The 52,862-nt window shown below is 41.3% G+C and overlaps 4 protein-coding genes across 4 annotated transcripts; 3 read left to right on the top strand and 1 right to left on the bottom strand.

The window, feature by feature from the left end:
* The first annotated feature begins 261 nt into the window (after positions 1-261).
* Positions 262-9,962, top strand: dus1l (dihydrouridine synthase 1-like (S. cerevisiae)). Its single transcript, XM_071908831.1, has 14 exons — positions 262-312; positions 1,278-1,523; positions 2,240-2,348; positions 4,497-4,547; positions 4,847-4,959; positions 5,735-5,817; positions 6,528-6,631; positions 6,868-7,015; positions 7,626-7,722; positions 8,069-8,157; positions 8,702-8,871; positions 8,993-9,030; positions 9,174-9,249; positions 9,485-9,962. Exons 2-14 carry the CDS (start codon positions 1,287-1,289, stop codon positions 9,649-9,651), a joined length of 1,482 nt encoding a protein of 493 aa, XP_071764932.1. The 5' UTR covers positions 262-312; positions 1,278-1,286; the 3' UTR covers positions 9,652-9,962.
* Positions 9,963-13,654: 3,692 nt separating this feature from the next.
* LOC139919172 (tryptase-like) lies at positions 13,655-17,938 on the bottom strand. Its single transcript, XM_071908811.2, has 5 exons — positions 17,841-17,938; positions 17,017-17,188; positions 16,018-16,286; positions 14,835-14,974; positions 13,655-14,000 (listed from the first exon to the last, which is right to left on the bottom strand). Exons 1-5 carry the CDS (start codon positions 17,890-17,892, stop codon positions 13,836-13,838), a joined length of 798 nt encoding a protein of 265 aa, XP_071764912.2. The 5' UTR covers positions 17,893-17,938; the 3' UTR covers positions 13,655-13,835.
* A 2,814-nt stretch (positions 17,939-20,752) lies between these two features.
* On the top strand, positions 20,753-38,877 carry cln3 (CLN3 lysosomal/endosomal transmembrane protein, battenin). Its single transcript, XM_071908830.2, has 15 exons — positions 20,753-21,098; positions 21,192-21,228; positions 22,554-22,650; positions 22,765-22,848; positions 23,765-23,844; positions 24,825-24,910; positions 25,753-25,825; positions 27,511-27,654; positions 28,575-28,723; positions 29,182-29,234; positions 29,342-29,410; positions 29,523-29,578; positions 29,674-29,767; positions 36,314-36,454; positions 36,974-38,877. The coding sequence occupies exons 1-15, from the start codon at positions 21,050-21,052 to the stop codon at positions 37,088-37,090; spliced, it is 1,329 nt and encodes a 442-aa protein (XP_071764931.1). The 5' UTR covers positions 20,753-21,049; the 3' UTR covers positions 37,091-38,877.
* Positions 38,878-39,684: 807 nt separating this feature from the next.
* Positions 39,685-46,245, top strand: LOC139919168 (serine/threonine-protein phosphatase 4 catalytic subunit B). Its single transcript, XM_071908807.2, has 9 exons — positions 39,685-39,807; positions 40,483-40,788; positions 41,218-41,269; positions 41,387-41,437; positions 41,929-42,030; positions 42,647-42,820; positions 43,264-43,390; positions 44,424-44,613; positions 45,288-46,245. Exons 2-9 carry the CDS (start codon positions 40,679-40,681, stop codon positions 45,415-45,417), a joined length of 936 nt encoding a protein of 311 aa, XP_071764908.1. The 5' UTR covers positions 39,685-39,807; positions 40,483-40,678; the 3' UTR covers positions 45,418-46,245.
* The last annotated feature ends 6,617 nt before the right edge of the window (positions 46,246-52,862 follow it).

The following is a 52,862-nucleotide window of genomic DNA, read 5'->3' on the forward strand; positions in this document are numbered from 1 at the left end:
TTTTTGTTTGGTTTCATTTTAATGGTAGGCTATACTTTCAAACCAACAGTGTCATCATTTTTGTATTATTTGAATGTATATTATTTGTATTCTTAACAGCATTTCCACCGTGGCCCTGATGTAAAATTCCATGTCTTTTCCCACGACTTTCCATAACTAAGGAATAGGGCTGTCAATCAAAATGCGGACCCCAGTCTGCCTGTGCCTAGTTTATGAGTTCCGACATTTGTTTCCCATCGGTACTATTTGACTGTTACATCTACGTGGAAACTGCTGCGGCAGGAATTCCCTGCAAATTTCACAGTGATTCAGGTGAATATTCTCAGCAACAGCCTATATCGTTAAACACAGATAGAGAAGCATGAACAGAGCATTGTATGACACAGTTAGAGAAACGTGATTCAGATGTATTCGCTGTCAAATCCGTTAGAATTGCGTCCTGCGGCGGTGGATCATGTGCTCCATGTTAACTGGCTGGGGCTAGCTAGGTTTGCTAGCAGACGGAACAACATGTATTTAGATAGACTAAGTTAGTAGTAACTATTTGAGCCATACGGTGGGGACTCAAACGTTGCTTCTGATGGATTAAAATGAACAAAATGCATAGTTGTCATTCATGTCGTTGTAGGCAAATGAAATTTAAGCTAACCATGCCGTAGTACAACTAATCCCAGATAGCTAGCTGGTGTGTGCCAGGGGTGGAAAGAGGAGCAACATATCCTAGTTAAGTAGAAGTCCTGTCACTTTGCTGACGTTTTACTTTAACGTTACTAACGCTATAAGTATAATTACTAGTGTAAAAATTGACTAAAGAAAAAGACAAACGTAACTCGTTTAAAATGTACTCCGAGTAAAGATGAATCTAACTAGCTAACTTAGCTAACTAGTTAACTAGCTGATAGTAGATCATGTGTTTAATTAGACTTTGTAGTTACTGTTGAGCCACACAGTGGAAACTCGTTGACTTTGCTGGATTTAAACCTAAACTAAATGCCGAGAAATGCATAGTTGTCCATCATGCCTTAGAAGGTATGATAAATAAGCTAACCATGCCATATCATAACAAAGTAGAAATGGCTAAAACCAGATAGGGAGCAGGTTTGTGCCAGGGGCGGAAAGAGGACAAAAAGTAATAGTAGGCTACTGCTACTTTGATCAATTTGTACTCTAGCAGAGGTGAAGCTAGGTCGCATTTCAGCCGACTTCACTCAAGTGTTGCCAAACAGGAAAACACCTACTTGAGTTTTTAATTTTCTCTGCCTCCATGTCTGGTGAAGTGAGCTGTGATGGCGAAGCTCCAGGGCTATGAGTTCTGGAGGAGCACCCTGAAGGGGGCGCGCTTCGTGGTGGCACCCATGGTGGACCAGAGCGAGCTGGCCTGGCGTCTGCTGAGCCGCCGGCACGGCGCCCAGCTCTGCTACACCCCCATGCTGCACGCGCAGGTGTTCGTGCGCGACGCCAACTACAGGAGAGAAAACCTCTACAATGAGGTTTGTCAGGAGGACAGACCCCTCATCACACAGGTGAGGATACACACACACACACACACACACACACACACGCTAGGGTTGGGTGATTGGAGGAATATGTCAGGGATTGGTGATGTACTGAATCCAAGCCAAATTAAAGGAATAGTTCACCCAAAAAATCAGTCTTTATCTACTCACCCCCATGCCAGTTGAAACTCTGAAGTTTTAGTCCATATATCACTTTAAGGGCCGATCAAAAATAACCATAAAATTACTCCATAAAAATTACTCCATACAGCTCGTACAGCACAATCCAAGTCTTCGGGAGTGTTATATGGACTAACAAACTTCACCAGTGTTTCAGCTGGCATGAGTAGGTAAAGACTGAATTATCATTTTTGGGTGAACTATTCCTTCAAATGATCTTGACATGTGGTAATTCATAATGTAGCGTAGGGCAAGACACTCAGGGTTTCTACCAGGACTTTATAGTCAAGGTGGACCAACTTGAAAAAGAACGGCCCTCCTTGACTATAAAATCCTACAAATGTAAAACTCCAGTATGTGTTTATTTTCACTAAGACAAAAGCCATTTTGAATGCAGGATCTGAATGTGACATCTGCTGGCCAAAAGCAACATTGAGACCAATGAGGAGCATGTTATTGTGCATTTACACCTTGTATTAACATGTGTTTTTCCTCATCCAGATACCGATAGCAGGTGTAAATGGCGTCAGTCAGAGTGTAAGCCGTCTTTCTTGTTTTTTCAGTTCTGTGCCAACGACCCTGGGGTGTTCGTTCAGGCTGCTCTGCTGGCCCAGGACTACTGCGATGCCATTGACCTTAACCTGGGCTGTCCACAGATGATCGCAAAAAGAGGTACTCGCCACTAGGGGTGGGAAAAAAAATCGATTCACTTAAGTATCGTGATTTTTTTAATTACGATTTTTAAATCGATTTTTTTATTCCTGAATCGATATAATTCAAATTCAATTGCTTCGTTTTAGTCTATGCTTATTAGACGAGGTGGAAAGAAGTCACCGCTTTTATCCAGCAGATGGCGAAATGTATTTGTGTTGAGGTAGTTGGTCTAGACTTTGATGGTCAGCAGCTCCAGAACCGGGGAGCAGTGCGTATTTAAGACACAGACATCCGTGGCCCACGAAGAGTTAACCATAAAGCACACACCCCCTCCCCTCGACTTGCCTGAGTCTTGCCGATAGGATAAACCCTCCGGCGTGACGGCACAGTCGGGCACGCTGGGCTCCAGCCACGTCTCGGTGAACGCCAGAACGCAGCAGCTCCTAATGTCCCGTTGGTGTTTAATCCGTGCGTGCAGCTTGTCTCTTTGTTGTCCAAGGACTGAACGTTAGCTAGCAGAATGCTGGGCAGAGGGGGTTTGTTGTTTCTCTGTCGGGTTCTGCACAGAGCCCCGGCGCGCTTCCTTCTCTTTGTTTTCCTCCGTCGGCGCGCAGGTAAACAAAAGACCCAGGGGAGTACGTGGTCCGTGATGTCAAAAGTCGGCTTTAAGTCTGAACTGGCTGACAATCGTAACTCCAAAAGTGTTTGCCGATCATACTGAATGAGTGAAAGTACCATATGTGCAAAAAGAACCAGTAATGCAAAGTAAATCCACACAAGTTTGCCAAGTTGACACGGAGCTCTGAGGTGCATTCCATTTGGCCAAAATGCATCCTCTCCTCCGTCCTCGCGGCCTCGTCTCCTCGCTGACTCGGCATCCAAAAATGAGCCGCCATCATGAAGGACGTTCCAGTTGGTCAAAAAAACGCATGAAGGATCCTTCATGTCTCCTCGTCAGTGCGGCTATCGCACGGCGCACCGGAAGTCTTTTGAGCACTAGCTTGAGGAGCAGGAACAGCTAAATGTAGCAGTTTACTTCAAAAAGTATATATTTTTTTTTATTCATTCTATTGTACATTTTATGTACCACTTTTATATGCAGTATAGCAGTGATGCTGCTGAAATAAATCTCAGAAAGACTGACTGACGTGATGTGCATTGTTTTTGGAAATATGACTCATATTTCACATTTCATATTTGAGTCATATTTCCAAAAACAATGCACATCACATGTCAGTCAGTCACATAAATTTTATGATTTGACTATATTTTACTCACATTGAAATTGAATGAGCAGTGCATGGGACATAGCAAAATAGCATGCATCCTCTTATACAAAACTGAAAAAAATCTAGAAAATGTATCTAAAGAGCCAAGTAATGCTTTTTTATGAATATAAAGACTTAGCCCAATATTACAAACCCTTTCATAGTAATTTTTATGTTAAGTTAACATGGCAAATGAATTATTTATGTACAGGACACCAAAAGGCACCCTACAGCGATATTGTCCCATATACAGTTTCTAGAAGTGTATGATTCAACTTTTTCCCATGGTCTAGTGTTAAAAAAGCAAACGAAAATCGCAATAAATTGTAATATCGAATCGCAATACTTGTAGAATCGCAATACTTAAGAATCGCAATACATATCGAATCAGCACCCAAGTATCGTGATAGTATCGAATCGGGAGATAAGCGTATCTTCCCAGCCCTACTCGCCACGCATAGAGAAATGTACAAGAGTGCGTGTCTCTCCATGTTTACAGACCAGTAGATGTGTGTAAAGCGTTAGAACTAGGGATGTACTGGTAAAGTTCTAATGTTTCTGGTTCTAATCTACGATCAGAGGCTGTGGTCGGAAAAGAACTGTCAATGCCAGATGGACGACAATGCCGACACTACAAACTTTCCGCTGACCACTGCAAATTGGCTTAGTTTTTATTTTTGGACTGTTTATCGGCTGATTACGATCAATGGCCGATCGACGGTGCAGCCCTAGTTAAGAGAGTGTGTCCCAGTGTTTTGATAGAGGGAGATGTACAAATATCAGTCCCTCTATCTGATTCCCTGTAAGTTAGAATTGGATTTGTAGCAAGCCTGTACAGCATACACACTATGTAAGTTAGAGAGGAATTAACCTGTCCCGGATGCTTTTTGTTTCTCAGGGCACTATGGAGTTTTCCTACAAGACGAATGGGAGCTGTTGGAGAAAATGGGTAAGTCTGCCCTAAGAGACAAGAGGTGAAGAAAGACAGATGAGCCGTTTACCTGTCCCTCCAGGAATTTGAGGTTTTGGGATTGTAATATTTCACAACGCCTGCAGTATTTTTGAGAACTCAAAATTACAGCAGTTTTTCTACATGAAATGGCCAAATCGAAAGAGCACTTTTTGAGTCCCACCACAAAGTCAAGCATTTTTGGCAATAATCACAAAAAACTCACTTAGAAATCCTTTTATACAGGAAATAATCTGATGTTTTGTGAGCCTACGTGTTGCTTTGTTCATTTCCCATAGTCAAGTTGGCCAACGAGAAGATCTCAGTGCCCATCACATGTAAGATCCGCGTGTTCAAGGAGGTCGACAAGACGGTCCGCTACGCCCAGATGCTGGAGAAAGCTGGATGTCAGGTATGAACGTAGTAATACTTTTAACATGAATGCTCTATGCCTGTGATTCTCAGTCTCATCTGATGGTGAGGCACAGTCAAAGCAGGGCACTCCTGGGCAAGTGGGCCTTTCAAAGCCACATCTCTAATTCTTCCCATTTATCATCCTGTGATTCCTTGGGCAGCAGTGTGACCATGCTGAGAAGTGAGAGAGTACTAGCATTTCTTTGATGTTGAGGCAGCGCTAAACCTACTGTAACCTTTAGCTGCCTCTGCTGTGCTTTGATCCTGTCTACGAGTTGGCAGCATATAGCACATCAGATACACCTACACGACTACTTCCAATATAATATGTCGTTATCCATGTAATCACAGCACAACATGTAGCGCAGTCAATTGTCAACTAACAATCAAGTCTTAGCTGAGCACAGATTAGTAGATAATAGAGATAGTAGTACAATATGCATGCCATCTGCCTTACTGAACACAGTTGGACTTCATGTCCCTTAACATTTAACGTCCTGGTGTCTTTTGTTCTATTGATAGTTTCACAATTTGTATTAGCTCTGTTTAATCAGAAACAGGCTGTTTTTCCAGCTTTGTTTATTTATTATGGTTTTTAAATTGGTGTTAAATTCAATTCCATGTAGCATTAGTAAGGGCTTAAAAAGCTTTCTGAAACCTTTGCCCTTTAGCCATTGGAAAGCACTTGACTCACAATAGCCTTGCTGCTGACAAGCAGCTTATGGTACCCAGTAATAAGACCTAGATGTCAGCTTCCTCCATCTCTTTCCTAGTTGCTGACGGTACACGGCCGAACCAAAGACCAGAAAGGAGCCATGACTGGCATCGCTAGCTGGGAGCACATCAAGGCTGTACGGTGAGTTACCATGGCCTTGTTTTAATCTTTCACATGCATCTGCACTGGAACATGTAGTTGCAGATTTTTTCATTCCTTCAAATGGTTCAAACTAGGACCAATTACCACTTAGACCAATATATACTGGCCAGTGTCAGCGTTGTCCACCTTGGATTTGATAGAGATTCCTCCCTGACCACAGCTACGTAAAACAGTCTGGAAAACCTGAAATGAAGTTTTATTTTCTTTGCCCATTTTATTTTTTTCAGTAATGTTTTTTGTAAATTAATTCTTCATTTAAAGACAGTGAGTTTCCCCCTACTATTCAATAGGTGGGGTGGTTCACCGTGCCTCAAAGAGCTGCTAACCCTAAAAGAATTTCATCAGTCTGGGTTTCAATTAAGAGTTTGTGTCCCATGATGGTCTAAGTGCTGTTTCAGAGGCTTTTCCACCCTGATAAGAATATCATTCTGGGCGAAACACTGAATATTTAGACTTTTTTTTTACCTTAAAATGGAAATATTTAGAGATATTGAACACAAGATATCAGCTATCGCAGCTTCAATACAAGCGTATCGGCATCCGCCTTCAAAAGCAATATTGGTCAAACCCTAGTCCAAACCACAGTAAAGCTGACCTGTGAAGATGGTGCTGCATGCAAAATGACACATTTGCCTCAACATAAAATTAGCAATATTTCAAAATGATTGATGGGTGTGTGTGTGCCACAGGAAAGCGGTGAATATCCCAGTGTTCGCCAATGGCAACATTCAGCATCTGAGCGATGTGGAACGCTGCATTCAAGAGACGGGAGTGCAGGGTGTTATGTGCGCTGGTGAGGAACACATGTACACAATGCATACTATGAATTAAAGTATTTAGGCAGGAACACTTGAAATGACACAACTAGCAAGTTAAAGTGCAGACTTTAGTTTGAGGGAATTTGGTTGGTAATGTTGGTAAAGGCAGTTTTAACAACACATTACACAATTTCTGATTATTGAAGTAAAAAAAAAAAAATGTTCAATTTCTAATTTTGTATTGGTTTTGCTTTGTGTGTCCTGTCTTCAGAGGGGAACCTCCATAACCCAGCGCTCTTTGAGGGCCGCAGCCCCCCAGTATGGGAGATGGCTGAGGAGTACCTGGATGTGGTTAAGCAGCACCCCCCCTGCACCCTGTCCTACGTACGAGCCCATCTCTTCAAGCTCTGGCACCACACGTATGTCAGTGTGTGTGTGTGTGTGTGTGTGTGTGTGTGTACATACCAACATTTAGCAGAAATCCAACAACAGCACAGAAACATACACAGTACATTCACATATGTGCAGGGTTTTTGCAGGTCCTTAAAAAGTCTCAAAAAGTCTTATAATCTAATTTTAAGAGTTTGGAAAGCATTAACATGTCTTAAATATAGTTATTAGAAGTCTTAATTTTTGTCACCATGTAAAGACAGATTTATTTTTTTAATGATGTCTTTTTTTTTTTGTGTGATAAAATTTATATTGGTATTTTCAGAAATATAACATGGGCCTTACTGTTATGTACATGCACATATATTATGCATACACATGACATGAATAGTGACACCCTCCCATGTATCTTATACTGCTCATTTATAGTTTTAGAACTTTCATTAGCTGTGCTTAAGCAGAAATAGTCTGGTTTTGACAGATGCTCTTTTTCATTTTGGGTCTTAAATCGGATGTTAAATTATTTCAAGTAGTATTTAAGGAGGTTTTAAAAAGTTTTAAATCTGGCTTTCCGAAACCTGCGGATACCATGCTGTTAATGAGGACCTATATGGTGTGTGTGTGTGTGTGTGTGTGTAGGCTACAGATCCACCAGGACCTGAGGGAGGACTTGGCCAAGGTGAAGAACCTGGAGGGTCTGGCCGACGTCAGCAAACAGCTGAGACTACGCTGTCAGGTACCAGCCAACCTAACCGTCTTTAACCCAGAAGCATCCAACCACATACGCTTCTTTGTAAATACTAACACTTTGGGAATGACCTTGGGCTCCATATATCAAGAGCTGCTCACCAGGATGTCCTTACTTTGAACACATATTGACACAATTCAGGTTTTTCTTGTTTGCCATGGTATCGAAGTAGTATCGAGTTTTTAGATATTAGACAACACCAGTCTCGCATTAGTCCATGCAAACGAATCAACAAAAGAACCAGGAAGTCAGTTCTCTCATCATGTTACTTCATGCGAATTTCATCTATAGCTTCCATACACGAGCAGTAGGGTAATGTTGTCTGTCCATATAGGAGGAGATAGCCAAAGGAAAGGATGTGGAGCAGAAGGAAGGTGGCCTGCCCTTCCCTCACTGGATCTGCCAGCCATACATCAGACCAGTGTGAGTCACCACTTCCCATTCTTCTTTGTCATTTTTTTTTTTATCCCAATTTTCCCTGACTAATTCTCCCTGGGACAAACTGCGGCATGTCGAGGGGAGGGTCTGTGACTTGTTTAAGGAACGACAGTATCAGGCTCTCAAAAATCTTCAAAATAACTTTGAAATTCTTAGATGCAGACTTGATATACAGAGGTAAAGGGCAAAGAGACAACTGAGTTTTGTCTCCGGGCCTGTAATATCATGTCAGACTTTTCAGAGATATAGTCCTAGATGTTACCTAGACAGCCATGTAATCCAACAACTTGGATTGTTTGGTTCGACTGAGAGATGCAGTTGAGTGTCATCAGCATATTGGTAGGAGTTGGTGCTATACTGGCAAATATTGCCAAGGGGTAACATATCTAAAGAGAACCGTCTCTGCCCAAGAATTGAGCCTTGAGGCATACCAGAGAAGAATCATAATCACCGGTGGAAAGTGAAAATCTGTCTGCAACAATAGTATTAAATCATATTGATCTTACCCATGACTGACTGTGGCTTGCAGGCCAAAGGAGCCAGTCGCTAACGGTAACAGCCAGGGGTCAGAGGTGAAGAAGACGGTGTGTCAGAAAAGGGCACTGGAGGACTCTGACGGAACAGTGGACACTCTCTCCAAAAACAAGCAGAAGAAGAAGTCACGCAACCCCAACAAGAACTTCTGTCCCGAACAGAAACGTGAGTCAAACATGAATTAAAAAATTCACATTTCATGGTTTTCAGTAGTTTTCAGTAGATGTCTTCAAATCAACATTCATACGTAAAATCACAATTTTTGTGTCTCTCTTCCACTTTGCAGCAAAGTACATCAAATGTGAACAGTGTGGGAACCCAAAAGTAAGTTGATAGTCGCCCAGTCAATTTAATCAACCAACTGCCAGTCAGTGTCTTTGTGTGATTCATATGGTTAATGGATAAGAGAATAGACAACACTAGATAGAAAAGTGGAAGATCCTAATCAGAGTCTTTTGTCTCTGTAGGGAAATAAATGTGTCTTCAATCTGTGTCGAGGCTGCTGCAAGAAGAAGGCGTACAAGGAGGTGGCCGACTGTCCAAGTCAGTACACACACACATGTGCATACACACAGATAATAGTGTCAGTTTGTTGCCATTAGATTGAAACTATAGCACACCCTAGCGGCCATATTGGAGGCCCAGGAGCTGAGGACCTCCAATATTGCTATAATTGATCTCTCTTTTTCTAGCCCGGTTGTTAATATATTTAGATATTATTTTTTGTTATTTGTGACGTAAATATAAAACCACTGTAATACCTCTGTGTGGTCCACAGGCCACGGGTTGAGGTTCAGGACCAAGGCAGAGAAACTGAAAGCCGAGGAGGAGAAGAAGGAGGGATTGGTAGAGGAGGAGATAGGGACACCCAGCAGCTCCTCTCAGCCTCCGTCAGAGACACCCACAGAGCTGCAGGAGCAGCAGCAGGGACAGCTGGTGCTATGAGCAGGACACTGGCTACGTTTACACGCACCGAGAACACTGTCATTAACCTGGTTTTGGGTGGATGCGTGTAAACATCATGACTGGGTTAGAATAACTCGGTAAGCTCATACTCTGATCATGAGAAACCTGGTTAAGATGCCATGCCACGGAAACATCTTTATCTTTCACCGTGTGCAAACTCGGACTCCCGCAGGATTCTAGATACATCAAACATCAACACCATTCTTGTTCCATCAACAAAAGACAAAGACTAGTTTGGTCCAAATGTTTACCACAATTAAGTTTGATGGAGCAAGAATGTTGTGTGTACCTACTTAGATTTTTTGCAAGTTAATCCTTGTCCAGCACTAATGGAAGAGGTGATTGTGCGTATCACTTTAATTTATCCAGTTACATTTTTTTGTTAACAAATTACTAGGATCATTTGTTTCCCCTGTATTTGCAGTAAGCTACTATTGCTTAGTCAAAGAGGGAGGGAATATTCTGTTAACTGATTTATTCATAGCAACAGGGAAATTCAATCACAGGGTATCAAAGATTCATGAAAACAGATAAACCGACTAAGACCTTAACCAGAGTATGGGCAATAGCCAGGTTAGTCCGTGCATGTAAACGTAGCCAATGGCTAGTCAGCACACACACACTCACACTGCAGCTGCTACGTAACCTCAAGGACATAATGGTCATCCAGGACCAGACTCCCGACTGTTTGGGACTGATGTTGAAACGTAGACATCTGTCAGCAGACCAATACCGTAAAGTAACGAAAAAAATAATTTTTATGCGATATGGATCACCAAGATTATGGATAGCTCTTTCTCTCCATCACTGAGGAGAGCAACAAACTCGGGATTTTTCGCTAGACTCTCATCGGAGGAGAACGTTGAGCTTCCTCACTCCGATATCATCACCCAAATGGGAGGGTTGCTCAACTAATCATATCAGACCTTTTTCTTTTTTTTTTAAACGAAAGATTTTCTGAGAATTTGTGTTGGAAATTCTTTTGGCCAAAATTATTACTTGAGTCACCAAAGTTCAACGATTCAGTCACTGTCAAATCGATGTAGGAAGCACATATCTTTTTTTTGATGGATTGTTCTTTTATTACCTTCATTTAACGTCATGAATGTGGTTGCATTTTCATCTTGTTTGTTAGCTGTTTTATTTATTCTACTGGGGCTGCGGTTCGCTCGTAGTGCATTGACTTGAAGTATGTGCCTTTTTGATGAGAAATACCACTGCCTATCCAGATATGAACTTGAGCTGATGAGGGAGAAAGGGAGAGGGCAAGATCAAAGTGGTGCTCCATCTGCCGTGGTCTAAGACATGCTCAGTGGCTAGAGATTTGAACATCAAGTTACACTTTAAAGGTGCTACATGTATCATTTTTACATCAATAAATCATTAGCACATTATTTTTGAGCCATTACTAGAATTGCCGTAAGCAAATGAGACCATCGGCAAGAAAATTGACAGCCTCTACACTGCATTTTACATTGTATGCCACTGGGTCAGATTTGGAGGGAAATCTGCTGGATTGCTTTACGGCACAAAACAGGAAGAGGGCGCTGTTCTTCCAGAGCAAACGGAGCTAAAGCTTTCAGAGTTTCTGGTAATGGCAGATGGTGGAAGGAGTGAAAGACCGATGGAAAAATCACTTCCGTGTTGATCCTCTTCGGGGCGGGGGCACCAGAAGCAAAGGGGTTTATGGGAAATGTAGTCTTAATTTTAAGAAACACTAGCACTAACAATACCACTGGTGTGAGATAGAGGAGACCAATCATCTCCACCATGCTCTCATTTGTTTACTATAATTATCCCAAGGTATCACAATTAATTTGACAATGAGATTAACACAAAGCACCTTTAAGGGATACCGTTATAATAGATTATAGTGTGTTATACCCTATGAGCCATTAGATGCTCTTATAACAAGCTTATAACATGTCTCTTCATGAAGTAAATTGGACAGTGCTTCATCACATTTGAAATGTAATGTTTTAACTGTGAATGTTATGAGATATGTGTTATTTATCACACTCAAAGTCCACTGCTTATCTAGGAAGTGAGTATGAGAGACTGTGTGGAATCCACATCTTTTAATCTGCTTGACAACTGACGAGCCTTCTAAAGAATAAAGGGATGACTGTTCTCTGGCTTCTTCTGTTAGAGAAGTAATATACGGTAATTATCCTGTCCAGCCCCACCATTCTGTTAGTCTTAGAGATGTGAAACTTGGTACAGATATGTATCTGGACAGGCTGAATAGTTTGACCTCTAGGACCCATAATATCTGCAATAAATCTTTGGCTGGTATTTTAGATTTTTTTTTTAAAAAACCTTTTAAAAAACTTCTCATGAACCGCAGGTCAGCATGACTTGACATTTGGCAAGTAAATGAATTGGGTATGTGTTTCTTAGTTTGTGAAAAGCTAAGGGGTTGGTCCAAAAATGGACAAGTTATTCTAAATTGAAAATGTGTAATAGCAATCATATGAAACTGTTGAAACTGTTTGCATTATAGGAATATGGGTGCTAGGTTATAATGAATTGGTGAAAACCTGTGTGTGTGGGCTGCAAAAGCAAAATGGAGTTACCTCTACTGCTATAAATGAGCAATCTGTGTCAAATTCTAACAATTCTTTGACATCTACAATCCATGCCATAGTTCAGAGTAAGCATAGTTGGGTAGTAATGTGTTACTATGTATCTAATGCATGTGGATGGATGGATGGTCAATTTCTGAGATATGACAAGTCAAACCTCGGAGGGCATTTTGTTTTACATGCACAGTATCAATTATGTTTAAACTCACAGAAGAAGGCTGTTTAGACCAGCTGTCGGTGCTGTAGGTTATGTGGTCAAGATTTCCTCTCCTTTTACATTGTGAAGATTAGGGCCATGTGAAAAATGTGAGTTCTGAGTTTAAAGTCAGAATTCTGACTTCATTCTCAGAATTCTGAGTTCTGACTTTATTCTCAGAACTCAAAACTCAAATTTTTCACGTGGCCCTAATCCTCTTCCATAATATTCAGACTCAAGATGCAAGTAAATGCAGATTTTCTACAGCCTATGAGATGAATTCCAGCGACATGTTGATGCCATTTGGGCTACAAGATTCTATCACTTTCAAAGATCCAAACCACTGTTTGAATGGCTACCTCCGATTCAGCCTGGGACCATTGTCACATGCCACCCTCCTCTCTCCCATCTTTTCTGTCTCTCTGTTAACTGACCAATAAAACAGAAATGCCAGCATATACTCCTCCTGAAAAAGCACATGGTAAGATCTGTGGCATCTGTTGTTTCTTCTGTTTTGCTATTTAGGCTATAAAACTGTCACAAATATTACACAATGCCAGATTTGCCATAAAAGTGCATAATACTAGTGCATCAAAAATTTCAAAAAAGGTCAGTATGATTTTGAAAGTCAGCCACTTTTGAGTTTGCCCACTTTACTGGACCCAACTAGATAAAGAGGGACAGTCTTTTATGCATTTACAATGGAGGAAAGAAATTCGATTTACATTGGGCGACCATCTGTGTTTAAGTTAGCAAGGCTCTGATTCTTGTAGTACTGCTATTTTAAATAGAATCTGAACCTAGTCCAAATCGTGATGTTTTTATCATATTGTGGTGAGTAAAGATCACTAAAAAATGCCTGAAATCTATTAGGAAGCCATATCTAATAATGGTTGTATCAGGAAAGGGTTCAGTATCTCTTGTGTATTCAATCATATATCATAGCATTTAACTTATAAAAACTAACTTCTAGTGTCCCACTTTATCTAGCCTGCTGTCCCACTTGGTAAATGAATGAAATTTGGCTTTGGGCACACTGTAGAAGTTCGAAATACAAAGTGTCCCACCCTACGTGTTGCATGGGTTTGTTTAAAATTCTACCTTTGCAGCTCAAATTTGTTGTAAAAATTTCTGTCTGTATTGTCAGCATACTTAACATAACATAAATTCTCCAAAACACAAAAAAATGCAGACACAAAACTAATGCTTCAAGACTTTACTGCTAGAATGAACGAGTAGATTCCATTTAGGAGGATTACATGGAGTGACAGCACAACATTTCTATTCATCTATGGGGTTGAGAAGCTAAACAGAGCGAGGAAGGATGTTCCAGTTCGTGGACTGGACAGCTTCAGCTTCAGGGACGTCTAGGTCTAGGACGTCTAGCGGTGGATGCGACTGTTGATGAAGGGCAGGTATTGATCCACTCGGGTGTAGACGCTGGGGAAACCCTCAAGAGCACAACCTGAAGAATTCCCATAACTCATGATGCCCACCTGCACGAAGCCACGAGCTGTACGACACACCAGCGGGCCGCCGTAGTCTCCCTGTGAAGCAGAAATGTCACACACACTGTCGGTCTTCAAAGTAATGTGTTCGTGTTCTGCCTAAATTATTTCCATCTCAATTATCACTTGGAACTTTTTCCACTTAGCAAGCATTATTGACCCTCCTTCCTTAGATTGGAAATCGATTTCATTGCTCTAAGCTAGCATAACTTCAACTTCACTGATTTAACCTGTTAGGGTGAGGCACCACATGCGAAAATGTTGATTTTGGCTGTATTGGTCAATCTTGAGATATTATGTTTTACTTCTATACCTACATTAGTTTCATAAGACTACACACGAATCAACAAAAACAACATGTATAAATAGCCAATTTCTGTTTTTATACCAGCTGCATCAAGTACACTGAGCACAAAATTAGCTAAAAAAAACAAAACATGCTAACACATGCCTCCAGATTTTACCTCCTGCTTCTTAACAAAAATTGTTTGTAATTTACACTGCCTTTTTGGTATCTTTTGTCATTTCTAATTTATAGGGTATTTTATATTAAAACATAGCAAAAAAGCTATGTTTTCAGATAAAATTAAACAAAAAAAAAAAAAAAGCTATATGGCGCAAAGATCTGTGCCATATACATAGTATTTTGTAAATAATTCATCAAAAACCTTTTTTTCCCCCACAAAATCCCTGTGCAATATGTAATTCATCAGAATCAAACCAGAAAACAGGAGAAAAAACAGGAGAAAAAAAGTTTTGATTTGTGCATTTTGTATTTGTGTCCATATTCAACACATAAAATGTACTTTTGATTGGATGAAAGGAAATGTTTTTTTTCCAATTCACCTCGACTTTGCCTCAACTAAAACTCACATCACAGGTGCCCTTCCCTCCTTCCAGGTATCCTGCACACAGCATTTTATCAGTCATGCCGGGGTACGCTGCCTTACATTCAACTTGACGGACAATGGGGACCTGCAGCTCCTGGAGGACTTCTCGACCTGGCAGTGGGACTGAGACAGACAGAGAGGGACAGGGTGGACAGACAGGGAGAGAGAGACAAGGAAAGCAATGATGAAAATAAAGAGGGTGATAATGGCAAAGAAGGAGAGAATGCTTTTATGATATTGCGACGTACACATAGTAGCCAAGGTTATGTTTATATCTGATTATCTTTGCTGTTAAAGAAATACACCACATTTTTGGTAGATTGTCCCTTTGGTCAGCTTAGCCATGACGTGATGAGAACATAGACACCAAAATCATCCATATGTTGCCTGTAGCTCATTGGCACCGGTGCTCTATAACACTGTAGCACTTTGAGTGACAGTAGGCTCCATGCTAACTCTTTAGCATTCACTATGTTGAATGATAGTGGGCTCCATGCTAACACTTTAGCATACACTATGTTGAGTGATAGCGGGCTCCATGCTAACCCTTTAGCATACACTATGTTGAGTGATAGCGGGCTCCATGCTAACCCTTTAGCATACACTATGTTGAGTGATAGCGGGCTCCATGCTAACTCTTTAGCATACACTATGTTGAGTGATAGCGGGCTCCATGCTAACTCTTTAGCATACACTATGTTGAGTGATAGCGGGCTCCATGCTAACTCTTTAGCATACACTATGTTGAGTGATAGTAGGCCTCTAGCAATATTCAGTAAAACGACTGAGGTTTTAGCAATAAAAAGTAGTAAGTAGTTTTTATTAAATGGCTTGTAGATTCATAAATATTGTATTGCAGTATTCAGCAAAGTATTCATCAGTCTCCCATTGCCCACCAACTAACGATATTGGTGTCCATTTTCTCACCACTTAACGGATAAATTGACCAACGGGACAATCTATCAATAAAATAGTGTATTATTTTAACGTGAGCTAAGACTAAGCCAATTTTCTAACAGTGTTATATGGATATGTATATATAATGGTAATGTAACTTAAATTGATTTGACAGGAAATTCTTGAATCTGATGACCCCTAACATAGTGAGAGTTTGTAATGGATGTGTGTTCATTTGTCCCTACATGGGCATTATGTGTTGAACTCACTATTTTTCCCAATGTTGCCCCAGCCAGTGATCCAACACTCGGATGCTGAATCAAAGGTGTCCTGGATCGTGGTCAGATTCACAGGTGCAATCACCGAGGTGAAGACGACCTTCTTGGACATCTTAATCAGGGCGATGTTGTTCAGGTAGCCATTGGGCTGGAAGTTAGTGTGGATGGTGATGCTCCTAATACCTCGGAACCTGGAATACCCCTTCAGGTCGTGTGAGCCAAGCCAAACAATTGATTTTTCCCAATTGGTGTTGCGCTGTCTGTGACACACACATGCACAAACACATTTGTTTTATTTACTTGTGAGGACCTTCCATTGACTATATAACCCTTAATCCTAACCGTAAACCTTACCCTAATCGAAAACTAATCCTAATCTTAACCCTAAACGCAATTCCCAATCCTAAACAAGCCCCTTATAGAAGTAAGGATCGGCCAAAATATCCTCAGTACGAAGGTCGAAAACTCAAACTGGTTCGCACAAGGATAAAAGTACAAGAACATACACACACACTATTATAGTAGTAGAGACTTATGGCTAGGGACGGGATGATAAATCGGAATTGAATATATTGCAGTACAAAAATGTGAAAATATGTATCATGGGGCAGAAAAATGAATATGCGATATTAGCTACATTTTACTCTGCTGTAGTAATCATGAGATGTCTTGTCCATCCCAATTTCACAAGCTCTCCGTCCAAATTATATCATTTACACTTTGTAATAACATTTTTAAATTGTTTACATTCTAGCAAGCCAAAGCCATTGCTAGAAAGATTTGTGGCTCAGAAATAAACAGAATTCTGCACAGTCAGACTTTGTTGTTATTGAACTTTTATTTATTGCATCATATCGTGGTTGTATTGAATCGTGAACCCCATATCGCCTATCTAATCGTATCGTGAGATAAGCGTATCGTCCCATCCCTACTTATGGCGATCAATGATTCCACTGCAGAACACACACACATAGACGACGACACACTTACTGGTTCACACAGCTTGCAGCAGTCAGCACCCACTCATCATTGAGGAGCGAGCCGCCACAGCGCCACTTGTAGCTGCCGTTGCTGATGTTTAGGTGAACCATCCACGGCCAGCGGCCCACTGGAGCGTCCTGCCCCCCCACAATGGAGCTCCTGACCTCTGCTCCAAAAGAACCTAAAATGCAGTGTAAGTTAAAGTGACAATAAGTCATATTTTTACTCCCCCCATAGCACAAAATATAACTGCTGACTCAATGAAAGGGTTAGCTGAGCTTTCTGGCTTTCAATACAAACTGTTACAGAGAGAAAGGCAGTTTTATTTGATGGGAGCGGCACAGGGACGGAAGCATGGGATTGTTAAAAAATCTGTGATGTAGTAATGGGATTTTGATAAAAATATAAAGCCTTTAAAGTCTTATTTATCACAAATGTGCAATTATTTGACTACAACTACTGCTATAACTGAGAATCGGTCTCAAGAATTTTCAATGGTTTACCATAGTATAAGTGGAAACATCTTACATATTTGATAAACAGTTTCACTTGTTTCATGATCAGGTTAAGTCTACATCAGTGGCACTTTTTATGTACAGTCATAGCTAAAAACAAAGATCAATTATACTTACACAAAAGCATTCATTAACAGACCCAATCCTCAAATAACTTACACCAGTTTGATAGTACTTACTATGGCAAACTTAATGGAGTTAAGGTGGGTTTACCCTCCACCATATTCCTGACTGTATGGAATTACATGCAGCCTAAAGCATCACATCCATCCTTCTAGATGAGAATAATGTTCTTAAGACAACGATAGTGTTTCTCACCTGCAGCGTTATGGATCAGCAAACCCACAGTCAGTAGAGCAGAGAAAGCCATGGCTGTGACGGAGTGAACCAGCAGGCTCTGGCCCAGAGGGACAAGCTTCAGCTTTATACAGAGCTGGAGAGATGAAATCAGCAGCAGCTTCTAATCAGCACTATCAGCCTTCCCTCTCCTCACCACTGAAAACTGTCACGTTGGTGTTGCTGCACATCGTGGTTCTTGAAGGTGTGGACTTTGGCAATTTATTACATGTCAAGAACCCTCATGAACATATACTAATACTAATAATACAAATACTATTACTACTACTACTGCTGCTACTAGTACCACTACTACTACTACTGCTGCTACTACTACTAGTATTACTACTGCTACTACTACTGCTACTACTACTAGTACTACTACTGCTACTGCTACTACTACTGCTACTACTACTAGTACTACTACTACTACTACTGCTGCTATTACTAACCCTAACCCAGACGGGCTCCTTGCCTAAAGCCCACTACCACTGCTACTACTGCTACTACTACTACTACTGCTACTACTACTACTACTGCTACTACTACTACTACTGCTACTACTACTACTACTGCTACTAGTACTACTGTTACTACTGCTACTACTACTACTGCTGCTATTACTAACCCTAACCCAGACGGGCTCCTTGCCTAAACCCCACTAAGGGAGTTCATCGATTCTACCAACTGCCTTGGCCATCAGCTTACACTAAACCCAACCATGGTAGGGTCATGCCTAGACCCAACAGAGGGAGTTTTTGGATTGAATGTACAGCCTCGACCATCACCAGGTTCTGAACTCAACCATGTAGAGCAGGGGTGTCCAAACTTTTTTTCCTGAGGGCCACATACAGAAAAATATACGAAGGACTGGGCCACTCACTAGACATGAGGTATACTGCCTCACTTCTAATGCACTAACATTGGTAAAATCAATCAAATGCAGGTAAATTACGTTTGATAATTGAACATGTTTGAAGAAAAAAAGCCTCCATCACAGCTCTCCATTAGTAGATTTTCATTTTATCTTTTACAAAAAGGTTGGCAAGTCATTCTCTCAGTGACAGCCTCAGATTGGTTCTTAGGATGCTGATCCCTCTTCATTGTCCTGTATGAAGGGAGAGACAAGAAGAGAAATAGGGGATGTGGATATTTCAAGCTTGTTACACAAATAAATAATTGGGCTTGTTAACACATCAACTAATGTTTGTTAAAAAATTGTCATCAACTTTAATTAACTGAATTTATTAAGTAATTGGGCTTATTGACACATGAAAACTGTGTGTATATTTTTAACTCACCTGTAATGGAAAGAATGTTGCGCTCAGTGGGAGCAGTGATGCTGCGCTTTGGTCTTAAGGATAGCTGGCAAGTCAGGAGTAAGTTTTGTGGTTGAGACGCGAAGGACGTCACGGAGATGGCTGTCGGTCATTCTGGTTCTCAATCTGCTTTTGTTCAGCGTTAACAGAGAGAATGTCTGCTCACAGATGTATGTTGAGCCGAACAGACTCATCATTCGTTTTGCGTGGCGTCTCATCAGAGGAAACTTGCCCTTTTCCAAGCTCCGGTAGAAGTCAGGTAGGGAGAGAAGCTGATGTTGATTCTTCAGAGAATCATCACACTGCATTTCGATCAGTTCTAATTGCAGACTCACTTCCACTTCTTCTGCATCCATTGAAAACGGAGCCGCAAACAGTGTGATTTCCTTCTCAATGACAAAAATCCTGAAAGCGCTGACTGAATTCTGTAATGAGAGATGTGATCACACACACTTTTTTATTCTCCCATTTTAGCAGAGAGCTTGGCATTTGGAAATGCGCATTTGATTTCGGTCAGCATGGGGAAGTGCGCTACATTGAAGTTGCGCAGTTGTGACTCGAAGAGACGGAGCTTCGCACGGAATGCTTTCATGTGCGCATACAGCTGTGGTATAAGCTGCTCTTTGCCTTGTTGCTGATACGGGCCAATTAAAAATGGATGGCGGGCCGCAGTTGGCCCGCGGGCCGTAGTTTGGACACCCCTGATGTAGAGGTCTTGCCTTACTTAACCAATTCTTCCTTTTGCATATCTATAGAGTTTCACATTGACAGGGGCATATCAGTAACATGCGTCGGCCTGTGCCTTGCTGATGGCTCCCTACACAACTGTCCAGTCGTTGGATGAGGCAGGGGGAGTCATGGGATATCTTTTTACAAACCTAACCCTAACCCTAACCCAAAAAAAAATCCAACTAAGTGTTGTCTTGGAGAGAAAAAATGTGATCAATTAAGACAAATTAATTGTCATTTTCCAAGCTGATTCAGCTGGCTCTGTATGATAGACTATAGTGTTGTTTGGACAGGATGTATATTTAGAAAGAACAGCAAATGCTAAAGTTTTCATGAACTGGCTATATAGGCTGAAAATGTATTGTGTACTCTATTGTATTTAGGCTATGTCAAAGATTAAATAAAAAAAAACCAATTACATGCCTGATGTGCAATTTCCTCCTCTTCCTTTTGCAGCACAATAATAAAAAAAAAAGAATAACAAATACATTTGTACTGTATTATTTCTAAATTAAAACAGCCACCAAAAAGTGCTTTTGTTTCAAGGTCTAATTTTTATCATCTCTGAGCAAAAGCACTTGAATGTCAGAGGTCAGATGTCTGTTTCTTTTTCATCCCCACATGACAAGAGACAGACAGATGTCTTAAAAAATAATAATAATGGAAGTCTGGTATTTTGTATTATTAATTTTCCTTCGCAGCTTAGTTTATGTGTCGAACAGAGCATCAGTTGGGTGGTTTTGTTTTCCTTTTTCCCCTTGTCCTTTCTCCACTGAAAAGGAACGTTCAAGGCTGGTTTCCGCGGGGATCTATTTTTGTGAAACACCGTCTTGTGAGTCACCAAAGTTCTGGCACGACCGACAGAACAAGATGGAATAGTGAAACAAAATACCGTTAGTTGTCAGCCAGTAAACTAGGGAGTTTATTGTGTACTTTATTATGTGAATTGTCTGTCTGTCCTGTTAAATCTCTGTGGAAGCGTATGGAGCTAACGTTAGTTAGCTGCTGTTAGCTAAGTTACTACGATGCTTCCTGCAACCAGCTAAGCAGGTAATAAAGCGGGTTACCAGCTGTAACTTCTCCAGAAGGGAATTTTAGCTAACGTCAGTTCGGTTTTATGTCATTTATACTCTTTTCAAAATCATGGAGCAAACAGACAGCGTCAACGCAGATCCTGTTCAACGTATTGAGGGTGAGTCAGTCTGTCAGCAGTCTGTTTTTAACCTAATTATTGATTATCAAGTGCCTGATTCTGCTAAAGCTGCTCCCTATTTATTATTTATAGGTCGTTGCTCACAATGGCGCAACTGGGCTGGATTCTGGTAAGTATCAAATGTTGGGAAGCTACATTGAAAGACTAGTTTTCCAAGCTACCAATTCATTCACAGTGGAAGAAGCTGAACTACAGCTAAGCTACCTTCAAGTGAAATGAAGTTAGTTCACTGAGAAAAAACTAGTTCAGACTACTATGTAAAAAGAAATATCATATCTACATCTACAGTGTCATATAACAGTCACGTGACTGCCAAAATACCACTGATTAGGATGTTAACAAAACTAGTATTTTATTTGAAATAAAGTGAAGGAATGTTGACTGAAACTAGAGTCCAAATCAATTAAGCCTGTCTGGCTTCATCACAGTGTTAACTTTCTGTTGGATGTAATGTCAATCACTCCTACATTTACACTCAGTCTGGACCTAAACTCCAAACCAAACTACACTATTTGGTTTTCTCACAGAGAAAAATTGAAGGAATGTTAACTTTCTGTTGGTAAATGTAAAGAAATACGTTTTTTGTCTGGATCTGACTGGTACAAACTTCAACTTGTTTTTCCTTAACTTCAAACCATTTCATACGTTTCACCAACTAGGCCGTAATAATGGTCTCGACAGTCAAGTGAATCTGTCATACTTTACAACTTAGTTGTCAAATCATAAAAAAATAAATATATAAATTTATAGCCAAAAACAGTTGGTAGTTGAAGTAGTTAACTACGCCTCAAAATGACAAAACAAAAGTACTAAACTACTAAAAAACACTGTCCACATTTGATTGTAGCTGAACTTCCACCAAAATGTAGTTCAACTACCAGTTTAGTCACGTGTAGTGAAACTACTAACCAACACTGCATGTAGGTGTGCAAAATAGAAATGATCAAAATAGAAGTTACGGTCTGAGGGTCCTTAAAATGTCTCAGATAGTCTTGAAATAACTAAATTTAAGGCCTTAAATCCAATTATAGAGGATTTATTTTTTCACCATGCAGTGACAGGTTTCTCTGCACTGCATGTCCACTCCTAGCTTAATACAGAATAGGGTTAGTAGCAGAATATACAGTACATCCTATCTGCTTAACTACACAGAGTTGGACTTCATGTCCTTTAACATTTAATTTACTTTTCTTGTTCTGCCAATTTATAATTTCACAACTTGAATTAGCTATATTCATTCAGTAACACCCTGTTTTTCCAATTTAGTTTCTTTATTTTGAATTTTAAATTAGTCATCTAATCAGTTCCAAGAAGCACTGAACAGGTCTTAAGAAGTCTTAAATGTGTCTTTCTGATACCCTGATATCCATTTAGTTATCAGTTACTGACGCATGTAAATGACAGAGTGTTATCTCTCCCTCTTGACCTCTTCAGGCTCCTGGGATTGTGCAACAACTTTGCTTATGTAGTAATGCTGAGTGCCGCACACGACATCCTAACAAAACAAGGGTCAGAAAACTCCACAGCACCTGTAAGAGAGCACGTTTGTATGAGCAGTTTGCACTCATTCCAAAGGGTTTGAAAACTGTATAAAGTCTTTAAAAGCAAACAACCAACTTTCAACGATCTCCTGTCTTTATTCTAGACTCCAGCCACAGTCGCCTTGGACTTTGAAGGGGGAAACAGTAGCAACAGTAGCCGCTATGACTGCAACCCTGTCTCTGCTGCGGTAAATGGAGATTCATCAGACACTGGACAACCCTAACCAGTGTTGAACATTGAAAGACAAATAGTTGCTCGGTTAGGGGATTTGTAAAAAATGAGATAAGCAATGTTTGCTGGGATGCATATCATCTTACTCTAGCAGTAAGATGATATTCTGAGAGCAGAAAATGTTTCAGCGATCTAAAACATCAATGGTAAACGTCAGGTTTTGGTGTCAGTCCCTCAGAATCAAAGAGTAGACTTCTTTCTAGAGCTGCCACATTGAGGACCACATTGGAAATAAGTTTTGGAAACTTTATGTGTTATCCTCGATGATTTTAATGAATGCATGACTGATGGCTATGCATTGTTTTTGATTATCAAAATAAACTAAACTAAAGCCATTTTGCACCAAGAGACGCTCACCAATCATACAGGGAGAAATCCATCGTAGAAGAGGCAGAGAGACTAATTTCTCCACTGACAGTAGCCTCAGTAGACCAGAATGCAATGCAGCCACAAGACATGGTGCATTTTGTGTAACGGGTACAGCCTTGATCATAAAGTAGTTGACTAGCTAGCTATAATTTATACACCCATACACTCATCTTTGATTGAATGCAACAAGTTCACCTCACTTCTCTGTGGGTTGTCGAAAGGCATTCTGGGACAAAGCAATAGTACTATTCCATACTTAGTATTTAGCATGGTGATATACAGTATTACCTCTTCACTAGATATTTCTGTTGGATCTCTGCTCCAATTAGCTAGCTTATTGTTCTACTGTGAAAATGTGGGATAGGAGTGGAAGGAGGGGGGGGGCTTTAATTCCATTGAAATTTGTCGTTTCCATTCAGCATTTCTAATTTGGTACATGATAATTAACATATAAACACTTGGATGGACTTCACATGTGGTTTACTGTGTGGTCCTCTCCTCAGGCGGTGCTGTTGGCCGACATTCTCCCCACCCTCGTCATCAAGCTGTTTGCTCCCTTCTACATCCACAAGCTGCCCTATGGGTAAGAGAAGGATTATCACTTATAACCCTGTTCTTAAAAAAAAGGCGACATCTTCTTCAGTGTGGATACTGACGCCTTGGGTTTTGACCACAGCCAACCACCATTTACTTTAAGTCATGGGCCACAGATAAAGAGACTGAGATCAGACTGAGATTTTTTATGAATGTGGACACAAACACAAATCCTTGACTTAAGTGTTTTGTTAATAACATATTCAAATTGGTTAATTATTCAAACATTTCATTAAAATGTGTGATTTTATGTATCAGAACACAGTGGATAAAGTCGGACTGCATTTTTCTGTTTCATTCTGATGACATACAGATGGATATGGAAAAATTGTGTTTATTTGATTATTTACAGAATACTATGTATATAGCAAAAAAAAAATCCTCTAAAATTCCCCATAAAAAGGAATAACAAAAGATATATAAAGCAGCCTAAATTACCACTTATTTTGTTAAGAAGCAACAGGTCAAATTTGGTTAAATTGGGTCAAGTTAAGTTGGAAAAAAGTATTAGCAGACAGGGAATATCTCATTTTGTACTTGGTGTACTTGATGCAGCTGGTAGAGAAATGTATAAATTAACTATTTATAGTTTTTGATTATTGTTTTGTATATTTTCTGAAACTACAGTAGTTATAGAAGTAGAGAAATTGAGCAACCCAGCCAAAATCGCCATTTTCACCTGTGGTGCCTCAAGTGAACTCCTTGTCACATACAGAGCTGTTGAAACACTGTTGAACGTGTCATTCAGAGCCTCAGGGCCAGCACTAGGTTTCAGGACACTGAGTGTGGCTTCTGTAGGCTGTATCTAATTGACAACCTACAATGCTAAATTAAAAGTCCACGGCTATCTTGTTAGTAGGGACAAAGGAATATTGTTTTGCAAAATGAGAAGTTTGATCATTTGAAGTGCATGAGTTGACTGTTGCACCTTAAGGAACTTGCCTGTCTAATGGCTGTTTTCACTTCTAGTTTCCGAGTGTTGTTCTGCGTCAGCATGGCAGTAGCAAGTTTTCTCCTTGTGTCCTTCTCCGCAACTGTATGGATGAGCATTCTGGGTAATTAACTCATAGCCTCCATCTCATACATACTTGTTTTGTTTTGCATGTCATATTTGAGTGTCTATTTAACAATAATAGTCATGTATTTAATTGGTATTGGGAATGGCCTGGTTGAAAATGCTGACGATGGATTTGATGCAGCTTAATTATTTTTATCTGGGTTTTGGTTTCTGTTATCTGATCTCCAAGTGTGCAGCTGTGGTTATTCCACTGAAACCAGATAATGCTTTACTTTTACCACGGTGATAAATGTTTCTGGCAGCAAACTGCGATAACAGACTGATCAGTTCACTGATCATTAACATAAGCCTCAGTTTCTACTCTACAATTTAGACATCACAGAATACACAAAATGTGCACATGAAACAAATACATCTTAATTATTAATCATTTTAAATTTCCTCACACCCCCAATCCGAAACATTGATATCTTTATGTCATGTAAATTTTACAATCTCTAACACAAACCTGCCAGACTTAGCCAGATATCATTTAAGATGACTTGGCATTTAGCTTTAGAGCTGCTGCATGGTCTCATTTTCTCACTTTTCAGATGATACTAGTGACTTACTATCACTCAACATAGAGTATGCTAAAGCGTTAGCATGGAGCCTACTATCACTCAACATAGAGTATGCTAAAGCATTAGAATGGGGCCTGCTATTACTCAACATAGTGTATGCTGAAGTGTTGGCATGGAGCCTACTATCACTCAACAATCCTGTTTTTCCTTTTATGTGGTTCGTGTTTTTTTTCTCTCCTACATGGACATGTTTAAGGTGCTTCTGTCCTTCCCCAGTTCACCTAGTCTGATTCACTCTCTGCCACTGTGTTTCCAGGTGTGATCTTTGCCAGTATGAGCTCTGGACTTGGAGAACTGTCCTTCCTCTCTCTCACCGTCTTCTTCAGCAGGTAAAGACTTATTCTGTCCATTTCTCAACATTTGTTCCACTCTTTTTCTCCCCCGAAGGCTCAGAAAATGTAACACTCTTTCTTCCGATATTTCATTATACATTCTAATTAACTTGTGATGAAATTGTTGGTTGCGTATGTTTTTTTTAAGGCCTCTGTCTCTTGTAACTCCTTCACTCCTCTACCTATTCATTTAATTTTTTTCCTCTTCAAACCACTTTCAATTTTCTCCATTCAAACATCTCTTGTCTTTCTCTCTTATGCATCTCTCAACTCATTTTTTCTTCTTGAACCAATTTCAAATTTCTCAATTTGAATGTCTCTCGTTCTCTCTCGATTCAATTCAATAACTTTATAGGCATGACTGGTTATCAGAAACAATATCATCAAAAATGTCAACTTTCATTTTAATATACATTCTAACCATGTTGCGACGATAAATAATTCGATTTTAAACATGTTCTATACAATGGTACGAAATCATCAATATCTATAATAACTGTATTTGGTTTGAAAACATGTTCTATACAATAGTACACTCACACTTTATTAGGTACACCTGCTCGTTAACACAAACAGCCTGCTCCTCCAAACAGCGAATCACGTGACAGCAACTCAATATATACTGTAAAGCATGCAGACATGGTGAAGTGGTTTTGTTTTTTGTTTGACCGCAGTCTGACTGTTGGTTCAGCATCTCAGAAACAGCTGCTCTCCTGAGATTTTCACCACTACAGTTTGTAGAGTTTTTACACAGAACGGTTCGATAAACCAAAAACATCCAGTGAACGAAAACAGCTTGTTAATGAGAGAGGTTAGAGGTGAAAGGTGAGAGAATGGGCAGACTGGTTCAAACTGATAGAAAGGCCACAATTGCTCGAATAATGGCTCTTTATAACAGTGGAATGCAGAAGAGCATCTCACAACACACAAGTTGTTGGCCCTTATAATATATAAATATGATAAATGGACCTACAGATGACCAGCCGCTACTAGATAGGTGCACCTAATAAAGTGGCCGGTGAGTGTATATAATCATCAATATCTATAATAACTTTATTTGGTTTGAAAACATGTTCTATACAATAGTAAATAATCATCAATGTCTATAATAACTATTCATTATTTGATATGAAAACATGTTCTATACAATACTACATAATCATCAATATCTACAATGACATAAAACTATTACTATGACTTAAACCATTCAAAAACCAGTAAGTAACCAGTAAGTAAGCATATCAGACATTCTAGAAATGTGTGTGTGTGTGTGTATGTGTGTGTGTGTGTATGTGTGTGTACGTCCCTTAGGTTGTGGTGTTTCATATCAGATATTCTATTTCCTGCACTTACAAGTATCTTTAGTATAGATTGTAAATGTTGGTTTCAGTAAATCATTGTCATAGGAAGTTTGATAAAATCGTCACGTTTTGATCTCTGACACTTCAGAGACATTCTCACGGTTATTTCAAATGTGAAGTTAGTCTTACATTTTGTTTTCCCACAGCGTTTTTAAAAGTGTTAAATTTGACTTGATGAAACTTCCCTGATTGCAAAAGAATTCCTGTCATACAGTGACTCCATCTTCTGTTTTCTCTTGGTTGCCATGATTTCTCCTATCTCCCTTTCTCAATAACCACTTGGTCTCTCCCTCCCTCTCCCTCTTTCCCTCCCTCCCTCAGGGATGTACTGGGAGGCTGGGGTTCAGGTACCGGGGGTGCTGGTGTTGCTGGAGCCCTCCTCTACTCGGCCCTCACCCAAGCCGGCCTGTCGCCCCAGATTACACTGCTCATCATGTTGGTGGTCCCCTTTGCTATGGTGATCAGGTATGTAGAAACTCCTGTATTCAGTCTCTTCACCAGTCATTCTCGATCCTAAAATAAACTTTTTGACTCATACATTTTTAAAGAAATATGTCACCATATCCATTTTCAATGCCTTTTCCTGTGTAGGAGCAGGTACTGTGTGACACATTCAGTAAAGGGACAAGCAGATTCAGAGTTTTCATTTAACTTGCTCACTTTAGATGCTAACACTTTTTGTGGAGCAGCCTGTTTGATAGAGCCGTTGTTTTGCTTTGATTTGATTATCTCACAGTCAGACAGATTACGGTGGTCAACAGGGACAAAGTTTGCGAACAGGCAAAGACCAAAGACTATATATAACAGAGGCTTTCAAATGTTATCATGTCAGAAAGTTAGCAGCCAGTGAGGCGGTGACCCTCATTGATTTGCCTAGTAGAAAATCTCCGTTGTCATCCTCATTTTGGAACTTTGCTATTTTCCCCAAACTTTAATGGCTGATAAGGATTTGAACTATTTGCACAACAGTACTCAAGGCTAAATGGCCTTGTCTTGTCTGGTAGGCATCTTAAAGCAGTTTCCCAAGTAGTGGATTCTATTGTCTATGTATGATGTAATAAGATAAGATAAGAGATCACTTTATTAATCCCCTTGGGGAAATTCGGGATGTTTCTCTGTCCTTACAGCTGCGATACATTTAGTCTGTCCTGTCAGTGATGTATGCTTATTTAGCAAGTGAATTTGTGATATCATATTTTAGGACCCAAACAGAGAGATGGGACTATTTGTATTTGTCAAATGACATTGAAACATCAGCGCTCACATTTGCTCTTTGTCTTTTCTTTTCCTCCCGTCATCCACAAAATACTTCTTCCCGGCTCTCATTCCTTTCCCTAACACTTTCCCCAATCTCTTCGACCCCTCCGTACCCAAACCACCACCAGCTATTTTTTCCTGCTGGTCTTTCCAGCTTCATTCCCTCAGTGGCGAAGCAGAGAGGAAGAATACGCAGTCAGAGGCTCAGAGGAGAGACAGCGGCTGATGGACGAATCGGAGGAAGAGGAAGAAGAGCAGCGGGAGAAAGCGGCCCGAGGTGTGTGGCACTGTGTTTGTGCAGGATTATTGGATATACCACTTCCTCACCAGGAAGTTTAGGCTCATGAGACAGGTGTATTTTTACATAAATACATAATACATAATACATAATACATAGTGTAGCTTTAGACCAAGCAGCACAAGAGACCCTGCCAGAGGATCTCAGGCTGCAATCCAGAAGCCTGTTGTATTGTAATACTGCCTGATCTGAAGCAGTGTGTCAGTTTTCTAACTATCTGTCTGCATCTGATTACCTGTCCCCATTTTCTAGTCTTTCTTTATTTTTCATTTGCAGCAGATTCCGATTAAGGAAACTGCTGATTTCCTTGTGAGGCATTGCTCCATTTTTCACAGTGCAACGGATCTATGACGTGAAATGAAGTTTAATTTTAAAGCACTGCTGTTTGTTATTGAATAACTACACAGGCCATGTTCTCTTCCCCCTGAATGTAACAGAGGACAGAACCACTGGACCGCTCACCTTCACGGAGAAACTGCACGTCATCAAGGTAAGTGTGCTCTTCATTATACTTGAGATTTGAATTCCCAGCAGATAATCTTTGAGTAGTGGCATTTGTCATTGGACGCTATTATTCCTATTGATTCCTCTGAGCAGGGTTTGTTGAGGTTTGTGTTTCCCCTGGGGTTGGTCTACTTCGCTGAGTACTTCATCAACCAGGGCCTGGTGAGTGCCTTCTTTCATCTTTCATGTTTACTGCCTCTTTAAACCATTGAAATATAGCAGGGATGCGTGGTAATCTTGAACCAAAACTAAACGCAGACCATACCTTTCCCAGCTGGAACTCCTGTACTTCCCAAACTTCTACCTGTCTCATGCAGAGCAGTATCGCTGGTCAGTTACTCTTATATTATTCTCAAGGAATTACGTGGTATATAAGATTCTTTTAGGATGTAGACCCTAAGTTTTTTTTGTGTGTGTGCGTTCAGGTACCAGACACTGTACCAGGTCGGTGTGTTGGTGTCTCGTTCCTCCCTGTGCTGTGTGAAGATCAAGAAACTGTGGGCTCTCGCTCTGCTACAGGTGAGAGCCAGGAAATAAAAAAGTACACATTAGCAGAGAGGAGATCGGTGGGTTTACTTTTTCATGGAGAGATGCTCATAAAAAATATGGGTCATAAAAATTTGTGAGGATCAACATTGCCTTTTGTAGTTTGCCTGTTAACCTAAGAGTAAGAACTATGGCAAAGACTGTCCATTAGAGGGCTTCAGGTGCCATTTAAATCAGTGGTTCTCAATTCCAGTCCTCAGGACCCAGAGCCCTGCTGGTTATGTTTCCCTCAATTGGATCACTCTAATGTTTGATATATCGCTCCGCGGCGGAGGGATACGTCCGAGGCAAGGATTTTACGATTCACTACCGTGCGCACCTGCGCGTGCGTTATGCGGCTGGGCCGACCATATAAAGGCCCCTCCCTCACACACGGACCCGCTCTTCATTTTCTCGGCGGAACATTCAGATTCAAGGTTGGTGAATGAGCTAGGAAGGTAAGTTGCTTCCTATTGCTTTATCTCCAAAAGTTCTCAGTGGCGGGATCTAGCCTGGATCAGCTACATTGTTAGCTCCTCGGTACGAGTACTTCTTGGAGTACTGCTTACCGTGTGTACCTTTGGTTACTTGCTTGCTATCCTAGTGATCAGGTGTTTGCGGCTAACTGTGTAGCTATTGTAGCCTCATGCTTCTGCTGGGATAACTAGCTGGGCTGTTGATTTCCAGAGATTTCCTGATTAAATTTGTGGTGGCAGCTTACATCACCATAACTTGGTGGCTTGGCTGCTACTCAACGACAGCTGTGCGGCAGGCCACTGCCATAGCCTGGTGGCCTGGCGGGTGTGTAAGTTGGTGGTTATATATGATATTGAAGATAAATATAATATAAACATACAGCATTTGATTGTAGACAGCAGCAGTTTTTGCTGACTGTTGCTTAATTATAGGGAGCCAACAGGTCATTCCCATCACCTGGTATCCTTGTTGGCTTTGGGCTGCAGTGACTAGGGTGTAAGACCCTTACGGGGCAGCCGGGGTGTCACAGTTTTTCCTTCCAAAAAAGCTGGTAATTCCCTTACGGGGTGCAGTAGATTGGGAGCGGGGGGCCCTTCATGAGGTGGCTTCAATGCCTTTCCCACCATGTCGTATTGTTGTGAGAAGTGTGGGGTGGATATTCCCCCTGGAGACGCCCATACTTCCTGCATGCATTGCCTGGGGTTGGACCACGTGGAGAAGGCGGTGAAGCATCCAAACAGTTGCCTGTTTTGCACTGTTTTTTCAGAGAGTTTGCCGGCTCGCCGGTGTGGTAATAGCCCTCCCAGCTGCTCGGGAGCTCCCCCTAGGAAACGGGATAAGAGCAGAGTGAGAAGGAGCCTGGATTCCCACTCTGCAGCCACTCACCACAGTGAGTCGGGGTCTGGCAGTGTCTCGAGGGGCTGGCATCAGCAGGAGTGTGTTCCTCCCGGGGATGAGGACGCTCTCTCAGTGGTGGCCAGTGATGGGCTATTCCTCGGGGATGACGCTGACTCTGTTTACCGCAGAGAGGCTGTGCACTTGAGTGAGCCTTCTGAAGGGGGCAGCGAGCATGCGGAAGTAGGCCCGGCGAATCAAAAGGGGTTCCAGGACCTGTTGGAGAGGGTTGCAGTCGCACTGGACCTCACGCCGCAGGGAGCTGGTGTGCACGGATACCTCCATGACAGGATGGGGTGCGGTGCACAAGGGCAGGTCAGCCAGTGGTCACTGGAAGCCTCCTTGGCTGGGCAGACATATCAGCATCTTGGAGCTCAGAGCAGTCTATCTGGCTCTGCAGAGTTTCCTCCCAGCACTAGTAGGCAGGCATGTGCTGGTGAGGACAGACAATGCATCAGTGGTTTCTTATATCAACCAGCAAGGGGGGTTGAGATCTCAACAACTTCACAGCATGGCAAAGAAGCTGCTCCTATGGGCCGAGGAACATCTAGCTTCTCTTCGGGCAGCATTTATTCCAGGGGTTCGCAACACAGCGGCAGATATGCTCTCAAGAGGAGGGCCGCAAGAAGGGGACTGGTGCCTGCATCATCAGGTGGTGCAGCAGGTTTGGGAGAGGTTTGGCAGAGCCCAGGTGGACCTCTTCGCCTCGTTGACAAACACTCATTGCCCCCTCTGGTTCTCGGTGTCGGAACCACCGGGACCTCTGGGTCTGGACGTCTTGGCCCACGATTGGCCAGGAGGGCTGATGTACGCCTTTCCTCCAGTTCCCCTAATCCCTGCGGTGCTGGACAGGACCAAGTTGGCAGGGCACGATCTGATTCTGATTGCCTCGTTTTGGCCCAGGCGTCCGTGGTTCAGCCTTCTGTTGTCTCTCCTTGCAGGGACTCTGTGGCAGCTGCCTTTGAGACCCGACCTTTTGTCACAGGCCAGAGGTTCTCTGTGGCACCCGGAACCACGGCGGCTCAACCTCTGGGCTTGGCATCTGAACGGCACCAATGGTCAGAGCTAGGCCTGCAGGAAGGGGTGATGGCTACTCTGCAGGGGGCCAGGGCTCCATCTACTAATGCAGCTTATAAGTTGCGCTGGCAAGCATTCAGCTCTTGGTGTGCAAAGAGCAATCTGGATCCAGAGTCCTGCAATGTACAGTCTATACTGCATTTCTTGCAGTCCTTGCTAGATGCAGGGTCGGCTGCCTCCACTTTGAAAGTCTATCTGGCAGCTATTTCGGCGGGGCGTGAGAGGCTTCCAGAGGGTCCCGTGGGGAGGCACCCTTTGGTCTCCAGATTTGTGAGGGGAGTCCGACGTCTACATCCAGCGAGACCTAAGAAGTCTGCACACTGGGACCTGGACAATGGGCCTCATGCAAGAACCACTTGTATGAACAGATTCGTTCTTAAATCACTCGTACGAGCGATTTAAGAGAACTTGCCGCATTCACCAATTTTCTCGTATTTAGAATTTTCTCTTAGGTACGAACAAAATTTACGATTGGTCCAGACCTGTCGTACGAGTCACGTACAATCAACCTGCTGTTCTCCAAAGCAAAAAAAACTTTGTTGTTGACTAATGGATTGTATCTCTGTCACTTTGAAGAAATGTTGAGTTTGAATATATAAATGACACTGTAAAGTAATGTATAATCATGTTGAGATTAACCAGTACAGTGGTTATAGTCATAGGAAAAATAGCAAGGGAGCACTGTTGGCTTTTTCAAAAGAAGGTAGTGCGTAATTTATTTTACCAGAGTTGCATAAAATCTCATAAGTATCCATGCGGGTTACATAGTAGCCTATAAGTGTGCTCAATACAAAGACAAAACAAAAAACACTAATTTGCCAGGTTATTTGACAAACATTCAGATGAGACAATGGCAAGGTTAGATTGTATTGGGGGAAATACATTATAGAGGGAGATAAATCTGATTTCTAGGCTATTTTACTCCAGTTGATAACGTTAATGTGGGTGCAAGTGAATCTAAACTTTAAAAAGAGAAATGGCTTTAGGTCTTACCAGGTTGAGGTGCAAGTCGCTGTCCAGGGCGACATCGCTGAACACCTGACACTGCTATATCGCCAATTATGGCAGGTATAGGCCTATTCTTTCATCTGTCTGTGTAACGGAGAATTCCTCCTGGCCCCCCTCCCTTGCTTTTTGCATCTAATTTCATGTCAAGCCATTTCTTTTTTTATTTCTGTGACGGTGCCCTAACGACAAATCACTACAGTCCTATAATATTCCTATAATACTCCGATAGGGACTTAGAGTGTCTGTGGTACTCAACAGTGCGTTTACAGTGACCTTATCATGGTATTTTTGTCTTCTGTAGTATCACTATAATATTCCTATAGGGAATTAGCTTTGTTGGGATATTTATTTAGTATTCATCTAAAATGTGTAGGAATACTATAGTTGTTTTTCGTAAGGGGACGCACAACAGACGACACTGCATTAATAGCACAAGTTATTTTCTCCCATTCCTTGGCTTTAGCAGGACCTTTGATTCCACTATTGAATTATATTAAATATTATATGCTTTGGTTGACTTATTTCTGATAGTAGGACTTCAGTCTCAGAGCTGGTAGACTTCTTCTTTGTCTTCCATGTCATTTTTATGAATGAAGCTTCACGACATATGGGCCGGACGCCTAACCTTATGTGGCATTATTGGGGCGTCAATTATGCAAATTCACAATTCTCATGAACGCTCATTTAGAACAGGTGCCATTCATCATGTTTACGCAGTTCATTTACGACGAGCATTTGGTGAATCTGACGTGGTACACTCGTACGAGTCCACCTCACGAAAAAAGTTCGAGAAATTTAAGATAAGAATACGAAAATGTTCTTGCATGAGGCCCATTGTGTTGTCGGCCCTTACTAAGCCGCCCTTTGAGCCTCTTGAGTCTGCTTCGCTGAAGCATCTTTCTATGAAAGTAGCCTTCTTATTGGCAATCACTTCCACAAAGAGGGTCAGTGAGTTACATGCACTCTCTGTGAGCCCTGAGTGCTTCCACATGGATCCCGACCGGAGATATGTGACTCTCCGGCCCAATCCTTGTTTCCTGCCAAAGGTCCTGCATGATAAATATGATAACAGTCCCTTGACCTTGTCTGCGTACTCTCCTCCTGCTTCTGCAGTGGGGCAGGAGTTAGCCTTCAGCACCCTATGCCCTGTTAGGGCTTTGGGGGCTTATGTGAGTAGCACACAAGCGATACGCAAGACTGACCAGCTCTTTGTTTGCTATGGGGAGCGGAACCAGGGGTCAGGTTTGTTGAAACAGAGGCTGTCCCATTGGATAGTGGAAACCATCATGTCTGCGTATTGTTTGGCTGGTAGGCATGAGCCAGATGGAGTCGTGGCACATTCTACCAGGAGGGTGGCCTCATCAAGGGCTCTTCTGCGAGGAGTTCCTCTCTCTGAGGTGTGTGCGGCAGCTAGCTGGGCCTCATATAGCACCTTTGCTAGGTTCTATCAGGTGAACGTGGCTCCTCCTAACTTGGTAGAGTCAGCTGTTCTAGACAGCTCCCCTGCTTTGCATGAGGAGGTATCTGTTGTTGGTTTGGCATAGGCCCTAAACAGTTCAGCCTTCTGCTGTTGGCTTGGCTGTGGCTGGTTCCTAACCTCAACCACCGGATGAATCGGGTATACGTATACCAAACATTGGAGTGATCCAATTGAGGGAAACATAACGAAGGTTACGTAGGTAACCACGATTATGTGACCCGATTGGATCACTCCAATCCTCTTGTGGTGTTTGAGGTGCCTTGAAAATGTTTATAGCGGGTGCGTGTGTGTGGGAGGGGCCTTTATAGGGTCGGCCCAGCCGCACAACGCACGCGCAGGTGCGCACAGTAGTGAATCGTAAAATCCTTGCCTCGGACGTATCCCTCCGCCGCGGAGTGATATATCAAACATTGGAGTGATCCAATCGGGTCACATAACCGTAATGAATGAATGAATGAAAACGTAACCTTCGTTTTCATTCTAGCTCTCTAATCAGGGACTGATTTACACCTGGAACGCCAGGTGAATGCAATTAACTGCAATGAGGTAGTTAATAGTAGGATAGAAAACCAGCAGGACTCTGGACTCTGAGAACCACTGATTTAAAGGAGCAGTTCTCAATCCCAGCCAAGTTCAAGTTGAATATCTTTATTGTCCCAAAGAGAAATTGGTTGTACAGTCAAGTAAACACAAGGGTAAAAATGACATGGAACAAACACTGTAGATAAAAAAAAAAGAAAAAGCAAAAGCAAAAAAAAAGCAACAAAATCCCTAAAATAACACGTAAAACACATATAAGCATCAGAATCCCTAAAATCCAAAAAATCTACTCTTGCACACCTGATCCAATTAAGGTGTCATAAAATTGTGTAGCCCTTAATTGGATCAGGCGTGCAAAAACAGGGCTGGAGCAAAAACATGCAGGACCGGGACATTTGTTCAAGCTTACTGTGACAGAAGCTGAACTGAGAGAATCATCTGCCCTCTATCCCCCCTTGTGCACATGCCTAATCTATTCCATGCATAGAAAAACAAATGCGTCAGGTCTTTATAGGTGCTTGGGGGGAGGGGTTGGGTGGGCGGCGTACATGATTGGAGTGAGTGGAAATAACGTTGACTTTATAAACTTAACACTAAAGTGCTGTAGTAGCACAGTGTTGACAATTACAGGTCAAAACGAGGTCACATATTGGCCCAGAGGGGGCTGCATCATTTGTGAGGGAGGAGATACTGACTGTTGCCTTGTCAATAGAAAGTAAATATTGCATTATTGTGAAAATTGAACTAATTGTGAGTCTTCACATCATGGCTGTGATTTTTCACACGGATCCCATAATCCTCCTCTTGTATGCAAATGACTTTACATGTCACATGATAAGAGAACGTACTTCTGGGTTCTTTATCTAAACTCAAACTGATACTAGAAAAAAGCATTGATAGAAAATAAACAGAAAAAACTCAATAAAATATAAAATATTCTCCCTCTCTTGGACCTCTGCATCTCTCCTCCCTCCTTCCCTCCTTTATCGCATTTGACCAACTCCTTCCGCCCTGTTGTCTCTCTCTCTCTCCGTTCCCTGTCCTCTCTGTCTGACTTCCCCCAGGTTGTGAATGCGGTGCTGCTGCTCTTATCGGTGTGCTACCAGTTCCTGCCCAATGCCTGGCTGGTGTTTGCCATTGTCCTCTATGAGGGCCTGCTGGGCGGAGCCGCCTACGTCAACACCTTCTACTTCATCAGCAAGGAGGTCAGCCCCATCTGTCTGTCTGTTTGCTTTGCTAGTCACGGTATCCACAGAAAGTTTGAATAGGAATCATCTATATGTCATTTTGTCACCACTGTTTTTAATTAGGTTTCATTTTGATGCAGCTAATATTAGATAAGGTATTAACAGATTCTTTACATTCAGAGATATTTAGAGTTGGAAAGTAAAGCTGTAAGATGTTTCCATGCCACAGTAACGACTTGAATATGGGAGAAAGGCCGGCATCTTAACCAGGTTTCTCATAATCACACACATAATCACATAATGAGCTTATGTGGGTTATTCTAACCCAGTTATGATGTTTACATGTGTCGAGGCAAAACCAGGTTAGTCGAGTAACTGTGTGAAGAAGGAAATTGTCCCCTGCTCGTAAATGTCGCCACCGATTTACTAAATAGGCAAAATAGGCAGAGTGACCTCGCTGCTTTGTGAATGTGTTTTGCAACCTATGTGTTATGTGTGTCATCGCCCTGATCCCCCCCCCCACACACACACACACAGACTGGAGACAGGCAGAGGGAATTTGCCATGGCCGCTGCCAGCGTAGGAGACAGTCTGGGCATCGCCCTGTCCGGCCTCACCGCTTTCCCCGTCCACAGATACTTCTGTTCCCTATGACCCAGTCAACGGAGCGGCCAGCACAACCAGTAGGCAAGATGCTGGTGTGTTCCAAGCTGCACTACTACTGTCTTACAGTATCAGTGCAAATCATGAAGTGGGGCTGAAACAGGGAACAGTTTCACATCCCCACTAATTGAGATGCTGTAGATTCATCCTATTTGACCAAATTAAATTCTAGTGTGGTAACTGGTGGGAAACCTTCTCCACACAGGAAGTGATGAATCCAAATTTAAGTGTGAAATCCAAAAGAGTCCTAAACAGCAGAGAGTGGTCCTCAGAATTCAAACGGTTACCTCTCACTGCACCAGCATGCCAAATTGCCTAGTGCAGCTTTAAAACTAATGATGGTACTATAAAAAGAATAGTAGTTAACTTAAGTCTGTGGTTGACACCATGACACATTTGTTACAGTCTAGATCCTCTACGAATTACTTTTGGAGATACTGAATGATGAAAATAAGACAATATGAGTTTTTTCATGTATATTTAATAATATGGAAACAAACTCTTTGTTTCTTCAGTGGCTTCCTTGCTTTACTTTGTCTGCACTAATGCGGCAATTACTGAGGATTGTTACATACTGAATCTTCTTTCTGGTTGTTAGGACACCAACATCATTTTATGGTTATCACAGCTGAAAGAATTGTATGCCGTCACTACAAAATAAGGCTTGAATGGCACAGGGTCACTTGTCTAAAAAGAGAAAATCAGCATTATTAAAAACAATGGGAGGTCAGAAACTCTCCAAGTCCTTGAGATTGTTGGAAGTTAATGTCTTCTCAATAGTAAATATAAAACATTTTATGGCCTTTTTATATTCTTAGAATCATGTGGGGAATTGGTTGGTGTCTGTAAAAATTTAAAACTGTCATTTGTTGCTTAACTAACTTAATTTCATTATATGTTGTTGCTTTTGTACTCAATGTTTTGCCAGTCACTGGTACTACCAAAACAGGTCATGATTAAAATGATCAAGAATGCCTTTTATTTTTGAGTTGCCACCAAGGGGAGAAACATGTGTCTTTTTATGTGGATCAACAGTTGATTTAATTATAATCATCAGGAAAAAATGTCCTAACACGAGCTTATGATGCAAATAAGAATTTAATTTGTTAGTGAAAAAAGCGTTGTAGCAAAAAGTTGCAAAACTATACGATTTTTCGGTTATAACATCATCAGTATTTTCACATAACCAAAACTGTTTTGTTCTGGTTTGCACATTTTATTGCACTTTTTTTTACTAATTTTATGTATGAAGCTCTTCTTTTTACCTGCGGCCAGCAGCTAGTATAAGTCGGTCAGTCAGTCGGTCTCAAAAATTAAAAAAAAACTTTACTGCATGTTCCGTTGCGAGTCCATTTCAAAGCGCCCAGCTGGTCAAAAATTACATGCTTGTTTGCATCATCAGTCTCTGTTGGGACAGTAGTAGTAAACTTTATTTCTATTCAGTTTACAAAGTGATTTAAGAAACCAAATAATGGCAAACATAGTGTATGGGGTGCATTTCTCTTTTCATGTAGTTGACCATTATGTGGACCATTTTCTCCGACATTGTCTTAAACATTTATTTGGACCACACCCCAATGTGCATGTTCCTACTGAAATTTTCACTACCAATATTTCATTTTATGCTGCTACTGTTGAATTGTTACAATTTTGTTACAGCTTATTCATAGTGTTTTTAAAGCTTGAGCTTGTTTGATCAAATTGTTTAGCTGATTCTTGATTTAACAATGTAAGATGTAACAACTTTTACTAACAGCTTTGTCAGAGTGGGGTCTTTTAATCTGTGTTGTCATATGAAATAAAATTTAAAAAATAAAATGTGGTGTGCGTTTCAGAAATGTGATCTTTTTAATAAAGCTGTTGTAGGCCTACTGTTTTTGATAATGCAAAGGAGCTGTTAGGAGTCTCATATTCAAACACCAGACAACATATCTGCTAAATTGGAGTTATTAAATGAATTGTGATTTTCGATTAGGACTATTTTTTTCCCTGTAACATCCTACTGAAGAGGAGTGTTATTTTCAGTGATGGAGAGTTTCACTACATGTAACTGAACTAGTCATTTAACTACATTTTGCAGTAGCTTGGTGGGAGTTCAGCTACATTCAATTTTGGATTGTGTTTTAGTAGGCCTAGTTAATTCATTTTGAGATGCAGTTAACTATTGCACTAACCATTTTTAGCTGTAAAAGAAAAGGGAACTGCAGTTTTTCATCATTTTATTTATCTTATTTTTAGCGCTGCCTCATGTCTTGCTTCAACCTTTAAAAAAATAATAATAATATAATTAACCTAATTTTGCATTTGTGATTTTGTTGATAGTTATGATCTTTTTTAACTGTTATTTTGGTTAACAAAAATATATTTCTCTTGAGGGAATCTTTGCTGTAGTTCTTTGGGGTAAGTGCTTGTCAAAGTAGATTCACCAACACTGAACTCAATGGGAGCTCTGGAAGCAGCGCTCCAGTCCTAGATACCACAATCATAGGGTCCAAGTACAGATGACGTGAACGCTCTGTTTGCCTGACAAGACTGCGCAATGCGCGCCCCCTACACCGGAAGTTGTAGTGAAGTCGTTCGCGTTCAGCAGGAGTGAACCGGTGAAGAAGACATAAGGAAGGGCCGGTGGAGGAAGAAAGAACAGATAATCCACGGAATGAAACATAGTGGTGTTTATTTCTCGAAGTTGTACCTTCACCCACTTAACGGTATTGACTCATATTTGTTTTGTCGATTTTCCTGTGTTATTTGAATCGTTTTGATATGGCTTGCTAGCCTTAGTTAGCCTACTAGCTTGCTCGTTAAATTAGCAGAGCGGCGCTAACGTTACATAGCCACAGCCTGAGCAGGTTAGTCAGGTGCTCAGACAGCATAAGCTAATGTTGACCATTTAACGCTAACTACGTTTCTTTATTTCACAAGCACATCAAGCCTGTGTAGTTGCTAGCTAGCCGACGTTAACTATAACCTTCATGACAGTAATTTTCCAACTGGAAGTTTGCTAACTTAACGGCTATGAACCAACTCTCGCTAACGTCGTTGTGTTAGCTAAGGTGCTAACTAACGCTAATGTTTAGCTTGCTTTTTTGCTACGCCCAGGGGCCTAACGTTACTTGACAAATAATATCACATATGATGCATAACTTCGCAAAACTCGCTGCTTAATCGAATAGAAAGGTGGAAGTTCTCGTAGCTGTGACATTTTTGTTCTGAATGAGAACTAAAAATCACTTAAGTTAAGAAGCCATTTGGGAAACCATTACGGGCCCAGTTTACCCCAGCAATTTAACATGTTTGTCCGTTGGTTTGAGTACTGTTACCTTTTGTTGCTTTTGACTCAAGTTCGTTATTGAATTCCTTCACTGGTTTCTCTCCCTCCACAGTTCCTGATTCTGAGTATCCTCATAGCAAGTGCCTAAAGTGCAACAGTTGAAGTGGCCTGCCCATTTCCCAGGAGGGTGTCTGCTGTGCCTGTCTGCCTCAGTGTTTGTGGAGGAAAAAGCCTGTTATTTGTGTGGCTCCTCTGTTTCCCGGTGCGTGAGAAGAGTGTGTGACCGGAGCGTGTGAGCGGCTCTCCCTATGTGTGTGACAATGGGGGACATCAGTGACCTGGACCGACAGATAGAGCAGCTCAGACGCTGTGAGCTCATCAAGGAAAATGAAGTCAAAGCACTGTGTGCCAAAGCCAGGTAATGGATGAAGTGGGTTCCTAGCACCCCAACAGAGGCACATACAAGCAGACAGTTGTTACTAAAGCTGATTATTGACCTTTAAATGTAGGCACTTAGATAAAATGCCACGTTCTGTAGCAAATGGTAGCTGTTTTAATCATGATGATGTAAAATATCCTACATCATTTTGCTGGTGGTGTATGAGGTCCGTATTCCTTTAGACTGAACAGTGTGTGTTTAGGCCACATGCCCATGTGAGTTCCAAGGTTTCACCTGTTAATCAAAGGTATTTCAGTCAACTGAACATTTCACGTTAAACTCCCTGAATTCATGGGTGGTTCATAAGGCTTGCTTTATGTCCAGCTGCAAGCCATGAAATGGTTTCACCTAACACAGTTAACTAGAACTGTAACTCTAAAGTGAAGTTGTATGTCCATGTATTTTCAGAGAGATTCTGGTTGAAGAAAGTAATGTCCAGAGAGTAGACTCTCCTGTCACAGTGAGTAACCTTTTCTAGCACTACTTTCTTGCTAATGATGACTGTGTAAGAATTTGCCTGTAATTTAAATGAATGTGACGTTGTTTTTAATGTTTCTCCCATCTTGCTTCATTACAGGTGTGTGGTGATATACATGGGCAGTTCTATGACTTGAAAGAGTTGTTTAGAGTAAGTCCCCCTGCCCCCTCAACATCCTGTATTATTTCTCTGTATTGTTGCTGGTATATTTAATGCACCACAGGCCTAGATCTCACATTTTTGCATTTTTGTCAATATGTTCTCTAGTGCTACAGTACTATCCATTAATTGGAATTTTCACAGCAATCTTCCTTTGGTGTAGTTATTTAACACGTGGGTAGGCAGTGACAGGCTGCAGACCTAGCAGGTCAGACCTGTCAAGCTGTACACATTTTATACCAATTGTGAAAATGTGATGTATTGCATTTAAAAAAATAAATAAATAAAAAAATGTCATGTCACCAATCCATCCAGGAAAGTGCACCCCTCCTCCCTCCATTCAGCCCTGGTTTCATGCTTTGTGAATGATGGCGGTTGTTGTGTGTATTTTATGCTGCCAATGCGTAATTCAAAAAGTGCGTTATATCACTACCGCTCCAGTTTCACTAGAGCTACTTGTTTGTAATCTTTCCATGTGGCAGGTTGGCGGAGATGTTCCAGAGACAAATTATCTCTTCATGGGCGACTTTGTGGACAGAGGTTTCTATAGTGTGGAGACCTTCCTTCTGCTGCTAGCTCTTAAGGTACACAGCAATTTCTCTTTTTATCTGGGTTGTTTATCTAAAGTTTTCTAATAGGTTTTCAGTAATTGGATTGGAATAAATCTTAAAATTGGGGTTTGCTAAATGAGAAATGTGATGATGATCATTCAGATTGGGATTTGGTTATCGGTCTGAAATCGATCTGAAATGTTTCTGCGCATATTTTTAAATGAATCCTTTAATTATTGAAGGGGAAACAGTTTACAGAGAAATTGGTTTTGAATTTAAATTATTTGTACCATCCAGTGAAACTTAGAATTTTGTCTTTAAATTCTTATACATTGTATACTTGTGTAGGTAAGTGAATAAAAATAACATACTTTTTTTTTTTGCTTTCCATCCTAGATCATTCATGTCTAATTCACCTAACATGTAACATTACTTGTCCAGCAGATGGCAAGATAGAGATATATTTAAAGACTAATGATCAGTCTGATCCTGGAATGCAATAAAGGGGTTTGGAAAATCTGTATAATTCTGATCCAGTTGAAAAGTTTTGATAAACTGGGCCCAGGAGACGCTTTTGAATCTGCGGATTACTGGTATATGTTTTGTTCACACGCTGCGGCTCCTGTCCCCTCTGAAATCCCCTCCTCAGGTGCGGTATCCAGACAGGATCACTCTGATCCGGGGGAACCACGAGTCCCGGCAGATCACCCAGGTCTACGGCTTCTACGACGAGTGTCTCCGCAAGTACGGCTCGGTCACCGTCTGGAGATACTGCACCGAGATCTTCGACTACCTTTCCCTCTCCGCTATCATTGATGGCAAGGTGAGAGTCCCGTTTACTGCGATGAGCACTGGTAATACAGGGTTCCCACTGGTCATGGACTTCCTGGAATAACATGGAATTTAGAAAGGTGTATTCCAGACGGGGAAAGTCAGGGAATTGGATAAATTCTCTGCAGATGTCAGAGAATTTTAGAAATGGGTCAGTTTACAGGAATTTAGCAGAATGTCTTTTCCAGCTTTTTTCATACGTTCATTGCATTAGATGGTTTTCAGCCCAACTGGAGGGGAAACCAGACTGAAAATCATTAACAAACCAGAAAGGAAGAATATTTTTAGCTCATGGAAGTGCTCCGGCTCAGTTATGGGAAGTAATGAAAAAGTCTTTGAATTTTTCATAGCTGGTTGACTAGCTTTTGAATGCCACATCCACCAGTATAGCAGGTCCAGGAGTTGGCTTGATGCATTTCTCTCGCTGTTCCTCAGATCTTCTGCGTGCACGGCGGCCTGTCCCCCTCCATCCAGACACTGGACCAGATCCGGACCATCGACAGGAAACAGGAAGTGCCCCACGACGGGCCCATGTGTGACCTGCTGTGGTCAGACCCCGAAGGTACAGAGGCTTCCCTTCAAACCCTCTCAGCATCAGTTTGCCCTTTTTCCTCTTTTGAAAGCTGTGCTTTAGTGATCCACATGCTCAGGAATGTACAGGGAAGCCAGTGTTTCAGGTGAAGTGTAATATGTCAGGGCTTCTTGAGTCTCCAGTGAAGAAATTTTGATCTTTTCCAAATCAGAAATCTGCTTCCAATTTTGAACGTCTCTAATCAAAACATCTACTTTTGTTGTCATTGATAATCTGTTCATCACTTTAATGTAGCGATGGGTCATGAGCATTGAATATTTGTTCGCAGGGATTAATGTCAACTTTTGCAGTTTGGTATCTGTAAACATTTTTTCAAATATTGACACATCATTTAAATAATTTGAAGAGTGAACCATGTCGAGCTCCAACAGCTGAGTAAGCGCTATGACAAAGACCGTCCACTAGAGGGCTTCTGATGTCCTTTTAAAAAAACCTGCCCCTCTCTGACCTTTTGTCTCCTCCTCCGCTAGCTGCTTTCAGTAGCAGTCATGTCTTTGTCAAAGCCATACTAAAGCGTGGGGAAACTTCAAAGGAAGTAAAAGCCAGTCTGATGCGAGTGATGGTAGCATGGCTTCACCACAACAAAAACATCAAGCAGTTCTACATGCAAGGAGGATGGACCTAGCCAAACTAGTATGACAACATTTTTGCCAACCTGCATATTAAGGAAAAAAGTGATGCATGTGATTGTTTTTATGTCACAGCACTATGATACATGGTATGTGGGACTTTTGTTCTCATGGTGGCGTCTTTGAACACATGTCTGAGTTTTTGAAGACTGTATTTTTTTTTTTTTAATTGAAGCTGCCATTAGCCAGTACTTGTGCTGATATTCAGTATCTTTAAATGTTACCATTCTTATGCCAAAAAAGTGTTCAGTGCTTTCCCCAGAATTCTATTTGTGTTGGCTAGAAAAGCCTTTGAAACAACATTTAGACCATGCGACACTAAAACTCTATGTACCCAGATATTTTACTGACAGACTTCCCCTCCCCGATCTCAGACACCACAGGGTGGGGGGTGAGTCCCAGGGGTGCCGGCTACCTGTTTGGGAGCGACGTGGTGGCCCAGTTCAACGCCGCCAACGACATCCACATGATCTGCCGAGCCCACCAGCTGGTCATGGAGGGCTACAAATGGCACTTCAACGAGACGGTGCTCACCGTCTGGTCGGCACCCAACTACTGCTACAGGTGGGTGGGAGGAAAGCCACATGGTCCCTGTTTGAATGTAAGCTGAGGACCTAGGTCAAACAACAGGATTTTGAGACTGAGCAGGAATAGATCCGGACTCCAAATAACATGCCTGACCCATCTTGGTTCTTTTGCTTTTTTCCCCACCTGTAGCTGCATTGGATTTTTTTTATTGTAATTTTGTCCTTTTGTCCCATCCACTCTCAAAAGATGCAGGACAAAATGCAATGGCTCAAAGAATAAAAGCAAAGAAACCGTGATAACAGCTGTCCATAGTTTAGGAATTGTTACAGTACACGTTGGCGAAGGCTGACCTCAAATCAGTTTTTGAACAGCTTCTCCCCAAATTTTGTGACTGAGAGAAAAAGTCAATACCAAGGCCAGAGAATGTAAGAGTTTCCATATCTGTTAACTCACATTACTGCACTTGCAGTTGATCAGAGTAAGTTTGATCCACATGCATGTCCACTCTTAAATTATTCTGCCCATTTATAGTTTCACAAAATTCATTAGAAATAGTCTGTTTTTTGCCAGTTTATTCTGGTATTTAAATTGGTCTTAAATCCAACTCCAGATAGCATTTTTTTTTTTAAAAAGCTTTAAAAAAAAATTCCTGAGACTCGCAGACGCCCCGAACACCCCTTAACCAGTTCTTGCTCTCTCTCAACAACCAGATGCGGCAACGTGGCAGCCATCTTGGAGCTGGACGAGCATCTACAGCGGGAGTTCATCATCTTCGAAGCGGCGCCACAGGAAACCAGGGGCATCCCCTCCAAGAAGCCAGTGGCCGACTACTTCCTGTGACGTCTCTCTCGGCGGGACGGCCGCAGCGCGTCGACTCCCCCCGGTACCGCTTTCCCACCGGCCGCCCCTCCGGCCCTCCTCCCGTTTGACGGCTCTGTCAGTCTGAACTCGAGCCCCCCCACTGAGCTTTTGTTGACGTCAAGGTGGAAGGGGGGAGGATTTTTTTTGCCGTACTGCCCAAGCCTGACAGAGCGGTCACCGTGAGAAGGTTTTAGAGGCGAGGTGGAAACCGGGTCCATGACTGTTGTTAATTTCTCTTCAGCTCCATAAAATGGCCATCAGATTTTTTTTTCTCTCTTCTTCTTCTTCTCCTTCCATTTACGTCTCTTGTCCCTCTTTCTCACTCTGTAGATATGGTCCCCTCCCTCCCACCACCGTTGTAGTATTTTTACATGATGAACATTGTCACTTAGTTATAGGGGTACTTGGAAGGAGTTAGTTTTTTTTTTTTTATTCATTCAAGATATGCAGACTTTTCTCGTTTTAAGGAATTTCTTCAATGCATACATTCTCTTACATTGCTTTCTTTTTGATTTTTGTATAATTGTTGCTACCAGGATTACATGCAAAATGACCTCCTTTTTTTTTTTTTTCTTTCCTCCTCACTTAGCTAATATTGTATGTTTCTGTTTGACTGTCTTCTGTGTGACACTATTTAACATAGTCAGTGCTGCTGCTCAGCACCATCAGAGATAAATACCAGAAATTAAATGACTGGCCAAAGGAGTCACTATATTCACACTTGTTTTCCCTCTTAATTCCTTTCATCTATAAATCTCTGTAGGTCTGTCAATTTTGATATTGTGAGAATAAAGGTTTTTGTATCAATGCTGCTGTATTTTCAGGTGTGGTTTCATGGTGCATATGTAGTAGAAATGCAGTTGATTGACATTATTGGTTGGGATGCAATAACGAGACAAGTGTTAAAATGTTAAAACAGAAGTTGAAGAAATCTGATTTCTCTGGGTCTCCTATTTTCAGATGTCAGTTGATCATTTCCTCTTTTTTCTTTTTTTTTCTTAATGAAAAAGTAAATGATGGTAAAAAATTTCACTTTTGACTGAATTTGATAGAAATAAATTGAGCTACAAACTCTCTATCACACCAAAGAACAGCGGAAGAATAAGGGGAACAAGACTGTCAAAAGCCAAATGTAATGCGTTTTGTAGGCAGTAAGCTTTTCATTTATTCATATGCCTCCATTCTATTAGTAGTTGAGGTGAACTTGACTTATGGATGTTGTTGAAGAATATGAATTAATGATGGATGATGCAGACCTTAATATGAGTCCTGCCATGCCTGGGGAGAGAGAAAAGGAATACCACGGCTTCTTAGACACTGATGACCATTTTTGTGTTTGATACCTTAAATATGAATCCTACAGTAACATGCTGTATACCAAATGAAAAAGGAGATTCTGATCAAGTTTTTTGGAGGTAATGCATACTACCTGAAACGGAATCGCCATAAGAAACAAATGAGAATATGATCATACACAAGCTATGAGGAATACTAGAGGCCATAAATAGGTTTATAAAGGCTACCAAACCTAGCTCAAATCAAATCTAAATTAGATTTAGAAGGAAAATTTTGTGGGAATAAGACATGCTATTTTCTCATGATGCCAATGCATTTCAAACGTGTTAGTTTTATTAGCATCTAATTAATTTCTAGTAAACTCAAATAAATGAACTCTATCAGGGGGTTCCCCAAGCGCCGGCTGCCGGCTATTTAGCCGTCTACCCACCTCTGTCTGGCCGCCGGGTACTTTTATAACTGAATGTCACTAAGCCTACGTACACACTGCCAGAATTTGGTAGTGACAACCGAATTGAGTGAATGCGCATATGTATGGTACACACTGGAGCAGACCGGAGTAACATTACTGCGTATGTACTGTGTATGTACGGGAGTCACTCCACTCCTACGATCTCGCGATGGCTGTAAATAATGTCTGTAACCATTGTAACGTTTACTTCAGATCAATATGGTGGCTACCATTGCCTGTATTTTAGGTTTACTTGACAGCAGTAACCAGATGCATCAATTTATCCATAAGGTCTTAATAAACCGCCACTGACAGCGGCGTCACATTCTCTTTTTTCACCGCATGGACTTGATAGTTTTAACCGCAACATTTGCGCCGAAGACCGCAGAACTGGTAGGAACAACCGCAATGTTGAGGAAACAGACTGGATAGAAAATCTGAGAATGTCTCACAACACTTACCTCCGTCTCTTTCAAATTAACGATGGTAATGTTACGTAACGTAACGAGTGTTTCACCTTACGTCACTTAACAAAAAGTTGTCCAGTCCGGTTCTGCTACACCCTACTCGGACTAACCGAATACCTGAATACCTGATTTTTTCAGGTAGTGAGTTCGGTTGTAGAATGCGGTTGTCACTCTCCTTAATAACTGAACTGTGTGTGAACTTAAGTGCTCCAATGAGGAGTGACAATCCTATTTAGTTGCAGTGAGTATGTAGCCATTTCTGGAGTTGGGGGGTCTAAAGAGGCTATTGACTGAACAACGTCATGTTAATCTGCGCAAGCAATTCTGGTCCTTGATTTTGATGTTGCCACCCAAGTTTAACCAATCCTGACAATCCCACTTGCACACTGACTCCATTTTGCCAATGTTCAAAATAGAAATGGGAGAAGTAAAGGGCGGAACAGGGAAAGATCATAGGGGCTTCTGTTTTAGGAGGGTTTGTTAAAGCCCCAGTATGCAGGTGTTATGACCATGTAAAATTGGGGCATTTCCTCATTATTTAAACTGATTTATGTTTCCATAATTATTGGATCTCAGTTCTGTGAGTGCAGTAGTACTCAGGAGAGAGATCCAATATTGCTCTGAGAAGACTAAAATATGAACTTTGTTCTTATATTTATTACTATTTGTTATAATATTTTTGTTTTAGCCTACTTATTTCCTACAATTAAAAATTGCATTTCTGCACTGACTCAAGAAAGTACATTAAACATTCACAATTAATAAAGATTATCCGTTTATTTTTCAATTGAGCATTGAGCCTTTAATAAAAATGTTTATTCATGTTATTTTAATTGTCATGCATTCATAAACATATTTAAGGTTTGGTAAAAAGTGGCATCACCGGAAAAATGTATCTTGCCGCCACAAACATCCCTTAGCCGGTTACTTTTCCCATCTGGCTGGCTACTCAAAAATTTGGGGAACCCCCTGCTCTATACCTGGTTACATTGATCCAATAACAGATACTTGGAACAGATTTTAGTGCATTTTATCTCTTTCAGTCTAGGTGATATTAAGGCAAACACATTTGTATTGGTTCTATTTATTTTCTTCAACTTAATCTTTTTCTCTTAACTAACAGAATCAAAGTTCATGTTTTGAGTGTGTGCATGAGGGAGAGGGTGGCGATAAGACTAACTCTTGAACAGTTCTGCTGTTACACCCAAACACTATCTCTGTTAGATTCACAGTTAAGGCAAAACAAAAATGCTAGATGTGTAAAGGTGGAAATCCCAGATCCATATCACCACCAAAATCTATTGTTCTTTGATTCAAGGTCTGTCTGTTCACCTAATTTCATGGAAATCCATTTGTATGTTTGAGAGATATCCCACTGACAGACAGACAACAGAGTCCCCTTGGCAGAGATAAAAATTGAGTATTCTGGGGCCATTTGAAGGAAAGAAGTAATATAAAATAAATAAAAAAGAATACAAAAATACCTGCTTTTGGGCATCCTAAGGCGACACCCTGAGTTTGAATCCAGCCTGTCTGGGACCTTCATATGTCATCCCCCTCTCTTTCTCCCAATCTTTCCTGTCTATCTCCACTGCCAACTATCAAATAAAGACAAAAATGCCAGAAATATAATCTTTTAAAAAAACACCTGCTTTTGGATCCATAGTTGTCTGGTGTTCCTAGCACACCAGACAGTCGAGAGCCTGAGACACTGAACCTGTTTTCAGTCAGCAAGATAATGTCAGAGGTCTTCAAGAAGCCAGCAGGCCTTTGATCAGGAATCTCATAAAGGAGAATCTACTGTCTACTGTGAAATATCGCCACCTAGTGACTTCCAAGAGTTTGTATTTCAACAGTGTAAGTAGCCTTCTGTATTAAAGCAACTGTACAATATAGTAGGCAATACAGGGGAATTACAATATTGGCACTAGTCTTTCCAATGCCATTTAAAACATAGAAGAAAACAGAAGTTCAAATAGTTAATGCAGTACAGCAGCTGTTTATAACCACTGAGTGAGGTTAAACAGCTTTTATCTGCCCCTCCTCCTCTTCCTCCTCTTCTTCTGCTTCATACAGCTAACTGGAAGGGAGTACAGGCAAACATAGTTATCCCATTGTTTCTCAATATAGCTGAGTTGTCATTTGACATGGTCTGTTTAGTGAAGTTCATTCTCATTTTATTGAGTAAAAATTCAAGGGAAAGGGGTGGGTTGCAAATGGTTGTTGGGATGAGTCAGGGATGGGGGGTTGCAAATGGGTGTATGTGTTACAGTAAATGTGGGGAAATGGTAAACCGGTAAATGGAGAGCTTTACTTTATGGTGGAGCGCTCTCTTCAGCACCACGGTCCGATACAACACCACATTACTGAAGCCGATGCTCCTAACCGCCGGTCAATCTCACCATCCACATTCCACTTCCTGCCTACACTTAGAATAAAACCCCGAGATACCTGAACTGCTCCACTTTGGGAAGCTGCTCACCTGGATGGGGCAGGCTACTGTTTTCCGTGAGAGAGCCATGGACTAGAAACGCTCAGCTGCAAACCGCTCCAGTGCGCATCGGAGATCAGGGTCCGATAAAACCGGAAGGACGACATCATCTGCAAACAGCAGAGACGCCACCCTAATGTCACTGAAGTGGACACTCTCCAGACCTCGCTGCACCTTGATATCCTGTCCATGAATATCACAAACTGGAGAGGGGACAAGGAGCATCCTTGACGGAGTGTGATGCCCATCTTCAACGAGTTTGACTTAATGCCCAAAATGCGAACACAGCTCTTCTCCAGGTGTATAGGAATCTGAGGTTTGACAATCGCCCAGAGTCTCCTTGTCATAGGTTTTTCCAGGGACTTGAGACTTGACTTGATGCATGAAGAGAAGACTTGAGACTTGACTTGACTTGACTTGGGTTCTGCTGACTTGGGACTTGGCTCTGACTTGTACGTTGCCGACTTGAAAAGGTTTCTAAAGTCTTGTGTAAATGACTGATAGATTTCAAGTGATGAGATTTGTTCCACCAGATGACTGAATTTAAATTCTGTTTTCTGAATTTGAATGGAATGATTTAATTTATTGAAGTTGAAACTGATGGTTAGGGTCTGGAATATGGGGGAGAGCAAGACCTGATTTGGCGGGGGGATGTAGGGTTAGAGGGTGTATGCACTGTGCAGTATTGTGCTACAGGGCTTTTATTTAGAAGAAGTGCAATTTTTTACTTATTTTACTTACTTTATTTTATTTCTATCTTAGCTTACTTATTTGAGTTTCATTATTTACTTATTCATTATTACTATTTGCCTACTACGTACAATTTCACTGCAATGTCGAGGAGCCGTAACCTAAGATTTTTACTCTCTTATACTTGTATAATGAGACGTAACAATAAAGGATCTTGAAATCTTGAAATCTTGAGGTGCCCAAAAATAAAAATATTTAATTGATGTTGATGTGGTCTGTGAAGTATTATTATTATTATTATTATTATTAGGGAGAGTTTCCTTTTGGTTTTTCTTAAGGCAGGGGAAGCCAACAGACTGAACAAGCTGTTGAGGAAGGCTCGCTGAGGCTGATGAGGAGCAGCTTCAGCCACAAGCTCCTGCCCCCACGCTGCAGGGCGGAGCGCTTCAGGCCTTCCTTTGTGCCAGTGGCCATCAGACTGTTCAACACCATCAGCGACCCCTGCGACAGCCGGCCGTGACCACCGGCCCCACTATATCCCTGGAGTCTGACTATATCTCTGGAGTTTAATTATATCCCTGGACACAGGGATAGGGACTATACACTGGGCTTAATACTCAACACCACATTAGACACTTTGGACACATGAGACACTTTGTAATAGTTTTATATTGTTTATCTTCATAGTTTTTGTAGTGATTAAGTTATGTATTCAATAAAAAATTTAACGTATTTGAAAAATGTTGCTGTCTGTCAGTTTTATTTTTGTCCATTATTATAGTTCTTATTAGGTCTAGGCTACTTAGTCAAAATCTAACCTTAACCATGTGCATTAATTTCAATCAATGTATTGATCACAAGGAACTTTATTGCCACCCAAAACCAGCAAGAAGCTCCATCAGACACTGGTCACCAGCCAAAACCAGCTGGTCACCAGCAAAAACCAGCAAAAACCTTGTCACCAGGCCCAGATTAACACAGTGTGGTGCCCTAGGGTCACCTCACTTGAAGTGCCCCCCTCCTTCCACTTTACACGCAAAAAAGTTAAATTTACTATGGCAATAAAGATCATAAATTTACATTAACTTAAACTATACAGGCTCAACACACATACTACAGACAAATATAAGACAATGTACTAACCAACAAATTACTTTACACCATAGATTGACTACAAATGCCATTTTAGGCTTTACACACAGCGCTATACTGTATCAAATTTGAATGCAACTCACATCAAAGACATCATGTTAAAAATCATTGTTTCCAACATAAATTTTCAAAGGCCTGAATGAAGACTAAATGCCAAACCATTACAGAGCATGACTAAAAAAATCATTAAAAAAAAAAAATAAAAAAAAATCATTACAGACATCTAATGCAACTTCAGCACAACGGACAAGGCCCCACATACCACCAAATAAAGCAAGCTCAATGACTGTAGCAAGCAGTCACTTCAGGTGAGGTGATGTGACAGTGGGAGCTGCAGAAGGTGAAAGGAGCAGCACATTAACTTGGTGTAAAAACTAACCAAACCAGTTGTTTAAGCCACCAAAACTTGTGTAACAACCGGTACTGCTCCGTATTTATTTTTTCAGAACCGGAACGCGCGTTCTGTCGTCAGATTCACTCCCGGATTGCCGTTCCAGTGCGTTCTGGCCCCATGACACCCTCTCACTAGAGGCCCACCGGGAATTCTCCCGGTAGTCCGGATGGCCAGTCCATCCCTGAATGTATTGCAATGCGTAGGCTATTAGAAATTATGGTTGCTATAAGCATCACAAACCGCGCATCCAGTTCAAAGAGAAAACCTTTCCACAAGCATCAACTCGACCAGTTCGTTCTTCACTCTTGTAAGTTGTGAAAAAGATCTCTCACCCTTACAGTTAGTAACAGGCAGGTTAAGAAAAGCCTGACTGCGGCGAACACACTTGGGAAAGTAGTTTTCAGCCTACCTTTTCGCAGCAGCTCTTTGGCTTTCTCTTACCGCACAAAATGCTTGAACTGGACAAATTCAAATGTGCACCCA

This window comes from Centroberyx gerrardi, chromosome 7, assembly GCF_048128805.1.
Source record: "Centroberyx gerrardi isolate f3 chromosome 7, fCenGer3.hap1.cur.20231027, whole genome shotgun sequence".
Classification (NCBI taxonomy): Eukaryota; Metazoa; Chordata; class Actinopteri; order Beryciformes; family Berycidae; genus Centroberyx; species Centroberyx gerrardi.

Coding starts and splice junctions, on each gene's coding strand:
- dus1l (XM_071908831.1), top strand. CDS start 1,287: ATGGCGAAGCTCCAGGGCTATGAGTTCTGGAGGAGCACCCTGAAGGGG. Junction 4,960..5,734: donor TGGAGAAAGCTGGATGTCAG/GTATGAACGTAG, acceptor TCTCTTTCCTAG/TTGCTGACGGTACACGGCCG. Junction 5,818..6,527: donor GAGCACATCAAGGCTGTACG/GTGAGTTACCAT, acceptor TGTGTGCCACAG/GAAAGCGGTGAATATCCCAG.
- LOC139919172 (XM_071908811.2), bottom strand. CDS start 17,892: ATGGCTTTCTCTGCTCTACTGACTGTGGGTTTGCTGATCCATAACGCT. Junction 16,287..17,016: donor GCTGCAAGCTGTGTGAACCA/GTAAGTGTGTCG, acceptor TGTGTGTCACAG/ACAGCGCAACACCAATTGGG. Junction 14,975..16,017: donor GGGCAACATTGGGAAAAATA/GTGAGTTCAACA, acceptor TGTCTGTCTCAG/TCCCACTGCCAGGTCGAGAA.
- cln3 (XM_071908830.2), top strand. CDS start 21,050: ATGGAGCAAACAGACAGCGTCAACGCAGATCCTGTTCAACGTATTGAG. Junction 29,411..29,522: donor ACTTCATCAACCAGGGCCTG/GTGAGTGCCTTC, acceptor TACCTTTCCCAG/CTGGAACTCCTGTACTTCCC. Junction 29,768..36,313: donor GGGCTCTCGCTCTGCTACAG/GTGAGAGCCAGG, acceptor GACTTCCCCCAG/GTTGTGAATGCGGTGCTGCT.
- LOC139919168 (XM_071908807.2), top strand. CDS start 40,679: ATGTGTGTGACAATGGGGGACATCAGTGACCTGGACCGACAGATAGAG. Junction 41,270..41,386: donor GAGTAGACTCTCCTGTCACA/GTGAGTAACCTT, acceptor GCTTCATTACAG/GTGTGTGGTGATATACATGG. Junction 43,391..44,423: donor GCTGTGGTCAGACCCCGAAG/GTACAGAGGCTT, acceptor CCCCGATCTCAG/ACACCACAGGGTGGGGGGTG.